A 69,842-nucleotide genomic window follows, 5' to 3' on the forward strand; every position below is an offset into this window, starting at 1 on the left:
AAAAAAATAAAAAAGAAAGCTAACTAAGCATGAACCCAAGAGCAAGCTGGCAAGCAACATTCCTTGGTGGTTTCTCCTGCAAGCCCTTGCTTGAGTTCTCTCCCTGATCTCCTGCAATGAGGGACGGTGACCTAGGAGTTACAAACCGGACAAACCCTTCCTTCCCATAAATTGCATGTGGGCAGTGTTTTGTCACAGCAACAGAGATCACACTTAAACAAGGTCAAATTCTCTGAGATGTGGGCTTTGCCAGGATGAAGTGGCAGGAATTGGGACTGATGGGGACATGAAACTGTCATAACTACAGATCTCCATCTGTCCCAGTTCTGGTAAGAGACCCTTGCCAGGGGGAATGAATTCCCTGGTAGGAACCTGGGACCTGCGCAGAGGGCAGGACTAACAAAGAACACAGGAAAGGAGAGGATGTTCTCTCTAAACAAAGAACTAGAGCTGGGTGGTAGAGGTGCAAGCCTTTAATCCCAGCACTTGGGGCCTGGAGAGATGCATGGCTCAGTAGTTAAGAGCACTGACTGCTCTTCCAGAGGACCCAGGTTCAATTCCCAGCACCCACATGGCAGCTCACAACTGTCTGTAACTCCAGTTCCCAGAATTTGGAAGATAAAGGCAAGCCTGGACTACAGAGCAAGTTCCAGGACAGCCAGGGCTGCATTATGTGAACCTGTCGTAAAATAAACAAGACAGCTCTTTGAGGACATGGGTTCAATTCCTAGCACCCACATGGTAGCTCACAACTGTTGGTAACTCCAGTTCCAGGGAATCAGATGCCCTCTTCTGAACTCTGTAGGTACACACATGTCACACAGACACACAAACCAGCAAAACACCCATACTCATAAAAATTAAATTACATTAAAAAGAAAATGTAAGAAGCCAGGCGTTGGTGGCACACACCTTTAATCCCAGCACTCAGGAAGCAGAGGCAGGCAGATCTCTGAGTTCAAGGACAGCCTGGTTTACAAAGCAAGTTCCAGGACAGCCAGAGCTGTTGCAAGAAAACACTATCCCTTTAATACCAGCACTCGGGAGGCAGACGCAGGTGGATCTCTGTGAGTTCGAGGCCAGCCTGATCTACAGAGCAAGTTCCAGGACACCCTCCAAAACAATACAGAGAAACCCTGTCTCGAAAAACAAAACAAAACAAAAAAGAAAACACTATCTTAAAACAAACAAACAAAATGCACCCTCTACCAGGCTTCAGAATAGATTCTAGGTGAGCTGTGGATAGGCATATCAACTGAGATGGTGGTACATGAGCTTTCTGATGGTGAAAATAGCATCTGTGAAGGCCTTGAAAAGGAGACTTCTGAGGGGGCTTGGTTCTCCTAGAGGTTCTAGGGAGTCCTCCTTGGCCTCACCTGGTTTTCAGGGTCCGCATCTCCTGAAGTGTCTGTCTGACTAGAGCCCTCAGATGTGGCTTGGACCAGCCTCTTGCTCTTTTGCTCGTTTTCTTTCTTCTTCAGCCTCAATTTGCCATACAGTGACTAGGTGAGGCCGGAGTCCATACTCATGAAGGCTTACCAAGACCCCTCCTGCTCACACTAGAAAAGCTTAAGTGTTGAGCCACAGGGTCCCTGCTCACAGGAGTTTTCTATCTAATTGAAGAGACACTCAGTGACTTAAGGGAAGGAAAAGCCAGATTTGAGGGTAGATGGGGGCCTGTGGACCTCTAGAGAGAGCGTAAAGTAGGGGCAGTGGTAGGGGTGGGGCAAAGGGCCTGCCTGGGACGAGTCTGGGAGGCAGGGCCCTAGGTTAGAGTGTAGAGACAATGAGGAGAGGGTATGCTATCCCCTCCTTTCCTGTTTTGGATGACAGCCGCTGAAACATCCGTTGCCCAAGGTTGGGCACCAGAGAGGAGTTGTGGGAGTTGCTGAATCTTGCCTTGCTGAGTTTGAGGGGTTCAGGGAAGGTCCAGGAGGGTGTCAGGAGGTAACCAGAACTTGCCATGCTTCTGTAGATAGATGCACATATTTCCTGAGCCTGAGGCTAGTGACCTGGGAGCGAGGGACAACAGGCAGGTTTTAAGGCAGGACTAACTCCCCACGCCCCCCCAACCCCCACCTCCCCGGGAAATCTGGGCCTCTGGTTTCTGCTGTGCATGAGGTCATCCAGGAAGTACCCAGGAGCAATGCTGGGCGGGGTGGAGGGCCTGGAAAGAAGCCAGCCGACTGAGACAAAAACTTTCAGAATGTAGAATAAAGGAGATCCCTGAACATGGGAGAGATCTTCAGCAAGCCAGGCAGGGCTGACAGGTGATAACACAGGTGGCTTATGGCATTTAGGACCCTGGAGGTACAGTCATCATAGTTCCCAGTTCCCATTGGCAGAGGAGGGAGCTGAAGCTGGGTGAGGGAGCTTCCACAGTAGTATAATGACAAGAGGCCAGCACCAGCAAAAACAGAAGGTGTTTCCAGAAGCTAAAGAGCAAAGTACCAGGTGCTAAGCTCAGTTGTCGGACAGGAGTGGCTAGGGGCTTGGCAAAGAGCTTGGAGAGACAGGATCAAGACCCTCAAATCCTGGCTTCTGGACCCAGGGCTGCTTTTCATGGCCTGGACTCTGGGTTCCAGCTCATTCATCAGTAGGCATCAGTTCTGTAACCTGCCTGTCAATTCTAGGCCACCTCGAGGGAAGGTCTGAAAATTCCCTTTCAGAATTTTGGGCTGTCCTGAACTTCTGTTTTTCCTTCCCAGTCCTTTCCTTTGAAGTGTGTGTGTGTGTGTGTGTGTGTGTGTGTGTGTGTGTGGTGCCAGGACAGGGTTAATGGCACATAAGATGATTGGATGGGCACAGTCTCTGTCCAGTTGACTTCTGTGGGGCTTGGTTGTCCTGATAGCAGAGGCTCCTGCCTGGCTCAGTTCCTCAAGCTTGATGAGGTCATCAGAAATTCAACCCAGTTATCTGTGGCGAGCCTGGCCTTGCACAGACTCCCTCCCTCTTCATGACTTTTAGTTTCTTTTCAACTCCTGGGCACCTTTGAGGAAAGACTATCCGGACAGTGGAATTTGGATTGCTTATAACTTTCCAGCCAAAATCCCCCGAGAAGGGGAAGTCCCTCTAACAGGGAAACTGAAACTCCCAGTCCTTCTCCAATCATACCCTTTCCTCTACATAAACCTCCCTGACACCCTTTCCCTCTCCCAGTCAGCCTCCCCCCTCCCTACCCTCAGGGTGATCTAAGCCATGCTACCTTCCACTTTTGTAACTGGAGGTGAGTTCCCTCCCCTTAGTCATGCTCTGCCATCTCTCTCAGATGAGGACATTAGGAGCCATTCAGGTTGCTATAAACTGTGGCGCTGAGGTGAAGTGGTGGTCCTATCATCATGTAGTTTGGGGATCTCTAGGCCTAAGCATCCATATTTATAAAATGGAAATAACCATAGTACACAGCCCCTAGGGCTATTTATTGTGATCTTAATGAGCTAGGGGCATCAACAAAAGCCCAGAAACACCGTACCTAAAGCCACCACTCCTGGAGACATTCAGAAATGTTTCTTCTCCAGAGAGACCCAGGAGCATCAACTCTACAGCTTAGAGTGTTGGGCTTCCTTCCACCTCAGGGCATTTGAACATGTTCCTTCCCTCTACAGAGAAAACCTCAGACTTTCCACTCTTCTCTTTTTTAATAGTGTGTGAGTCTGTGTGTGTGTCATTGTGTGCCTGTCTGCCTGTGTGTGTGTGTCTGTATGTATGTGTCTCTGTGTGTATATATATGCCTATGTGTGTGTGAGTCTGTGTCTGTGAGTCTGTGTGTACCTGTATACCTATGTGTGCCTGCCTGTGTGTCTGTCTGTCCATCTGTGTATCTGTGTGTGATGCATACATGTGGAGTTCAGGGTATAAGACCCCAGGATGGAACTTGGATCGCCAAGTTTTATGACAAGCTTCTTCATCTGCCATCTCTCTGGTTCTCTACTTTTTTTTTCCTAAATTTTTGAGACAGGGTTTCTCTGTGTAGCCTTAGCTGTTCTTAGCTGTCCTGGAACTTGCTCCTTAGACCAGGCCTGCCTCTGCCTCCAGAGTGCTGGGATTAAAGGCATGCGCCACCAACGCCAGGCTGTCTGGTCCTCTACTTTTAACACTGATGCCTGATCAAAGCATTCCCCAGGAACTTTCTAGATTCACCAGGGGAAAGAATGACTCCATGATTCTGGGCTTAGGGCTTCTGCTCAGCACAGGAAACAGGGCCAAGACTCTGCCCAGCTCAACTTTGCCTTTCCTTTATCTTTCTGTAGCCACTGCTTGGAGGGAGATCTGCTTTCCCCTGGGCTGTGTGATCTCAGGACTATATCTGCCACAAGGCAAGTCCCCAGCTGTGCCCCAGCATCCCAAGGCTACCACTTTCCAATACAGCTTGCTCAATCAACTCTTTCTTTCTGCCTTTCTGTCTTCCTTCCTATCTTTCTTTTTTTCTGTCTTTCTTTCTCTCTTCCTCACTCCCTTCCTTCCTTTCTTTTGCTGCTGTTGTTATTGCTGCTGTTGTTTTGAGACAGGGTTTCTCTGTGTAGCCCAGGCTGTCCTGGAACTAACTTTTTAGACCCAGGCTGACCTTAAACTCACAGAGATCTGCCTACCTTTGCTGGGATTAGAGGTGGGAAACACCACCACCTGGATAACTTTTGCTTGCACAGTGTTGGGGTTGGAACCCATTTATCTGAGTTAGTCCAAGCCTATTCTTAAAGTATATGCACCAGCACTGAGGTACAATCTAGCCCACTGAGATACACCCTGACCCAGCAAGACACACCCCAACCTCCTGAGCTACACCAGTGTCCATTGAATTATACGCCAGCCCACTGAACTACACCCCTGACCAATTTTTTGTTGAATAATTAAGAGAAAGAATCAAAGGCCTAATGAAATGTGAAATCAAACATGCCCAGTTAGACTTCAAGCCTCATGATGCCTGCCAATAATCCCAGCACTCTTCAGGCAGAGGCCGGAGGATCTCTGTAGGTTTGAGGCTAGCTGACCTACATAGTGAGTTCCAGGAAAGCCAGGACTACAGAGACCCTTTCTCAAAACAAAAAACAAAAAGCCAACCTCAAAACAAAATCCAACCAATCAACCAACAACAAAACAAACATGTCCCACTGGGCTTTGTCACCCACAGTGGCTCTTCGTTTCTCTTAGGACACTGTTCCTGGCAATTAAGATCTGCACTCTCTGGTCCCTATCACATGCTCTGGGTTCCAGCCCAGCCATGTTCCCCTCTTTTTTCCTGCCTTTGCACCGGGATCCCCTCTGCCTGACTGTTTTTTCCATGGGGTGTCAGGAGAGGTAACCAACACCGGGCAACACCGGCACTCTCTGAGGCTTGCATTCTCACTGTCTAAGGGCTGGCACTCAGGGCATAGCCGTGGAGCTGAACTTGAAGACACCCAGAGCAGTCCACAGAAACAGCAGGCTGGCAGTTAGTGGGTAGAGGAGCCTGAGCTGGAAATGCCCTTTTCTCAAAGTAACACTGGGGAGGGACAATGCCACATTTGGAGCTACAGGACAAGGACACAGTGAAACCCATTCGAGATAAAGTATGGCCCCAGAAGGCAGAGCAGCGACTCCAAGCACAGCATCTGGAGGAGTGCCGGTGGTGGCCATCGGAGAGGGAGTGACCCTGAGCAGGGGTGTCCTCAAGGCTGAGAACAGAACACTTCTGGAAAGAATGAATGATCTGTTCACTTGCCAAATGCGATGACAGGCCATGGAAAAGGGCAGGAGAGGAAGGCTGAGGGTGGGCCTGAGGCTTGGGTCAGTAGGTAAGGGTTGGAATGTGACACAGGTCAAGCCTAGAGCAGAGCAGGGGACTGTGTGTGGAAGCAGGACAGTTTGGGTCAGGATGACTTGAAGTACCTTTGGGATGTCACTAGGATCTGCGAGCTAGGAGTAAAAATATGTATTGCAGACAGGGAGAAATAATTTGTCCGTCTGTCTGTGTCTCCTCTCCCGTTTTCACACGTCTATGAGAGACTGGTGGTGACAGATCTCTGTCTCCAGCCCAGACCTGTTCTGGACCCAGCTGCCTTTAGAGGTCTGAATGTTCCCACAGGGACCTATAAGACACAGACAAACAGGCCCGGGTAAACAGAGATCGAAAGGGACTCTTAGAGGCAAGAAGTCTAGAGAAGAATCAGTTGGACTGGTCTAAGGAAAGGGAGTGGGGGGTGAGTGACTGACTCTGGGTGAGGGAGGGGCCTAGGCCAGAGGGGGCCAGGTGGAGGAAGCATGCTGGGGTCTGCTGGCCTCACTGTCACTGTCACTACATTTTTTTTTAAATGTAATGATGGGGTCTCACTTTGTAGTCTTGGCCAGCCTGGAACTTGCCTATTTAGACCAGACTGGCCTCAGGCACACATAGATCAGCCTGCCTCGGCCTCCTGAGTGCTGGGATTAAAGACATGTGTCACCATGCCTGGTCCCCCACTGCATATGTTTATCAGGATGGCAGCTCTAAGAATTCTATCTTCTGGCCATGGGCACTTTTGGCCACACCTTACAGGAAGGTAAGGGTAGGACCACTGCTGGCCTCAGTACCACATAGAAGCTGTGCATGAGAACGAGCAGAGTTGTCTTAAGGCCACGGGCTGAACTGACATGCGTGGACCATGACCTTCTCCTACTGTAAACCTGTTCATGGCTCTCAGTTTCCTCCTACACCATGTCCAACCCTGTGTTCTCTACAGCTCTGGCCCTCAGCTGATTTAGCTGGCAGGCAAACCTAGTTAGTTGCATGTCCGGGGGCCCTCACTGAGGTGAGCCCAGTCTGTCCTCCCCCTTTGCCCTCCTACCTGAAATGGAACGCTGCTGCTCTCAGTGCTCACCCCTGAGGGGGGCGCTTCCTAACTCTACTATACCCCAAATAAGCTATGGCACCCCCTGAGGCCCTTCACTCTGCTGGCCTGCGTTCCTGGCAGGAGTTCTGCCTGGGGTGGGGTGGGTCACAGATGAGACAGGTGGAGTGGGAGGGGCATGGGGGTAGACCTCTCCCACACAAAGAGGAGACAGACAGCTCAAGGGAAACACAAGCTGTTTAACTGGGGCCTGAAGTGCAGGAACTCAGTCTGCAGGAGGGAGGGGGGAGGGAGAGAGGGAGGGAGGGAGGGAGGGAGGGAGGGAGGGAGGGAGGGAGGGAGGGAGGGAGGGAATCATCACACAGAGGGGACACCTCCTCATCGACTGTGCAGGGCTCCCAGGCCCCCTTTGTTCAGTTTTGGCTTGGCACAGGCCAGCCTCGGGACCATCATGCAATCAGCCTGAGGTCTGTATCCCCACAGGAAAACCGACACCTGTGACATGCCTCTGAAATCACAAGGCACAGGGAATCTAGCTGAGCATTCCAGGTGACCTGCCCTCCAACAGCCCTGCCTCAGAAGAGCTGTGTCTTTGCATGAGTCATTCAGGGTCTGTGGGTGGGCCTCAGGCCCCTCATCTGAGGACGACTTAGGTGTTGCTGGTTCCCGTCTACAGGCGGAGATGATGCGAGAGCAGAAAGAGGTGAAAACAAAACTAAATTTCTGTCTTGGCTGTTGCCAAAGTCTCAGTGCTGCCGTCCCTTCCCCTCTGCGCCTTGCCAAGTTCCCATCCCTACAGCGAGGTCTTTGGATGCAATGGATGTTTGTATGATCAGTCATCTCTGTCCTTCCAGATTTACCTCCCAGGAGTTTCAGGCAATTGTCGATCTCACCCTTGTCAGGTTTTCCCTGAACTTTCTGTCTAGACAGAGCCTGTTGCTGCGAGGTCAGCCCATCTCCTCCCCTTTGCCCACAAGGCAACATGACAGGAAAGGCTGGAGTTGTCTCAGCAGGGGCTGTGGTTAAACAGGACGAAGGACTTCCTTCAGGGCTGCAGGATGCTATTCTGAAAGCTGCCAAAGTCCTGGGACCCATTCTCTTCTGGGAAGGTCTGCTTCCGGGGGAAAAGTTAAGTGTACTTCCGGGAAGGGCTACCTCCAGGGAAAAATCAGGTCCGTCTGACTAGGCAGTCTTTTGCTGGAGTAAATCATCTGGGCAGTTGTCCTAGGGACCCTCTGGGGCCTTTGAAACCCAATCCATGTCCCCTGAGATCACAGAGAAGGCAGACAGGAGCAGAGCCATAGGATACAGGCTATGCCACAGCTATGTCACCAACTAATGGCTGATGCCCTCAACCTTCAAGCTGACACAACTCCCTGACCAACTGATGCACTCATTTGACTTTACTGAGTCCAATATGTGTCAGACACTGTCTAGACCTGTGAGCAAATGGTCCCTGCCCCTCCTGCATGAAGCAGCACCTGACCCATCCCTGTTCTCAAACACAACACAGGTTGCTTATCTCTCATACCTGTTTATGGCCTGTTTCCCAGAGGAGCACAAGCTCTAGGGGAACAGGGACCTCAACTGTCTCACCAGTGTGATGACCAAGAACTAAGAGAAGAAAAAACAACAACCTGATAGGCTGCCAAAACAGGACTGATACAGAAGTGGACGTAGAGACCAGAGGCAGTTAGATACACAGGCTTCGGGGCTGCGCTGAAATACGAAGCACACACACAGACACACATACACACAGACACACAGACACACAGACACACAGACACACAGACACACAGACACACAGACACACACACAGACACACACACAGACATAGACACACAGACACACACACAGACACAGACACACACAGACACACACAGACACACACAGACACACACAGACACACACACACACAGACACACATACACACAGACACACACACAGACATAGACACACAGACACACACAGACACACACAGACACACACAGACACACACACACAGACACACATACACACAGACACACATACACACAGACACACACACAGACATAGACACACAGACACACACAGACATAGACACACACACACACACACACACACACACACACAGACACACGAGGATCGCCTCCACAGCGTCCTTCTGGCCAACTCTGAGCTACTCATTTCTTTGGCCATTTATTTTGCCTACTGGGCCCTGGGATGAAATCACTCTTATTCTGGGCCTACCTAGATAACAGTTGAGGGTATCTTGGTCCCAAAACCCCTTGTGGTAGGCACGCAGCTGGCATTATGTTTGGGACTCTTTATTTTTGGAGATGGTACTTCTGTATAGCCATGGCAGTCCTGGAACTCACTCTGTAGACCAGGCTGGCCTGGAATTCAGAAATATGCTTACCTCTGTCTCAAGGCATGCTGGAATTAAAAGCTTATGCCACCACGCTGGGCCGGGCTCTTTTATTTTTTAAAGAATGGGTATATGTGGGGCTGGAGAGATGGCTCAGAGGTTAAGAGCACTGACTGCTCTTCCAGGGGTCCTGAGTTCAATTCCCAGCAACCACATGGTGGCTCACAACCATCTACAATTCAATCTGGTGTCCTCTTCTGGCACGTAGGCAGAATACTGTATGTAATAAATAAATAAATCTTTAAAAAAAAAAAGAATGGGTATATGTGTATCTGAGTGTGTGTGACACTAGGGTGAAGATGCTCCCAGGGGTCAGAAGAGAGTGTAGGATCCTTTAGAGCTACAGTTACAAGAGCGTGAGATCAGTAAACATGCTTATTGGGAACTAAATTCGGATCCTCTGGAAGAGCAGCAAGTTCTGTTAAATGCCGAGCCATCTCTCCAGCCCTTTAGCTGTTTTGAGCCCCTTCTTTGGTGAACAGACATTTCAGTGTAGCCGTATTTGCCGATCTTTAAATAAAATGTTCGTGTGCGGGAAAGACGGCTCAGAAGGTAAGGGCATTTGCCGACAAGTTTGACGACTTAAATTCAATCCCCAAAATCCACATGGCGGAAGGAGAGAACTGATTCCCGCAGGTGGTCCTTTGACCTCCACACACAGGATGTGGCTCCCACCTACTTCTCAAAAAAAAATTACCCTCTGCCTCCCTAATGCTGGGGTTAAAGGCGAGTGGTCAGGTAAAGATACTTTTTAAATCTCGGTGCCGTAAAGGCCAAAGCTACAGAGGCTGGAACTTCTTTCCTGCCTAGCCCTCCCCCACCCCTGTCCTAGCCCCGCCCAAGCCCCGCCCCTCACCCTCACTCCGCCCTGGCGGGCGCAGAGAAACCCAATGTCTTCCTCTGGCCTAGGAACTGGTAGTTAACGTTCCTCCACCGTTTTTTCCATCTGGAGGGGCCTGGAGCGGGGCAGACACGGTGGGAACCAGGCTGCCCGCCTAAGACCTCCTCTCTCGGTCCCGCCCCCTAATCTAGCCCCACCCCTTTTCCCCGAGAACGCAAAGCCAACTCAGGCCACGCCCTTCCCCAAGAGCTCGGATCCCCAGAAGGGCCCCGCTCCCTGCCCCGAGGGCCCCAGCTCCCTGCCCAGGCCCGGCGACTTCTTCGAGGGCTCCGCCCCGGTCCGGCCCCGCCTCCTTCCCCGAGAGCCCGGCCCCGCCCAGGCCTTGGCTACTTTCCTGAGAGCCCCTACCCCCCCTCCCTGGTGCCTCCTCGGCTTGGGCACCTTAGCCAGTGGGCCGGTGCACCGATGGCGGGTAGGGCTAGGCGGGTGGCCGGGGCAGAACAGCCTCTTGCGCTCGGGGCAATGCTCAGTCAGTAGTTGCCCAGGCTGAGACCGGCCCCAGAAATATACTTCAGGTCCATGCATTGCGGGATTGGTCACTTTGGGAGAGTACAACCCAGAAGTTCTCTCACTGGTCGAGATCAATATAGTCGACTTAGAGAGATAGGGACTTAGAGGGGGACTGGAAGTCCCGGCTTCCCCAACCCCAACCTGCCTCATCCCAAGGACCTGGGCACCTCATTCCAAACCCCAGACCCATTACCAGGTCAAGGTGTTTTATCCAGCAACATGTCCCTCAACGGGACAAGAAAATTCACCACGGAGTAGTGTCCAGTTCTCTTGACCCGGTGTTGGAATATTTAATACCCGCCTAGGTGTGGAGGGGGACACTGTAAACCCATAGTTCCTCGGGCTCACTGCTTTGGGCATCAGCTGGCAGAGGGTATTGGGTCTGCGTTGATCTTTGGTGGGACCTAATCCTCACCAGTCTCTTCAGATTCTCCCAAGATATGACCACCAAGCCCTTTAGGCCCAGGGCCTAAAGGCAGGGCCGGTGGAGCGCTGGAAAGAGAGAACCCCCTCACTCTACCCAGAGGCCTCCAGTCTCTATTCCCACACCCCAGGTGCGGTGCTCACAGGGACCCACGTCGCAAAGGCCTTTTCTGTCTATATAGTTACAAACACATGAAGTTGAAGAGGTAGACTCCGTGATACTTCCCTTCACCACTACTCAAATCATTAAAAATTCTCCATCTGTTCTAATTCATCCCTTTAGCTGAAGAAGAAACTGAGGTTTGGAGAAGGACAGTAAAAAACAGAGGGGTGACAGAGGACTGTGTGCCTTTGTCCTGGTCCAAGCATGGTGCTCAGGCCTCTGTGACCAGGCTGGGCCTAGTTCCTTGACCTGGAGATCTGGAGAAGGAATGTCCTGGCCTAGCTCCCTACCCCACACTGCCAATTTGGGCTTCTAGTTAGTGCTGTAGTGACTCACACAGACTTCGGGAGAGAGTGGGCAGTTGTATTGCGGCCCCAGAGTCCAGGACAAGCCCTGACTTGGCCCCTCCCCAATCGTGTAGCCATATTTAGAGAGCTCTTTTCTCTTCCCGACAGCCTGCGTCTACCAATCTCACTGTATTACCCTTCCTTTCAGCCTCTACCTCCGGAAGGCACCTTCCCATCAGCAAACAGGCTCTGGTTTGCCTATCTCTGAGAGAACAGAAAGCCTTCCTGTCCCCCTCCCTTCTCCAGCTCCCTACAGGCCAGCATTCTTGAAGCAGTGGACTTGGCAATCTGGTTTCCTCCCGTACCGTTCCATGGGAACAGCTCCTCAAGGCCATCCCTGACCTTCTTGTTGCTAAATCCAACGGATGCATGGAGTCTTTATCTGACTTGACCCCGCAGTGGTGGCTGAGTGGACACTCACACAGAACCTCCCTCCCACTTGAGATGGGGCCCTTGTTTCGGGGACACTGTGCCCTCCTTTTCCTGCTATCTTAGCAGCTTTTGCTGTGTGGCAGGTTTGTGATCTTGTTACCACCTCTGTGACATTCCTGGGTGTGGGAGAGCCGGAGCCTAGGTTCCCATACTTTGTATGCGTGTCAGAGACCCTGCTATCTTTCAAGCTGGCCTCTTCCCCACCCCTACCTGCCTTCTAGAGGCTTCCGGCAGAGTGTGAGATCAGCCATGCTCCCACCTCACAGCAGTCAGGCCTCCATAGAAATACTATAGAAATACTTGCTTGAACCAGAAGCCAAGGCTTGGTTCCTTTCTTCTTCTTCTTCTTCTTCTTCTTCTTCTTCTTCTTCTTCTTCTTCTTCTTCTTCTTCTTCTTCTTCTTCTTCTTCTTCTTCTTCTTCTTCCTCTTCTCCTCCTCCTTCTTCTCCTGTTTCTGTAGCTGAGGGGGGCATTTGATGTTTCTCTGTGTTACAGCTCTGGCTGTCCTGGAACTCACCCTATAGACTAGGCTGGCCTGGAACTCACAGATATCCGCTTGCCTCTGCCTCCCTGGCTGGTTTCTTCGTTTTTAAAAAAATAATTTATTTTATGTGCATTGGTGTTTTGCCTGCATGTGTGTTTGTGGGAGAGTGCCACATCTTAGAATGACAGACAAGTTAGCTGTTATGTGGTATATGGGTGCTGGGAACTGAACCCAGGTTCTCTGGAAGAGTAGTTAGTGCTCTTAACCTCTGAGCCATCTCTCCAGCTCTTTTTTCTTCTTCTTACTCATTTATACACTGTATGTGGTGTTTCCCCTGAATGTATGTCTGTGCTCTACTCGTTTTCCAGGTGCCCAAGGAGGCCAAAAGAAGATGTTGGGTCTCCTGTAACTGAGGCTGCTGTGTTGGTCCTGGGAATTAAAACCTGGGACCTCTGGAAGAGCAGCAAGTGCTCTTAACTGCCAAGTCATCTCTCCAGGCAAGCATCTTAAAAATGTATAAAGCACAGGTGACTGGTTTATGTCTTTCTGCTGTCTATCTATCTGTCTGTCTATCTAAAGACAGGTTCGGGGGTTAACAGTATGTACCTCACACTTACCTTTTAAAAAGTATTATCTGTGTATGTGTGTGCATGAACACACACTCTAGGTAGAAGACAGAGGAGGACATTGTGTGTTCTGTCCTGTGGACTCTTCCTTATTCCCCTCAGACAAGAGCCCCTCTCTGCCAGCAAGTCTCAGTGATCCTGTTACTTATCCCAGGGCTAGGGTTAAAGGCAGGTTAAAAAAAAAATCCCAAGTCGGCCATTGGTGGCTCATGCCTTTTCAATCCCAGCATTGTGTGTGAAGTTAGTGCTGAAGAGACTGGTTAAGATGTAAGCAGGGATCTGAGAGAGCCATTCCAAGCATAAGGTACACGTGCCTGGAAGATTAAACAAACAAAAACTACAAAGTAGGCTGGGCATAGTGGCGCACACGTTTAATTAATCCTAGGACTCAGGAGGCAAAGGCAGGGGCATCTCTGAGTTCAAGGCCATCCTGTTCTACAGAGTGAGTTCCAGGACAGCCAGCCAGGGCTTCACAGAGAAAGCCCGTCTTGTGGGCGTGGGGGAGAAAGAAAGAAAGGAGAAAAGGAAAAGCAAAGGTGGGAAGATTGCTTTGTGAGGGTCTGCCTGGAATCGGATGTGGATGCATAAAGCCACTGGCGAGATTCAAGGGGTGCCTGCTGAAGCCGCAAGCAAGGCGGAGGTTGCAAGTGCTCGGGGCACTGATCGAAGAGTCTGGATGGTTGGTGACAAAGTCTCACTGAGAACGGCACTGGGGGAACTTGAACAGGACATGTTTGCCTGGACTGGGGGTTGAGGGAAGGGGCAGGAACAGAGTACCGCTGAGGCTCAGTCCCCATTGGTGTGGGAAGGGGCAGTGGGCATGGAACACCGTTTCCCTGTGCTGTCCATCTGTCCTGCCTGGTGCAGGGTTGGCCCCCTGTCTTCCTGTGGTCTCCCATTCATCTTTCTTTTTTTTTCTTATAGGAGCTGATGGAGGCTTAGGAAGCTGAAGGCTGCAGACAAAGCTTAGTACAGGACATAGGGGAGGAGGACAAAGAGGAAGCTGGGTCAGAGCCCGGATGTGATGGGCTCCAGGGAAAGGGACATCTGTGGTTTCCTCAGAGCCTGGAAATTCCACTGGCACTGACTGCGTCAAGAGCACACATCCTGGGGTCTGGTTCATGATCATCCTGGGGCCCCCTCTAGGTATCTGCAAGGCCACCACTCTCTGACGGATCCCAAGACAGAAGCTGTCACTGCACACGTCCCGTGGCCTCGTCCCATGCGTGACCTGCACCTCCTGCAGCCCTCGGATGGAGGCTGGCATATCCCCGGTGGTTGCACCTATCAGGCTGGAAGGGGTTAAGGACTCTGCTCAGGAGTTACATAGCCAGGACGAGGCAGAGCAAGGATTTGAACTGAGGTTTGACTGACATCAGAGCCTGTGCTTTTTACCTCCTGTGCTATATTAAGTCTGTCCACCCTTCAGTTGATTGGCTCAGCAAGGGGAGGAGGCTTTGTGGGGGATCTGCTCGTGGTTGGGGTGGCTGCCCCCCTCTCATATCAAGAGATGGGAAATAGTGCTGACGTCAATTGTTGCCATGGTGACACAGCAACCCTTTCCCTGCCGTCTCCATGGAAACCTGGGGGTCCATCTGTACTTCAGTTCGCCCCCTCCTTCTAAAAGGGGGTCCCTTAGGGAGGGGCCAGCTAATAAGGTATCTGAGAGAGAAGTCAGGGAAGGCAGCAATTCAAACATCTTTTTCTGGGTCCCTTGTCATTGCTCAGGCCCAGAGGCTAAGGCTTGGGAGCAGGGGGTCCTGTACCATAGTCTCTGGGCCGCTCTACCCTTGAGGATGAAACGTGCAGCACTGCTTTTCTAACTAGGGATTTTTCTAGAAGCTGTTTTCCCTAGGCTCCAGATCCAACCCTCCACAGACTGGTGACAGTATCCTTGGCTGCCTGACTCTCTGCTGCCCCTTGAAATCAAAGGTCGGAGCAATGCAGCCTCACTTTTTCAAAGGTTAGCTGAGTCCAGCCTCCTGTTTGGTACTATATCGATAGGACCTTACCAAAACCTCGCAGGGTGAACATAACCCCCTTTTCCAGATATGGACATGGAAACTCAGAGAGGCTTAGATATCAGCCCAAGGTCACACAGTGAGTGGCACAGACAGGACTTGAACTCAGGACAGGAGTGGAAGCCGGAGGCTTTTCTGGTTAGGAGGAGGAAGGAACAGAGCAGAATGGAGTCTGGCTTAGCCTGTTGTCTGTAGAACAAAGCTCAGACTCCTGGGCTTGGGCCTCAAGGCTTCCTTGATGCACCTTTTCTCTGTTGGTCTGTCGCTTGAGCCTCTGTAGTGGCTGGACTTTCCGCATGGCCTGGGCTTGAGTGGGTGAAATCTTACATTTCTGAACTTGCTTTCCACCGTCCTGCCTTAGAGCCTTTGCCACAGTGCTTCACCTGGAATGTTACTTTCTCGGGCTCACCGGCGTTCTGGAACTAGTTAGCTCCATGGTCGGTCTTGGTCAGGTCAGTGCTGGGAGTCAGCCTCCCTTATACACCAAGCATACAGGAGGTGGCAGGAAATCCTTGTGTTATAGGTTTTTTTTTTGTTCTTGTTTTTTAGCATTTTTTATTTGTCTAGTATATTTTTATGGTCTTTTTAAAAGAAAATGAAGGTTGAGACAAGGGCGGGGCAGGGAAGGAAATACCAGAGATGAGAGGAAAAAGAGAGAACGGGAAGGATTCAGCCTTTCAGGGCTGGATGAGTCCACAGAGCCTAGCATTTAAGGACCACCTGGGAGAGCTTGAGTGGAAACCAACAAAGGTTCTTTAGTTGGGTGTGGTGGTGCACTGTAATCCCAGCTCTGAAGGTAGTAGGAGGTGGTCGAATGCCAGGCTCGAGACCTGCATAGAAAATCTGCCTTAAAAAAATAAGAAGGGGCTGGAAAGACAACTCGGCAGTTAAGAGCTCTGGCTGCTCTCAGAGGTCCTGGGCTCTATCCTCCACACCCACGCAATGACTCAAACTGCCTGTCCCTCCAGTTCCAGGGGATCTAAGACCCTCTGCTGACCTCTGCTGACAGTGCTTGCAGCAGATACATATGCACGGTAGAAAACATCCATACATATACACTAAAAACAAATCAGTCTTTTAAAAAAAGAAAAAACAGACAACCATTTAACAGCAACTAGGAGGAAGAGGCAGGCAGATTTCTGAGTTTGAGGCCAGCCTGGTCTACAGAGCTAGTTCCAGGATAGCCAGAGAAACCCAGTCTTGAAAAAAAAATTTTTTAAAGGATGGGTTGGTAGAACACTTCCTTAACAGGTGTAAGGCCCCGGCTGTACCCTCAGTGACAAATCAAACTGGTGGTGGCACAAGCTTTGGCACAGGCCTATGTCTAGCTTTGGTTACCTAGTGAGCTTAAAGTCACATCAGGCTACATTAGACCCCGTTTGGGTTTGTTTTTATTCTTATTGTTTATAAACAAACAAACCAAAAATTAAATTGCCTTTTCAGATGACCATGGGGTCTGAAGTAGTCTATCAAGGGAGCGCACCCCACCTCGTGTGGGTCAGGGAAACTTTAGAAATTTACTCAAGGTCTCAAGGGGCTGCTGATCAAACTAGATCTTTGGGTTACATATCTTCATATCTTTTTTTTTAAGATTTATTTATTCTGAGTCAGGTGGTGGTGGTGCATGCCTTTAATCCCAGCACACGGGAAGCAGAGGCAGGTGGATCTCTGTGAGTTCGAGACCAGCCTGGTCTACAAGAGCTGATTCCAGGACAACCTCCAAAGCCACAGAGAAACCCTGCCTCAAAAAACAAACAAAACAAAACAAAACAAAAAGATTGATTTATTCTGTATACAGTGTTCCCTCTGCATGTATTCCTGAAGGCCAGAAGAGGGCACCAGATCTCATTACAGATGGTTGTGAGCTACCATGTGGGTCCTGGGAATTGAACTCAGGACCTCTGGAAGAGCAGCCAGTGCTCTTAGCCACTGAACTATCTCTCTAGTCCCACATATCTTCATATTTAAAGAGGAAAAAAATACAACAGATTATAGGGCCTGATGTAGTGACATATACCTGTAGTTTACTTGGGAAGTTGAGTCAAGGAGATCAAAGTTAAAGGCCAGCCTGGGCTACAAAGTAAGATTTTTTAGAAGATTTATTTATTTATTACATATACACCAGATTGAATTGTAGATGGTTGTGAGCCACCATGTGGTTGCTGGGAATTGAACTCAAGACCTCTGGAAGAGCAGTCAGTGCTCTTAACCTCTGAGCCATCTCTCCAGCCCCCACAAAGTAAGATTTTTGTCAAACAAAACAAAACAAAACACCAACCCCCCCAAAAAGACCCTAAACTAAAAATCCAGAATAACTACCATCATCACCATTATTTCTATAGAATAACAATATCAAAATTGGCATGTGTTCCACTTAAATGTGCTCCTTTCTTGGGAACCTTTTTGTCACAGCTCCTGCTATGGGGTGGGGGTGTTCAAGGCATTTATTGTGAGATGGAATAGTAGTTTGTTCCAGCATTACCCATTATTTGAGAAACCATGGGCAAGTTCTTTAATTCCTCATCTATAAGACAGGTAATTAAGAAATTTGACAGAAAAAAATTTGACAGAGAAACCCTGTCTCAAAAAAACAAAAGAAAAAAAGAAAAAAAAAAGAAAAAGAAACGGGGGGGGGGCAGCTGGAGAGATGGCTCAGTGATTAAGAGCACTGATTGTTCTTCCAGAGGACCTGGGTTCAATTCCCAGCATCCACATGGCAGCTCACAACTGTCTGCAATTCCACTTCCAGGGACCCGACATCTATGGCAAAACATCAATGTACATAATAAAAAAAATTGGGGGGCCAGGAATGGTGGTGTACACCTTTAATCCCAGCACCCAGGGAGCAGGGTACTGTGCATCTCCAGTTCAGAGACAAAGTAAGTTCTAGGCCATGTCATAAAAAAAATCTTGGGCGCCGAGCGGTGGTGGCGCACGCCTTTAATCCCAGCACTCGGGAGGCAGAGGCAGGCGGATCTCTTGTGAGTTCGAGGCTGGGCTGGACCGACAGCCTCGAAAACAATACAGAGAAACCCTGTCTCGAAAAACAAAACAAAAAAAAAATCTTGGGCAGTGGGGGTGGGTGGGTGGGCGGTGGGGTGGGTAGGTGGGCGGTGACTGGAGGTGGGGTGGGTGGGTGGTGACTGGAGAGGTGGGGTGGGTAGGTGGGCGGTGACTGGAGAGGTGGGGTGGGTAGGTGAGGTGGTGACTGGAGAGGTGGGGTGGGTAGGTGAGGTGGTGACTGGAGGTGGGGTGGGTAGGTGGGCGGTGACTGGAGAGGTGGGGTGGGTAGGTGGGCGGTGACTGGAGAGGTGGGGTGGGTAGGTGAGGTGGTGACTGGAGGTGGGGTGGGTAGGTGGGCGGTGACTGGAGAGGTGGGGTGGGTAGGTGGGCGGTGACTGGAGAGGTGGGGTGGGTAGGTGAGGTGGGTAGGTGGGCGGTGATTGGAGGTGGCTTACCTGTGGTGCCCACACATGCATACAGCTAAAACAATCATATCCATAAAGTTAAATTAAAATCTAAAAAAAATCAAGTTTTTCAAATAACTTTCTCCTCAGTCAGTAACCCCCATAGTCGTAATTGAAACCGAAGGTCCAAATAGGTGGGGTCCTCTACAGCAGGTCAGGAGGCCGCAGAGTGCTGAATCTAATTCTAGTTTGGGAGAATTACATAGACTTGCTGTGGTCAGTGTTTATTTTTTTCTACGTTGTCCACTCATCTTTCCCTCCTTTGCTTCATTCCTGAGCTGCTGTGAACAGCCAGTGTCCCACAGAGAAACCCAGGACAGGGAAGGGGAGACTGACAACTGGAGTATTCTGCGGGTGAAGGGTAGCAAGAATTCCTTGGAAGAGGGGGACAACCCGCTAGAGCCATGGTTCTCAACCTTCCTAATGCTGTGACCCTTTAATACATTTCTCCACTTTATGATGACCCGCAATCATACATCATCATCATCATCATTATTAGGTTTTTCGAGACAGGGTTTCTTTGTTATGCTTTGGAGGCTGTCCTAGAACTTGCACTGTAGATCAGGCTGGGCTCAAACTCAGAGATCTGCCTGCTTTTGCCTCCCAAGTGCTGGGATTGAAGGCGCGCTCCCCCATCTCCCTGCTTTTCTATGGTCTTAAGCGACCTCCTGTGAAAGGACCATTCGCCCTCAAATGGTCGAGACCTACAGGTTGAGAGGGAGGCTGGTCTGAGGGAGGAGGCAGCCCAAGGGATAGCCGGGTGACACTGGCTAGCGCAGAGCAGCCCGTGGGCCCAATCCGACGGATACACATACACGGCCAGCCCGGAGTGGAAAGAACAGTTTATGCTGTGCTTTATTAAAATGTGCATCATTCTTTTATTTTAAAATGTGCATCATTGTCTCGTGCTCGGCGCGTGCGACCTCAGCGTGGTGGCCCGCGGCTGGCCTCGTCCTGCCCGGCTCCTGCGGAGCTGCCGTGCGTGCGCAGGCGCACTCAGGTGGCACGGGCCCGAGGGCTCCCGCCCATGGCCAGGTAGACGTCGATGGGCACGTGCAGCAGCGTCAGACAGTGGCAGCCCGGGCAGCGTCGGAGCGGCCTGGCGAAAGCGGCAGGCGACAGGGGGCGCATAGTGTTGGAGTGTGCCCGGGGGTGCACCTGGGGTCCTCTGGGGTAGGGCCCTGGGGATGGCGATGGGGCGGGGCCGAGGGGCAGGGCATTGGCCTCACCTGACAGGGTTATGATCCGTAGCTACAGGCTCCGGGCTGTCCTGGGACTCGGGGGCGGAGGCAAGGCCAGGGGAGTCTCCGGCCTCAATGGGGAATCTTCGACCCTGTGGGGTCTCCTGGGCACTCATGTCCAGGCCCCGGGGCACTCTGCGCGGGGAGTGGCGGTCAGGCGGCTGGGGGCCCTGGGCGCTCCCTGCCCGTGCCGCCTCCTGTGTCGTGGCTTACCTGCCGGAGGCCGAGGCCGGTCCCAGGCTGGAAGCAACTGCCCGAGCCCTGGCCGCGGGAGGACGCTCCGGTCCAGGCGGAGCCTGGCAGGTGTCTGCTGCTCGCTGGGGCCCCAGCGTCGAAGGGGAGGGCTGCATTGTGACCCCGGTCTGTGGGTGCTGACCTCACACAGCCTGTTCTCGCTGGAATTCTAGGCTGTCCCAGGCCATTCGGGCATTTAGTGAGGGCCTGAAGCCAGAGGGCTCTGGCGACCGCATCTTGGTGACTGATTTGCACTATCCCCCAACAGCTCCATGAAGACTTCGGAGATAAGGGTTACCGAGCCCACATGGAGAAGGCCCGCATCCCCGGCCTACACAGTCACCCGGGCCCCTTCTCTGGCACTGTTACCACTAGCTGCCTTACTCATGAATGATTTAAACCAGGCTGGAGTTTGCTGGTGGTGGTGAGGGAAAGTAGGGACACTGCCCATGTTGTCTGAGGGTCACACAGCATTTACATCACAATTGCACAGGAGTTTAAAAATGTCTGGTCCTCTCCCTCCCCACCACCCGTGGCTGTGTCCAGACGGAGAATGTTCTAGCCCTGGAGGCAGCTGTGGATGAAGTCCTTGGGGGGAAAAGAAGCAGGCCAAGGGCGATGGTGGAGTAGAGCTGCCTCGAGGAGGCAGCATGAGCTGAGAGGGTGACAAGGAGGAGGCGCTACACAGCATGGAGGACTTTCTACTCTCCAATGGGTACCAGCTGGGCAAGACCATTGGGGAAGGGACCTACTCAAAAGTCAAAGAAGCATTTTCCAAAAAACATCAAAGAAAAGTGGCAATTAAAATTATAGACAAGATGGGAGGGCCAGAAGGTGAGCTGGGGCCCTTTGGAGGGTGGGCTAGCCAACGGTGGCAGGTGCTTCTCTCAGTTCTTCCCTGCTAGTCAGAATGGCATTAAGCCACACGACTCCCCTGAGGTCTGTAGTGGCCCTGGGAATGCGGGGAATCCAGGATCGTTGCATCTTCCCACATCCACAAAGCACAAGGCAAAGCGGCCTCAGGTTTTGCTATCCCACGTGCTGGCTAGAAGATGACAGGAACCTGTGCCAGGTGGAGACGGGACAGGAAGACAGGGCTCCTGGGAAGAATCCTGGGATTCAATAGCTTTGTCTGGTTTCTAAGCACCCCTTTATCTGTGGTCTCATGGGCTGCAGGGAGGAGGTTCCAAGGATGAGTTAGCCCTGAAATAATAAAAGGGTACTTGCTGCTAGAACATCTGAGACTATTCAGGGAGTCAAGGAGGGACAGATAGACATGGTGGGTGTCCAGAAGCCAGGAAACAGGAGTCCGGAGCGAGGAAATGAGACCCTTATGATTCTGATAGCCCCCTTTGCCTCCCCGCTTGCCCTGCAGAGTTTATCCAGAGATTCCTGCCTCGGGAGCTCCAGATTGTTCGTACCCTGGACCACAAAAACATCATCCGCGTGTATGAGATGCTGGAGTCGGCAGATGGAAAAATCTACCTGGTGATGGAACTGGCTGAGGGAGGGGATGTCTTTGACTGTGTGCTGAACGGAGGGCCACTTCCCGAGAGCCGGGCCAAGGCCCTCTTCCGCCAGATGGTTGAGGCTATTCGCTACTGCCATGGCTGTGGCGTGGCCCACCGGGACCTTAAGTGTGAGAACGCCTTGTTGCAGGGTTTCAACCTGAAGCTAACCGACTTTGGCTTTGCCAAGGTGCTACCCAAGTCACGCAGGGAGTTGAGCCAGACCTTCTGTGGCAGCACAGCCTATGCCGCTCCCGAGGTACTACAGGGCATACCCCATGATAGCAAGAAAGGTGATGTCTGGAGCATGGGTGTGGTCCTGTATGTAATGCTCTGTGCAAGCCTACCTTTTGATGACACAGATATCCCCAAGATGCTGTGGCAGCAGCAGAAGGGGGTATCCTTCCCCACTCATCTGGGCATCTCAACTGAATGCCAGGACCTGCTCAAGCGGCTCCTGGAACCAGACATGATACTCCGGCCTTCAATTGAAGAAGTTAGTTGGCACCCATGGCTAGCAAGCACTTGATAAAAGCAATGGCAAGTCCTCCCCAATAAAATAGGGGGAGAAAGCAAACCCAAAAACCCGCTTCTAAAATGGTGATATCTTACACTATAAGTTCACTTACTCCATAGCTTACTTCCATCTCCCCAACATGGCCCCACAAGCCCCTTACCAAGACATCTTTCCTCTAACAATGCCCCTGGAACCAAGGGCCTTACCCAGATTTTTATTAATGGTCCTCTAACGATGCTTATAAGTGTTAAAGCTCATTAAATTAGACCCTAAAATCATCATGGATGGGGTGAAGAGAGGAGGAACAAGACCCATTGGAACCACTCAGGTGCTGCAACTTGCTTTCCAAATAAAAGCAAAAGCATTTGGGATGCAGAGACGGAGAGGCTGGTCGGCTCATGCCTTTCTCAGACCAGAGGCCTCAGGAGCCAGTCTAAACCCCACCTGTGCTCCCGGCTCCAGGCAGGAAGTCACATGTGCAGTTGCAGAAGCCTTTCCAGTATGGCTGCCAAGGGGGACAGAAACATCCCCAGACACTTCTGGCTTCTGTTCAATCACTTTAATGCTGTTATGGCAAATCTGTAAAAGGTTCAGGACAAACTTTTTTTTTGTTCCTTTTTAATTATAAAACTAACAGCTGTTAGAATTTTTCTTTTTCCTTTTTTTTTCTTTTTTTCTTTTCCCAGCTACAAAATACTCTGGGGAGATGCAGTATAATTTAAAATATATAATATTGCACAAACAACCAAAAGGTTAATTAAACTAAAATAATTACAAAGAGAAAACCCCATCCCATCCAAAAAAAGAGAAAGAATTAGCATTCTCTCTGTCCTACCCCCTTCACTGAAGGTTTGAAGTGAAGTGCCCACCATTCATGGTACCCCTGACAAGATCCCTTTAAATAAGTCACTGGTGTATGCACCAGTGCCTAGAATCACCAGTATGACCTCTGTGGAGTACCAGGTCTCTGTGTGGCCCTCACTGAGCCCCAGGCTGGTCTTCAGGAAGGAGCTCTGCAGGAGACAGCGAGTCTCAGGGTGCTTGCCCCAGCCCATCCCTTCAGGAGCAGAGGACTGAGGAGGAGCTGGCCTGCTGATGGACTGTGAACACTCGCTTCTGCTCACCCCTTCATAGAGCTCACAGCTGGCTTGTGTCCTAAGCTATGGGTCAAGGTAGGTAGCTGCTCAGAGCACAGAAGGGCCTGAACATGGCTCCCTCCCTTCTTGGGGAGGGAGAGAAACACAAGAGCAGACTCTTGTGGCGGCACAGCTGGACTAAGGACATGGGTGCATCTGACATGAAAAAGCCCTGGGAAGATGTAGGGATATCCCAGTGTAGGCTAAAGGAGAGTCAAGGTTTGGTCTTCAGATTCTGAACCCATGGACCTTTCCAGGAGTGGAAAACGCTTGGGAGGGAGATTCCACAGAGAGGCAAATTTCTCAGAGATGATTGCTTCTTACTCACTGGGACAGGAACCAAAACACTCTCAAGGGCAGGTGCCACAGCCTTCTTCCTTGTTAGCTTACTAGCTTATGGGTCCTCAGAGACCAGTGCTTCAGCTCCTGTCTGTACAGAAGAGAGCTACCCCAGGAGGTTTCCCAGAAGGAATCCCTAGAACAGCAGAGAAATGCAGGCTCTCCGGTGATGGGGTACGGGTCATGCCTTTAGGTCATCCTAAGGTTGGCACAAGTCAGACTTCTGGATTTGTATTTAGAAAGGCTCTTCAAAGGTGTGAGCAGAAGGCCAGCAGGGAGCCACCAGAATCTGTACCAAGTTCTGGATGGCAGAGGCCTTTTGGGGGGACATTCTCAGTGTCTTCCAAGGCTGGCTGAGATTAGCGAGCGAGGAAGGTGGGGAAGCTGCTTGCTCTGGCTCCCCTCATTCCCAGTCCTCCCATTCAGCATCTTCCAGCTGCAAAGGTGAGGAGAAAACGAGAGTACAAACACACTTACTCCTCTGAGTCAAGCCCAGAGCCCACCTCCTCCTGCTGAGCAAGGCTAGCACTGGAAAGGGCCCATCCCCACAAGTAACCCCTAGCTTTAGGGATACACTGGGGGACACAGATGCATACTGCCTGAAGGAGGGGCTTGCTGCCTTCATTGCTTCAGATTCTACTTCCCCCAACTACAGCCAGCTCTGCATGGGATGGTCTGCCTGAGGAGCAAAGGCCATGCATCTTAAAAGCCAAGCACTGAGAGACGCTGTGACTATGAACAGGGCAGCAGCGTGCTGGTGCTGCAAGTGCTAATGTAGACAAAACTGCTCTTCCGTCAACTTTAAAGGAGCTGGACAAGCCTTAGGGAGTGTTGACTTGGATCCATTTGTCAGGTTAAATGGACTCTCTCCCCCTCCTGTTAGAGATATGTTCTCTTTGACAAGGTCTTGCAGGGGCTCTGCACTTACAGCTCAAGCCTGTTTTCAGCTGACTCCTGCTGCAGTAGACTGAGTGAGCTCCAGTACCCTGCCTAGTGGGTTTTGTTGTATGTTTGCTTATTCTTTTGAGTTGGAGATCTAGCTCAGAACCTCCCGAGTGCTTTGGAGAGTGTGCAAGCACAGAGCCATATTCCCAGCCAAGCGTATCAGGTTCTAAAGAGAGCTAGAAGATAAACATGGGGTCTTCTGTAATAGTGAGGAATAGGTCATTAGTTGCCCAGCTTTTCAATATGAAAAAGCAGGTCCCTGGTGGTTCAGGCCTAAGGTAAGAGGACTGATGCAAATTCATGACCAACCTGGGATTTAGTGAGTCATTGAAAACCTCCACCCCCTCTATGGAGGGAAAAAGAAAGGGAGATCAGGGAGGAGGGAAGCCGGGAGAGAGAAAAAGAGAGGAGAAAAGGAAACACGACTAAGACCCCATGTCTCTCTAATTCTCTAAACTGCCCACTTTTGTTTTTGTTTTGAGACAGAACCTCTTGTGTAGCGCTAGTTGTTCTAGAACTCGATATGTAACCACGCTGTCTTTGAACTCAAACTCAGAGATCTGTCTGCCTGTCTCCTGCGTATTGGGATTAAAGGTGTGCGCTATCATTTCTGGCCTAAACTGGTCCAACTCTTGATTTGGGGAGGCAGCAAAGAATGAAAACAAAAGGCTCATTTAAACTGAGTAGCAGGAATGGGTTTTTGTCCACTGGATGCCATCATATGACAGGCACCATACTTATAGTGTTTACATGATTTACCTTGGTAGAGCTTCAAAGCCAGCTAGTTTCAATCTTATATTTTAGATGAGGAGAGAGGTTAAATGACTTTGTCTCAAGGATCTTCTGTCTCTAAGGCCAGGAACCTGCTAAGGTCCTGTAAGTCACAGGACCAGGGTCAGGCTTCAGTATCTAAATACTTTTCTCTATTTTTTTTTTTTTTTTTTGGTTTTTCGAGACAGGGTTTCTCTGTGGCTTTGGAGGCTGTACTGGAACTCGCTCTGTAGACCAGGCTGGCCTCGAACTCACAGAGATCCACCTGCCTCTGCCTCCCGAGTGCTGGGATTAAAGGCGTGCGTCACCAACGCCCGGCTACTTTTTTCTATTTTAATCAAGGCCCAGTTCAGCCTGAATTTGCTGTTCACTCCAGGCAGTAATCTGTGTCTTCCTGAGCACTGTCTTACGCTGGGAGTGTGTCAGCATGCCCAGCTCAGCATCAGTTTTCTTCTTCTTAAGTGATACACACCTAAGGTGAAGAATTCCTTCCTGCATCCAGCAGCAGCATCCTTTCCTGCAGGCATTGGCTCAGCTGGATGCAGGGAGCAACATCAGGGCAGCAAGGTTTGTAGGGAAAGGGCTTCGACCCTGACATCATTGGACCAGCTTGCTCTGGCCGATTAGACCACTCACCTCACCCGAGGCATCCACTTTGGAAAGTGCCATCTGCACTTCCTCTTCAGTCATGTCCAAGTCAAAGTCCTTCTCCCAGTCCTCACTGATGTCCGTGCTTGAGCCTGGAATCATAGGACACATGAAATAAGCATTGCGTGACAAGGACGGAGTGTCTAAAGATGGTTATTATGCACACTTTCTCGTGTATGTATGCTAGCAATGTTTTTTTGTTTGTTTGCTTTTCGAGACAGTTTCTGTGTAACAGCTCTTGCTGTCCTGGAATGTGTACTGTAGACCAGGCTGGCCTTGAACTCAGAGATCTGCCTGCCTCTGTCTCCTGAGAGCTGGGATCCCAGATGTTTACTACTGCCATCCGGCATGCTGGCAATCTTTAAGGGAGATGACATGATACAACATCTTTTGAAGCATTTTCAATTGGGCTCAATGATCTTACCTGTAGAACTCTAAGGGAAAACCCTGGATGTAATTCTAAGGGATATAACTCAGGAGTAACACACTTATACAATACAACCAAGTCTAGTTAGAACCCTAGTAACACACACTTAGAGCTGGGGATAGCTCAGTGTTTGCCTATATGCACAAGGCACTAGGTTTTGTCCCTCAGAATGTATCAAACCAGGTGTGGTGACATCTGCTGTGCTCTCTAGCACTTGGGAGACAGAGGCAGGAGGTTCAAGAGTGCAGATCAGCCTTGACTACATAGATTTTTCCAGGCCAACCTGGGGTACATGAATACTTGTCTTTTTTTTCTTGAGATAGGGTTAACTATATAGCTCTGGCTATCCTGGAACTTGCTATATAGATGCTGGCCTTGAACTCACAGAGATCCATTTGCCTCTGCCCCTTGAGTGCTGGGATTAAAAACATGCCACCAAGCACAGTCCCTCCCTAAGGATTTGTAGGAATTTAAGAACTGGGAGGAGGGAAGAGCTCATAAGCCACTGTCTCTACCCAAAGATCTACACAGTTAACAGTTGCTGGGGGAGAGAGGTGGTTTCTGGTTCTGGTAAACTACCCATGATTCCGTAAATAGTTCCTCACCTAGGCTCTGGTAAGTAATCCTAACTCATGAATTCACAAGAAAAACAAAGAGGGTAACGGAAGGTGAATATGAATAAAATACTTTGTACATATGTATAAAAATTCTGTAACAGCAGTGGAGTCTCTTACCTCTTCCAAGTGCTAGGACTAGACACATGAGTCACCATGTCTGCTTATTTTTTTTGAAACAGGTCTTACTATGTAACCCAGGCGGCCAAACTCATAATCCTGCCTCAGTCTCTCAAGTGCGGAGATTATAAGCCTGGAACCACCATCTAGCTGACAAACCTATTTTATCCTTTTTATAATTTTTTGGTATTTTGTTTCTGGGACAGGGTTTCTCTGTATAGTCCTTGCTGTCCTCGAACGCATAGATCTGACTAGCATCAAACTCACAGAGATCTGCCTGCCTGAGTGCTGGGATTAAAGGTGTACACACATCACCACCATAACCAGCAACCCCCTGGTCAGCCCTATTTATAATTTTTTTGAGACAGGTCTCAAGTGTTCCACACTGGCCTCAAAAATCTCTATGTAGCTGAAGATCCTCCTTCCTCTACTTTCTTTTGATGGTTTTTCGAGACATCGGCTTTGGAGGCTGTCCTGGGCTGGTCTTGAATTCACAGAGATCCGCCTGCCTCTGCCTCACGAGTGCTGGGATTAAAGGTGTGCGCCATCACCACCCGGCTTTCCTCTACTTTCTAAGAGATGGGATTAGAGTGTGAGCTACTGTGCTTGGTTCATGCAGTGCTGAGGGTCAAACCCAAGGCTTCCTGCAACTGAGGCAAACACCACCTTATTTTAAATCACAGCCCTTTCTCTTCACTCTGTTCTTTTTTTTTCCCCATTGCATTTATTTTCTAACATATGTTTATTCAATTATAAAGGGTATAAACACAAGCTCCAAGAGGACAGGAATATCTGCATATTTTTTTTTCTTCTACAGTTCCTGTTTAGAACATCAAGTTGATACCTAACATTCACAGACCTTTTATCTAAGTCAGCAGCTGGACAACTATTGCCTACAGGTCAAATCCAATCCACTGTTTCTATGGAACATAGGAGCCTGCAGATTGGTTCAGTGGATGCTTGTTGTCAGTAACAACTTGAGTTCCATCCCTACAACCCACATGATGGCAAAGAGAGAACCAACTCCCAAGTTATTCTCTTACTCCAAGCTTGTTCATGCACAGGTATGCGCGCACACAGACACACAGACACACACACACACACACACACACTCAAGCAATGTAAAAAAAAAAGGGGGGAGTCCAATCTGGAAAGATGGCTCAGTGGTTAAGAATGTAGACTGCTCTTGAAGAGAACTCAAGTTCAGTTTCCAGCACCCAAATTGAGCATCTCACAAGTGCCAGTAACTCCAGCTCCAGGAGATACAACCTACTCTAGCCTACAAATGCTGCACTCATGCTTACATGCACAAACCCAACTCTCTCTCTCTCTGTTCTGTCTCTCTCTGTCTCTCCCTTTCCCTCTCCCTCCCCCCCCCACGCTATTCTTGCAGAGGACCTGATTCTATTCTCAGCACCCACATGACAGCTCACAACCTTCCATAACTCCAATTCCAGGGGATCCAACTCCCTCTTCTGATTTCTGAGGGCACTAGACATATCTGGAACACTGACATACATATATGCAGGCAAACATTCATATAAAATCTTTTAAGTGGTACATTCCCCCTCCCCCCACCTTGGGTGTTTTGAGACAGAGACCCTGTTTCAAAAATAAATTTAAAAATGTAAAAGTCTCTTAAAACTTTTTTGGGTGGTGCAGGCCTTTAAACCCAGAATCTGGGAGGCAGAGGCAGATGGATCTCTGAGTTCAAAACTAGCCAGGGTCAACAGAGAAAGTTTTAGGACAGTTAGAGCTGTTACACAGAGAAATCCTGCCTCAAAAAAAATTTTTTGGAACACCTCCTTGTCCCTTGTTTACATGTTGTCTGTGGGTGCTGTCATGTGGTGGCAGCAGAGCTCAACAGTGTCAGCAGAGGGTCTATGGCCCAAAGCTCAGGGTATGTGTTATGACCTGGCTCTGCTCAAAGCTTACCACCTGCTGCTTTGTGTGATTCTGCCATAGTGCAACAACTGCTTTAAACATACTTGGGCAACATTTCTTCAGTAAGAAACGAACTACAAAAATAGCTGTCCCGATGTACATTCTGTACAAAGGGCCTTTCGTGGACTTTTCTTCCCCACCACCCCATGTAATTAAGGTCTTGGAGCCCGGCAGACCTGGGCTGATCATTATACCTATCGTGTAGTATTGGGCAAATTATTCTGCACTGCAAATTTATTCAAATTATGCTGGAAAAAAGTCTGGGAAGTAGCTCAGTTACTAAAGAACTTAGCATGTATAAAGCCCTAGGTTCAATCCCCAGCACTGAAATCAAACACCAGGTGTGGTGGCAAACCCTGTGATCTCAGCACTTGGAAGATAGAGACAGGAGGGACAGCCATTTCCGGTGGATTCAAAACTAACCTAGGACACATGAGATCTAGTCTTAAACCACCCTGTTTGCAAGGACCACTGCAGAAGCTTACTAATACCCAGGATTCTGTGTTACATATCCTGGTTAATTCTACAAAGAAATGAGCTTGCTGTTTGAGAAACAACAGCATTCGAATTAGAGGTATGAGTGTCAAGTGCCAATTACATGTTGAATGTAGTAGATATTTAACAATGGAGAAGTAGGGTCCTATTGTTTTCAAAGGTCTTATCTCAAAGTAATTTTACATGTGGTCCCACAGCAAGTCAGAGCAGACCCACAGCCAAGACTCAAGTTCTGATCCTGTCCAAAGCCTCCTTGTGCTGTGCCTTCAGGACACCCATCTGTTTATCTGTCAGTGTGGCTTCCTGTGGGTCAAAGGCAGATTCTGGACCAATTCCTTGTGTGGCTGTGGCCATGACAGCCTCCTGAACTTGAAGATCCCTAGCATTGCCCAGAAACGGAAATGCATCAGCTGACACTTGGGGGCATTTCACATACCTTCTAGACAGGCATCAACAGTCCTGACTTATACATGACAGAGTGAATACTTTATTGGCACAAATATGAACCACTTTCTATCCTGTCACACAAGGGGAATGTTACAAGATCTGTTTAAGAACATTAAGACTTCATGATAGAGTCTGTTTTGTTTTTTTCCAGTAATTAGTAGCCTGAAGGCACTAATCACCCACAGTGTAATTTTTTGGTGTAATAGCTTTTCTACTTCCTCAGATAAATGGAGATTAAAAACAGGTTCCACAGGTAATGGTGAAGGGCCTCTAGCTCAGGGCTATGGGCCACACACTCATCCTAGCTTCCCTTTCCTGCTCCTCGGAGACTTGGAAGAGGCACGTGCCACTTGGAGCAGCTCTGCTGCCCACAGATCCAACCTTGTGCCAACCCAGGCTGTGGAATGGGTGTAAGAGGGAAAAGGAATCAGTACCCAAGTGTCCGCTCTTTTTGTTTCCCCCTCCATCTTATGGTCATGCCCAGACCTCTGGTTCTGCAGACAGGCCCACTGTGTAGCACAGCTAGCATAGAATGTCACCTTTTTTTTTTTTTTTTTTTTTTTTGGTTTTTCGAGACAGGGTTTCTCTGTGGCTTTGGAGGCTGTCCTGGAACTCGCTCTGTAGACCAGGCTGGTCTCGAACTCACAGAGATCCGCCTGCCTCTGCCTCCCGAGTGCTTGGATTAAAGGCATGCGCCACCAACGCCCAGCAGAATGTCACCTTTTAAGATTTTCTTCTAGCAGAGGAGAGGGAGGACTCATATATGTGCGCTGACACACACTTGAAAGGTAGAGGCATGAGGGTCAAGCATTCAAGGCTCAGGCTGTAGAGATGGCTTAGGAATTAAGAATGGACACCGCTGCCGGGCGTTGGTGGTGCACGCCTTTAATCCCAGCACTCGGGAGGCAGAGGCAGGCGGATCTCTGTGTGTTCGAGGCCAGGCTGGACCGACAGCCTCCAAAACAGAGAAACCCTGTCTCGTAAAACCAAAAAAAAGAATGGACACCTATTTTGCTGTGGACCTCAGTTAATTTCCCAGTACACAACCAGCTGACCAGCTTTAGGGCATCTGGCCTCTGTAGCTACCTGCACTCATGGACACATACAGAGAAAATCAAAACTAATAAAAAACACAACAGGGGATCAGCAATTAAGAGCACTTGCTGCTCTTGCAGAGGACCTGGGTTCAGATCCCAGCATCCACATGGCATCTCATAGCTATCTATAAATTCAGTTTCTGGGGGTCTGAGACACTATTTTGGCCTCTGCAGGCATAGATGTGCGGCATACACACACGCAGGCAAACACACATAAACTAGCAATATAAAAAAAATTTAAAAAGTCCTAAGACTGGAGTGGTGGCACATGCCTTTAATCTTAGCCCTCAGGAGGCAGAAGCAGAGGCAGGCAGGTATCTATGAGTTCAAGGCCAGCCTGGTCTACACAGTGAGTTCTAGGACATACATAAAATAATCTTTAAAATAAAGTAGCATTTGTGAAGTCCTGGGTTCTATTTCTAGTACCACTGCACACAGAAACTTTCCCCTCCCTGTACTATTTCCTCCACTGTTTTAGCCTAGTGCCAGACCCTGGATTCCCCTAATATGTTTTAGGGATATCATATCCCCAGGCTGAGTGTGTGGACATGTGTACAACAGAATGGTTAAGAGCATTAGTGTTACTTCCCATAAGTCAACTCTGTTTAGCTTCCAGTTATTACTTTTCTGATCAAGTGCTTTGCAGACCAAATCTAAATGGAACCATAATTCTTAGAGAGAGAGAGAAAGTATACATGCACATGTGTGTATATGTGTGTAGGCCAGAGGATAACTTTGCATATCAGGAATCAAAATTTTATTTTTTTCAAAATTATATATATTTTTTCAAGACAGAATATCTATGTGTAGCCTTGGCTGTCCTGGAACTTGTTCTGTAGACCAGGTGGCCAGGTGTGTGCTATTATGCCTGGTCCTACAGATATATTTTTATGTGTATTTGTATGTGTCTGTGGGTGGGTTTGTGCTTGTGAGTACAGTTACTCATAGAGACCAGAAGAGGGCACCAGATACCTGGAGCTGGAGATACAGGCAGCTTAATCCTCCTGAGATGTGGGTGTTAGGAAATGAACCCAGGTCGTCTGCAAGAGCAGTATGTGCTCTCAACTGCTGAGCCACCTCTCCATCCCCACAAACCAGTTTTTTTTTTTTTTTGGTTTTTCGAGACAGGGTTTTTCTGTATTGTTTTGGAGGCTGCCCTAGAACTCACTCTGTAGACTAGGCTGGCCTCGAACTCACAGAGATTCACCTGCCTCTACCTCCCGAGTGCTGGGATTAAAGGCGTGGGCCACCAACGCCCTGCTCAAACCAGTTATTTTTTTAAAGATGTATTTATTCACATACTTTATGTGTATGAATGTTTTGCTTGTATGATGTATGTATGTATGTATATATGTTGTGTGTATGTATATGTATGTGTACCACATACATGTCCTGTGCCCCATGGAGGTCAGAAGAGGGAGTCAGATCTCTGGAGTTGGGTTCTGGATTGCTGTGAGCAATCATGTAGGAATCAGTCCCATCCCTTGTACCTTCCCTTAGCCTGAGAAGATTTCAGAAGACTATTCTGATCTTTTTTTCTTTAATTCCCCAAAGAGTCTCATGTAGCCTAGGATGACACTAAACTCATTCTCTTGCCTTTGCTTCCTTAGTGATTGGAGAGGTGTACTAGCAGGCTCAGCTTTTGTTTCTTTCACATTCCTGGATGTTTTCTTTTTATTTGACCTGACTAAAATTGAAATCTGATTAATCTCAGCGTTCAACTAATTTGTACCCGCAATGAAGCAAGCAAATGTGGCTCCACCAAAGGACAAGGGCTGCCAAGCCTGATGGCATATGGCTGTAACCCGTCCCAGAACTTGGGAGGCAGAGGCAGGTGGATCGCTGTGAGTTTGAGGCTAGCCTGGTCTACAAAGTGAGTTCCAGGACAGCCAGGGCTGTTACACAGAGAAACCCTATCTCAACAAACAAACAAACAAACAAACAAACAAAAAAAGAGAATATAACATATCATTATCACTATGTTGGTTGTTTTTTTTGTTTTGTCTACTTGATACAGCTATGATCAGAGTAATGTAGGAAGAGGGGACCTTAATGGAGAAACTGCCTTGCTTATACTGGCCATTTTGTACACTTTCTTGATTGATGATGTGGGAGGGCTCTCAGCCCACTGTGGATGGCAATACACTGGGAAGATGGTCCTTAAGTATATAAGACAGCAGACTGAGTGAGCCAATGAGCAGCATTCTCCATGACCTCTGCATCAGCTCCTGCCCTGCAGTAAGTATCACTTCCCTCAGCGATGGACTGGTACCTGGACGTATAAGATGAAATAAAACCTCCCCCATCAAGTTACTTTTGGCCATGGTGTTTATCAGTGTAGGAGAAAGCAATCCATCCCCATATCCCCACAGCAGTTGCTCCTCTGAGGGAGGGCTATCTGAAATAATTTCCACTGAGCAAAGATTGAGCAGCCACTTAGAGAAGAGCAAAGTTGCATGGCTTATGAGTGCAGTTGGGGTTTGTCACCACACAGGGAGCCTCTGCTTAAGATGCTAAGTTCTCAATTGCTACTTAAGAGCATGCTCAGGGGGCTGGAGAGATGGCTCAGAGGTTAAGAGCACTGACTGCTCTTCCAGGGGTCCTGAGTTCAATTCCCAGCAACCACATGGTGGCTCACAACCATCTACAATTCCATCTGTTGTCCTCTTCTGGCATGTAGGCAGAACACTGTATATGTAATAAATAAATAAATCTTTAAAAAAAAAAAAAAAGAGCCTGCTCAGGCTGGGCTTGGTGGCACATACCTTTAATTCTAGTACTTGGAAGGGAGAAGCAGATGGATCTCTATAAATTCTACATCAGCCTGGTCTACATAGCAAGTTCCAGGTCAGTCAGGTGTACACAATAATACTCAGTTTCAAAAAAACAAAACAAGAGAATCAGCTTTCTGTGTCTCCCTTACGCAGGAAAAGTTTGGGAAGGAGGCTTTAGTCACAAGCTCAACACGTCCCCTCAAGCTGGACTGGGACTCCTCAGCATCTGCCCTGACTCTCCACCTGTCTCCTTGATGCGTCACTGCTGATACTCAGATCCCCCTTTCTCTGAATGCCTCCAGAGTCAAACCTGTCCCATACTGCTCACGCTTCCTCACAAAGGCGGACTTCTGCCCCTCCTCCGTCAATGTCTCATAAAGAGCAGGCAGGAGCTCAATGGATGACTTCACTAAACAAAGTGTAACAGAAGCAGTGTGTTAGAGACTGGAAGCTTGTATGGTTCCATCAGGGAGCAGGGTGGGTCTGTGATGAGCCTATTGATCAGCTTCTGCAGCTAACTGTCATCATGCTGCAGGCCAGATCTCACCTGAGGGGCAAGTTTTATGGCAGTAAGTCTGTCAAGAGGTGACAATCTGCATCAGGATCTTGGGAGACACAGAAAGCTGACAGCTGTACCTTTGCCTTTAATTCCTGGAGTTGAAAAAGTTGCTCTTTCACATGAATGCAGTCTTCAGTCTAAGACTCCATCACATAGATACTGAGGTCCTGCTGCTGATGGTGGCTAGGACCAAAGTCTGTCTCCATGGCTCATAACAAGATTTGACTTTCCCAGGGTTCCACAAGGGAGAAGACCTCTAACAACACAAAGGCATCCCCAGAAGGGGTAAAACTGAATCATTTAAAAGACTAGAAATGAGCTGGGTGGTAATCGTGCACACCTTTAATCCCAGCACTCGGGAGGCAGAGGCAGGCGGATCTCTGTGAGTTCGAGGCCAGCCTGGTCTACAGAGCGAGTGCCAGGACAGCCTCCAAAACTACACAGAGAAACCTTGTCTCGAAAAAAAAAACAAAAACAAAAACAAAAAAACCAACAAAAACAACAAAAAAAATCAAAAATAAAACAAACAAAAAAAACAACCCTACCATGTTGGTCATGGTGATGATTCATTCCTGTAATTCTACCACTTGGGAAGCTAAGGATCCAAGAGTTAAAGGCCAGCCTGAGCTACATAGTGAGGTCCTATCTCAAAAAGCCAAAGCCAGGGACTAGGGACAGGGCTCAGAAATTAAGATAAGAGTACTGGCTACTTAGAGGACCTGGGTTTGATTCTCAGCCCCCACATGGAGGCTCACAACTGCCTGTAACTTTAGCCCTAGGGGAAATGCAATGCCTTCTCCTGGACTCTGTGGACACTGTGGTGGTTTGGATGTAACTGGCCCCTATAATCTCATAGGGAGGAGCAGTGTTAGAATGTGTGGCTTTGCTGGAGTGAGTATGACCTTGTTGGAGGAAGTGTGTCACTGTGGGGGTGGGCTTTGAGGTCTCCTATGCTCAGTATACGCCCAGTGTCTCAGTCTACTGTGGACTGTATATCAACATGTAGCCAGCACTGTCTACCTGCACACTGCCATGCTCCCCACCCATGAAGATAATGTACTAAACCCTGAAACTGTAAGCCGCCACCCACCCCAATGAAATGTTTTCTTTATAAGAGTTGTTGTGGCTAGGTGATGGCAATGCACATCTTTAATCCCAGCACTTGGGAGGCAGAGGCAGGTGGATCTCTGTGAGTTTGAGGCCAGCCTGGTCTACAGAGTGAGTTCCAGGACAGCCAGGACTGTTTCACAAAAAAACCCTTGTCTCAAAAAGTAAACAAACGAACAAAGAGTTTCCCTGGTCATGTCGTCGCTTCCCAGCAATAAAAACTCTAACTAAGATACGCTGTTACGTACATGGTGCACACATAAATACAAACAGATAAAACAACAGAAGGTCAAAACGAAGCCAAACAAGAAGAACCCAACAATTTCCAAATGCATCTTTCAAAGATCATCTAAATGCTAGCTAATAAAGTATGACAATATATATACAACTATCCCCCCATTACCACAGAGAAGTGTATCTGCTCCTAGGATCATGGCAAAGGACACAGACACACTACACAGACACACATGGAGGCAGCTCACACAGCCTCTTGTTCTCAGGCCTCCAGACCTACCTTTCTTGCCATTGTTGGAGGGTGTAGACTTCCCACTGTCTGAGTTTAGCTCGAATACTCGTAAGTCTGTGGGCATCTCCTCTCTCAGGGTCTCTACTCTGGCTGGAGGCCTGGGCTCTGGGCCACTGGCTCGGCCGGCAGGCATCAGAGGCTTGGAGGGGACTAGGGGTGGAGGTCCGGTCTCACCCTCACCCTCAGCCAGACTCTGCTCTTCCAAAGATGCCTCAAGTAGCCTTTGGGACAGGTCTTTGGGCAGCACTGGTGCCTCGGGTACAGCAGCAGGGTTGGCAATCTGTGTCACGAGGGAGATGCTCTCACTACTCTCTGATGGAGTCACCTCTGTAGGGGGTTCTACTGGAGTCTCTTCACAAGGGCTCTGGGGGCCAGGTCCATCTTCAGGGGATGTGGAGATTTTGGTCTCTTTTGGAATCTTTGCCTCTTTTGGAGATGGTGCAATGCCTTCAAGTTCCTCTATAGAGAGAAAAGTAGGGGAAAGGGGGAGTGCAACCTAGTCAGCCCTAAGACAACTTTGGAATATGCACATCCTGTCTTGTCTACTACAATGAAGACTAGCCTACATCCCTCAGTGCTACCCCAGCACAGGTTCTTTTGCAGATATTCCAAGCTAGTCAGTCTCACCTATACAGAGGCCAAGCTGGATTCCAGCAACACAGCCTGAGATGGTCTAAGACATTTAAGTCAAGGCCTGGAAATGGGTCTGCTCTAGGTTTAGGTCGGACTCTATTCCATCCTATGCAAGCCAGTACTTACTTTCAACTTGCTACCTCACTGTAGAGAAGGGACACTGGCTTCTGCTAATGGCTATCCACACAATAAGTTCTTAGTGGAGGCTGGATATACAGTGTGAGTATTTAACACATCCTGACCTCCTCTGCCTCTGGAGTATTAGGCACTTCATATGTCACAACCCTGCAGTCTTATGTAGAAGCCAGTTGGGGACAGGGAGTTTAGATGTTCAGTGTGCTCCTCAATAACTATGCAACAGCAGGTTCATATGTGACGTGGCAATCTGTTCCAACTGGCATATGTGATTTCTGTACCCAAACTCTAGGTCCCACCAGCCCTGTGTGATCACTCCTTGTCAGCTCTGACGGCTTAGCATGTATACTGTATCCTTTCCTACTTTTCCAGGGACGCCAAGTCTTCTCAGGTCTTCTAAAGTATACAGACAAGCCTGTCACCTGACCACCTCATTTCAAGCCTCTTACCTTCTTCCTCTTCCCACCCAGGCTCCTCAGAGATGCTCTGGTCAGCCCGCTGCTTCAGGGCATCCCTCCGGGCCTGCTCCTGAGGGGTGGGAGAATAATGACCAGGGGGTTAGGGCAAAAATCTAGCCTGCATCTTCCAGGGCTTAGTCACTGGGTCTTCCCATTAATCCAGCATACCTGTTCAAGTTGGTGAACTTTATAGAAATACCGATGCCAGAATTCTGAATGGGAAACAGCTGCTGGAACCTGGAGAGGAAATGGAGGTAAAATTTGGGAATATGTGTAGAGTCCTTTAGTCTGCTCCCAGCCACTCTAGAGTATAAACACAGGAAGTAGTTTTTTTTTTTTTTTTTTTTTTTTTTTGGTTTTACGAGACAGGGTTTCTCTGTTTTGGAGGCTGTCGGTCCAGCCTGGCCTCGAACTCACAGAGATCCGCCTGCCTCTGCCTCCCGAGTGCTGGGATTAAAGGCGTGCGCCACCAACGCCCGGCTCACAGGAAGTAGTTTTACTGTACTCGTCAAAGCCCCTCTACCCACTTTAGTTTCGACCAGACCCACCTTCCGGGCCCAGCTTGGCCAAGGAAGGAGAATAGAACCGCCACAGACCTGCTCATCTTTCTGATTCTCACCATTCTCTAACTGCCAGAAGCCTGGCAGGCAGGTCAGCCTCTTCCGGCAGCTTCTCAGCTCAGCACATGGCCCATCTGGCTCTACAGTGTCCCCACTATACATGTCCCTCCCACTTCCCAACACCTCAGGCTGGGAGCCAGCTGAGGTCCTGCCGGCTGAGCACTCACCATCTTGGTGTAGAGGGCCCGGATGGAGGGGCTGCCTACAAGGAGCTCTGAGATCTCCCCCTTTTTCTCCTCCAAGCAGAACTGGGAAAGCCAGGCGTCAAATAATTCCGGGGGCCCTGCAGAGGGATAGAAGCTGATGGTCAGTTCCCTGTGTCTAGGGAAAGAACACTGGGACTAAAGAAAACACTTAAGGCTGGACTTGAACAGTAAAGAAAGCTTAAGGGTTGTTTTTTTGTTTTTTGAGATAGGGTTTCTCTGTACTGTTTTATTTATTTATTTATTTATTTTTGGTTTTTCGAGACAGGGTTTCTCTGTGGCTTTGGAGGCTGTCCTGGAACTCACTTTGTAGACCAGGCTGGCCTCGAACTCACAGAGATCCGCCTGCCTCTGCCTCCGGAGTGCTGGGATTAAAGGCGTGTGCCACCAACGCCCGGCTTAAGGGTTGTTTTTAAAGCCACTTTATCCAAGGGATAAAGAGTCAGGCAAGAGACGGATGTTGGTGGCGAAGGGCTAGGTGGTCTTTCCAAGATCAGGATCTCTAGAAGGGACCAGTCTCCAAGGTCTCCTATCTCTGCTACCACTTCAGTCCTCTGCGCTGGCTACTGAAACAGCTTTTCTTAATGAGGACCTACACTGTCAGAGCCAATGGCTATGTCTCTGTCCAACCTCTGCCCTCCTCTCCCTCTTTTGTTCCTTTCCTCCTCCTCTGAATGTCTAGGTCTGCCTTTGCCTCACTTTGTGTCTCCTCATGAGTCTCCCCTAAGTCATTTTGGCCTCCTCTGACAATTCCTATTTCTTTGCAACCCAGAATGCACCCTAGGTTTTGCTAAATTGCCCAAGTTAGCTCTGAACTCATCCTATAGCTCAGCCTAGAACCAATCTTTCAATTCTCCTGCTTCAGACTCCGAGTAGCTGATATTTTAGGAGTATGCTATTGTACCTGCCTGTCAACAGATTTTTAACGGCCCTGCGACTAAAGAAAAGTCTAGAATCATTACCATGAGTCTTTCATGACTAAGCACAAACTGCTTATTCTGACACACAAACCCCTCCCCAACTGGCTCCCTGGCTGCCTTCACTTCCTCACGAACTTTAATTTAGTGTCACCAAAGGGGTTCCCCGTTCTTGTCTGAATAACCGTCCACTCCTAACACTACTCCTGGGCTCCACATGCTCAGGCAGCCAGGTGCATTCCTCTGGGCTCCGACTGTCCACTCTGCAGAAGGAGTCAATCAACTCTCAACTCCCTGCGCTTCATTCCTCGGCTCCCACCTGTCTTTGCAGCCTGGTTCTCAAGGAACGGGCAGCTTGAAGGCTTACCTGACTTCTGGTCTCTAGTTTCTAGCATGGGGCGTAGTGGACAGGAACCCAAAGCAGGGAGGGGAATTAGGGATGGCAGACAGCTGACCAGAGAGGACAAGGGGTCATTAGAGCAAAGCCTCAAGAGGCAGAGTTAGGGTTTAAATACTTGAGGTTCAGGGAGGAAAGGGACAATAACCTACTGCATAGAAGTATAAGGTACTACAGGTCCTACACTGTCCCCAGTATGTAGGACTACTTGGCCTGTGCCATCTAGAATAGAGACCCTCCAGTCCATATCTTCTCTATCTTCCTGCCCACAAGCTCACCCCCACTGCTACTCCTCACCATCGGGTTCGTTGCAGTATGTTGCCGGGTCTGACTGCAGACTGTAGAGGCGAGCCTGTAAGCAACAGAAGAGAAATCTGGGGAGGTGGATGCAGAGAAAATCCTCTCTGTACACAGCACCAAACCAGCCACAACCCAGCATCCCCCTTGTTAGTCACCAAACCCACAGGACACATTAATGATCATAGTGGCACTCAGCTAGCCCCCTAAAACTAAGTCCCTCAGAAAAAAGTCTCTTACCCAATATTCCAACCCCGAGAACTAAGAAAATACAGTAAGAAGGTTAAATAAAATTATATGCATAAGTTTTGGAATATGTGAAATTTAAAAAATGTCAAATGCAATTATGTTACTAAAGCCCAAATTTAAGGGCAAATTGTGAGATAATGTAATTAAATATACCCAAAATAAAATTCAACAAGGCTGAGCAGGTAATAAACACCTTTATTAATTCCAGCACTCAAGAAGCAGAGGCAGGCAGATTTTTTTTTTTTTGGTTTTTCGAGACAGGGTTTCCCTGTGGCTTTGGAGGCTGTCCTGGAACTCGCTTGGTAGACCAGGCTGAGGCAGGCAGATTTCTGTAAGTCTGATAAGCTTGATCTACATACTGAATTTCAGGTCAACCAGGACTGACATATATAGTGAGATTATGTCTCAAAACAAACAAATAATTAATTTGAAAAATCTATCAACAATGCTGGGCAGTGGCAGCACATACCCTTAGTCCCAACACTTGGGAGGCCAAAGCATGCAGATCTCTGAGTTTGAGGCCAGCCTGGTATATAAAATGAGTTCCAGGACAGGCAGGGTCACACAGAGAAACCTTGTTTTGAAAAATCAAAAACAACAACAAATCCACTAACAATAACCAGGCATAGTGGTACATGCTTTTAATCCCAGCAAAGACAGAGGCAGGTGGATTTCCTGAGTTTAAGGTTAGCCTGGTTTATAGACTGAGTTCCAGAACAGCCAGGGGATTACAGAGAAACCCTGTCTTGATAAACTAAATAATGATGATGATAACAATTCCATCAATAATACCTTGTACTAGGATATGATTCTGTAGTGGAACACTTGTTTAGCATGTATAAAGCCAACAAGCAGAGAACAAAGTTAGGTCCAGCACAAGAGAAAAGAAAAAGTAAATTTTGGAGCCACTCTACCAAATAAATGCACTGTAAAGCTATGCTCCACTAGGGCCACAGGAAGACCAACTTCAGCTAATAAACAGCAAAGTCCTTTTTCCTCATACCACACGAAGCATGGCTGTCTGCGTGGGAACTGCAGCAACTGAGTTTAGTGATGAGTCCCTGGGATAACTTAGATTCTTATCATTTAAAATGTCAACGTTCTGGCATGTTAGTAAACAGTGCCAGTAATGCAAATTTGGAATGGCAATCCAATGTGATAAGATGCAACAAAGGCCTGACTGCCATGATACATTATGACCCTGTGAATTCAAGAGAGACTGCCCAGGAAACAGGAGACAGTGGCACAAACACTGCTCTAGTTGCTAGCAGTTCATGGGTTCTGACTGGTGCATTTATTTTCAGTGGAAATTAGTCTTAAAGAACCCAACTATGAAACAAACTATGCCTCAAAGATGTTCTTCTCAGTGTTCTTACTATGGTTGAAAGCCGAAAGGAATTCAAATGTGCAACACCAGAAAGTGATTGAACAAATAATGCTATCTATACTCATTTGCAAGAATTTAAAGGCACTGAAAATTGGTTAGGAAAACCCACAAAGACAAAACAAAAATCCAACCAAACAAAAAACCCAAGTAATTATCTTCTTTATTATTTTCATAATAATAAAAGAAGTTTATTTATTTACTTACTGACTTATGGCTTTTCAAGACAGTTTCTCTGTGTTGCAGCTCTGGCTGTCCTGGAACTCCATTTGTAAACCAGGCTGGCTCAAACTCATGGAAATTTGCCTGTCTCTGCTTCTGAGTGCTGGGATTAAATGCTTGCTCCACTATCACATGGCTTTTATTTGGTTTCTTGAGACAGGATTTCTCTGTGTAGTCCTGACTGCCCTAGAACTCGCTCTGTAGACCAGGCTGGCCTCAAACTCACAGAGATCCACTTGCCTCTGCCTTCCAAGTGCTGGGATTAAAGGTGGGCACCACCACTGGCCTTCTTTTTTATTGATGTTCTCCAATTACACATATTTATTTATAATTTTAGCCTGAACGCATATTACTTTTGAGATAAGAAGTTGGTGGGTGAAACTTTGAGTCTCTAGCAAAGGCTGTCAGCAAATACCTTGGTGCCATCATATGGCTCAGCTGTGCCAGAGGGTGTGCCCATCAGGGTGATGACATCGCAGTCGATGGTTTTGTCTGGTGAGGGGGCAAAGGTGTCTGAGATCACCCCTAAGAAGTCAGATAGCCCCTTCTTCATTTTTTCTGTTGCCCCTGAGGAGCCTTCAGTCTGCAGAGAAAACCAAAGAAAGGAAGACAGTGTCTTAGGAACAAGTTGAAATCTGGGGGATAGCAGGTAAAGAAAGCATCAGGGGAGAGGAGTACTATGTATGAGGACATGAGACATGCTTAAAATCCTCCCCATCTCAGACTGGAGGAGGAGATAGGTAGAGCCCTCAGTTCCAGTTGGGGGTTTTGAACAGGGTCAAGGTAGGACTGAAGAGCTCTTCAACTGGTTGTTCCATCAAAACATCAAGGCAAACTAGACTGATCAAAACTTGACAGGAGAGCTAGGGATGACTCAGTTAGAAGTGCTTACCGTGCAAGCATGAGGACCTGAGTTAAAATCCTACACACTCATGTAATGAGCCAGGTATAGCCAGGCAGTGGTGGTGCACACCTTTAGTCCCAACACTCGGGAGGTAGAGGCAGGTGCATCTCTGTGAGTTCAAGACCAGCGTGGTCTACAAGAGCTAGTTCCAGAACAGCCTCCAAAGCCACAGAGAAACCCTGTCTCAAAAAACCAAAACCAAATAAACAAAACAAAAAGCCCCAGCCCCCCCCCAAAAAACCCAAACCAAACCAAAACAAAACAAAAAAAAAAACCAAGGTGGTGGTTACACAACACCCAACATTGTCCTTTGGCTTCTAGATGCAGGTGAACCGCACATATTTTCAAGCCTACATGAACATGTGTGCACGTACACATATACATTTCCACACACACACACACACACACACACACACACACACACACACACACACACACACACACACACACGTGCACTCACCCAAAGAAGATGCATGTCATTTTAGCAGGAAAGAGCCTGGGATGAGTAATGGTTTTTGTATCCCATGTCTAATACTGACAGGCTATGAGACCAGAATCTTCAAAGTCTGTCTGACATGGGTGTTGGGAATTTTAGAACTTAGGTTCTCTGGAAGAGCCATCTCTCCAGCCTCTAGTAGTATTTATTTATATATTCATTCATTTATTTGCTTATTTGTTTTGGCTTTCTCACAGAGACAGGGTTCCTCTGTGTAGCCTTGGCTGTCCCAGAACTCACTCTGTAGACCAGGCTGGCACTGAACTCAGAGATCTGCCTCGGCCTCCTGTACAGGGAAAACAGTTACATACTACCAGATCTAACTCAAAATTTGTTATAACATGACCTCTACTAATCTCAGAGTGGCTGACTTAGCTAGACATCAAATGAGGAAACATTATCAGAAAACAAGACACACTAGAAGATTATCTTTGATAAAACAATATTTTTGCTTTTTATACTGTGCTGGCTATAGTCACTGAGAGGAGAGAGCCTCAATTGAGAGAATGCCTCCATAAGATTAGGCTGTAGGGAGACTGTAGGGCTTTTCTTTTTTTCCAGGAGAGCTTCGAACTCACAGAGATCTGTCTCCTGAGTGCTAGCATTAAAGGTGCTTTCTTTTCTTTCCTTTTTTTCTTTTCTTTTTTTTTTTCTTTTCTTTTTTTTTTTGAGACAAGGTCTCTCTGTGTCACCTGACTGGCCTAGAACTCACTCTGTAGACCAAGCTGGTCTCAAATTCAGATCCACCTGCCTCTGTCTCCTGAGTGCTAGGAGTAAAGAAGTGAGCCACTATTGCCTGGCTAGTGTTTGTTTTTTAAAGAAAGTATACACAGGGGTCTATTAACAATTAAAAATAGTTAAGTTAACTAGAGTTACCTCATGGAAGGGATTTCAGGTATCTCTAGGCTGCACTTTTCACCACATATTTGTTTACCTGCATTTTCTACAATGCAGTATTTTTTGCTAAGGGAAAACATTCGCTAAAACAATACAGACATAGAAAAACTATTGATCTTAGCTTATATGCTTGACAAACAATTCCTTCAAAGTGGGAGGAAAAATACCCCTATCTCCCCCCCTAATGAGGGAAAAGCTGGGGGCCTCCACCAGGACCCCAGGGCAGGCCAGACTGTAAGGGGCGGCCCCTCAAGGTGGGCAGTACTCACAGCCAGCTTCTCCTTGACCACACTGGCTGTGGCTGCTATGGTGCAGGCCGTGTCATGCTGAACCACCTGCGTAAATTCTGTCAGGTCCCGCTTCATGAACTCCAAAGCTTCAGTGGACTATGGAAGACAGAAGAAGGACAAAGTTGGAAGGTTCCATCATTCCATGTGTCTGGGCCTCTTCAGCGCCAGACAGGTATGTGGAAATGTTAGGTGACATAAGAGCCAGAGCTTGGGAATAATGCTTACTTGTCCCAGTTCATGACCAGGGACTACCTGGCAGCAGAGAGGGAAATGCCTGCTATTTAGCACAAGGACCGAGTTTCAGCCCAGGAGTGAGTCATTGTTTCTCTCCTATCAAATGACCTCAAAGGCAGAGTGGCAAAGTGGAAGACACATATTTTCTAAACATCCAAAACAGATGTTTTAAGTCCTATCTGCTTTGAAATTTCCAGTAATATAATAAAAGGTATGTGATTTATTATTTCTTAATTAAAATATCTTTGAGACAGTATCTTACTTTATTTCTGGCTATCCTGGAACTCACTATACAGACAAGGCTGGCTTGATAGAGATCTACCTGCTCTGTCTCCCAAGTGCTAGGATTATGAATACCACCACACCCAGGCAATATGCGATTTTTTTTTCAAGGAAGGATGGATCCCCAACCCCCACTGCCAGTCTTCTGATCCCCAACCCCCACTGCCAGTCTTCTGGGTTCTATCTATCCATTAAGTTTCTGTGAACTGAATGATACCTTTTCCTGCCTAACCAACCTGTTCAGAGCTAGCTAGCTATCTTGCTCATATCATGCTCACCAACTTTTGGAACCATGTGTGTTCACCCCACCCTGCAAATCTCTCATTTTACATGGATCAATCACATGAAATTTTGTTTTGTTCTGAGGTTTCCCTGTGTTGGCTGATCTTTCTACCCCTGCCTCCCTCCCAAGTGCTGCATATCATGCTCAGATTACATGTTTGTAGCATCATGCCCAGTTAAAGCATGGGTTTTTGTTTGTTTGCTTTTTTTCCAAGACAGAGTTTCTCTGTGTATATTTGGTTGTCCTGGAATTCATTCTGTAGACCAGGCTGGCCTTGAACTCACAGAGAGCCACTTGCTGCTACCTTTGGAATGCAGGGATTAAAGGCGTGTGCCACCACGACCAAGAGCATGGTTTTAAGTATTCTGTATTTTCCCCCCTGGGATGGGCCTGCCTACTCTTTATTGGCCTGGCATGACTGTGAGTGGGACAATGAGGACCCACTAAAGGGCTGAAGCAATGGGATACAACGAGATTTTCATTTTTGCTTGTTTATTTAATTCTTTATTTATTTATTTTTTTTGGTTTTTCGAGACAGGGTTTCTCTGCATTGTTTTGGAGGCTGTCCTGGAACTCACTTTGTAGACCAGGCTGGCCTCGAACTCACAGAGATCCGCCTGCTTCTGCCTCCCGAGTGCTGGGATTAAAGGCGTGCGCCACCAACGCCCGGCTTTAATTCTTTATTTTGAGACAGGGTTTCTCTGTGTAGCCCTGGCTGTCCTGGAACTCATTCATTGAGATCCACCTGCCTCTGACTCTGGAGTTCTGGGATTAAAGCTGTGCATTTTTAATATGTCACTCTAGTGACTGGCACAGTTTTAGGCACTCAGAGTCAAGGTGACCACAGGATATCTGGGTAGTTGTCCAGTAAGAGACAGGAATAATCCCCAAGGGGAGGTGATCCATGGTAAGAGTCTGCAGAGTAGACGCAGTTGTGAGCTAAGAACAAAGATCCTCAGAGCCCCAGGCTTAAAGGGCAGCAGAGAAACATGAGCTAAACCGAGTAAAGTTTCAAAAGGGGGTGGGTGGGGGGGCACAAGTTAGTGTCAACTGCTGTAGAAAGTTCCAGAAAGATAAGAGCTAAAAACTACCCAGTGGAGCTGGCAAGTGAGCAATGAGTGTGACTATAGATAAGTGTATGTTGGTGGCTTGGGGGGGGGGAGTGAACTGAGATCAAGCTTATTGACGTTATGTTTTTAAAGTCCCTGAGGCTGTTTAACAAAGACTTGAGGGAAGAGAAAAGTAAGAGAATGAAAAGGTTTGTTGGGGAGTTCTCAGACGGGGCAAGATGCAACCGTGCCTTCTCTACCATGTCTGTGCATGTACTTGGATGTATACTACAGAGAGGAGACTCACGACGGAGCAGAGAAGGAGCAGAGGAAGACAGATTACACGGCCCTCTCAAAGGGCTAGGCTCTGGGGCAGTGCTAAGGGAGCAGGGAAGTGACTGATCCAAAGGGAGCCAGGCTGGGAAGCAATGGCAAGGAAAGCAAAGCAAAGGAGCAAAAAAAGTAGAAGAAAAAATGGTGATGTGACTAAGTTTTACCTATGGTACTTAATAAAAAGAGTGAATGCTTATACAGCACTTAAAGTGCTACACATGGTTCTTAGTGCTCTATATATCATTTAATATTCTTGACATCTAATTAGATAGGTATTATTTCACTTTACAGGTGAGGAAATGAAACCTTGGAAGGTTAAAAGACTTGCCAAAGTCAAATGTGGTAGTCCATGCCTTTAATCCCAGCACTCCAGAGGCAGGTAGAGCTCTCTAAGTTTGAGGCCATCCTGGTCTATTATGAGTTCCAGAGCAGCCAAGGGGCTACATACACAAGGAGACCATGTCTCAAAACAAAACAAACCACCACCAACAACAACAAAATAACATGCCGAAGTTCCCATACACGTAAGGAACTAAAGGGAGAAATCAAGTCTTCCTTTTCTGAGATGACCCTTGAAACACACAGGAAGTCCTTGAGTAACACCTGCTGAATGAATGCCACACTTTCTTTGCAGAAGCATGCTACTTCGAGATCTCATAGTAAACCTTAGTGTAAAGACCTCCTTCTTCATCTTCAACAAAACAAACAGCTCAGGAAATGCTCAACTGTACTGGGCTGTAGTCAGAGAGACTATCCAGGTCAGGGAAAGAAAAAAAAAATTGCTCCTGATGTACTGGGCTGACTCAGGGTCAGAAGCCTCTTGGAGTCTGCCCTAAAGCAGGACTCACTTCATTTGCTTGAGGTAAATAGTAATTAGCTTTCCCACAGCTTAGCTGGGCTGGTTTAAAAAAGAAAAATAACACGGGACAATACAGAACTACCCACCGGCACTGCCTATTACAGGGACAAGCGTTACTTACTCCACAGGGATTACTTAGCAGCCATTTCCCCAGGTCTCCACTCTCTGGCCATCAATCGGTCCCTCTGCAAATCACTCACTCGGGCAGGGCTCCCCAGGCACCAGTGTGCACGGCAATCCTCATCTCTACCTGGGTTCCTGCTTTACACCTTCTCTACTACCCCTTCCTCGGCAAGGTCACGACTCCCTAGCCTAGACAAGATGTTAGGTATTCATAACGGCAACTAAGCGGCTATTTTGTTCGCCTCCCCACCATACTGAGCTTTCTGAAGATACTACGTCTATTTGGCTAAGGTCTGTCCCAACCTGTCTTGAGAATAGCGATTATCATATACGCTAATTTTAAATTGTTATAAGAGTAAGGTTTTGTTTGTGGTGGTGTTTCATCCCAAATGGCCTCATAGAAGCTCGAAAAGCCCAGGCAGGGCTAGCTGGATCCGGTTGCAAGGAGACAGCGCGGAGCCCTGCAGAGAGAAGCAGCTTGGCGCTGGCCCTGCTTACCTTTTCTTTGACTGCCTGGTAACTCTGCTGCAGCCAGCTCCGCCACCACCCCACGTCCTCCCTGTGGGAGACAGACACAGCTGGAGGCCCTGCAGTGTGACTCCTGCCCACCCTCTGCTGGGGCCGGCGGGGGAGGCTTCGCGGGCCGCTTCCCCACCCCCTCGCACCACGCCTCCAGTCTGCCCTTCCAGCTCGGTCCGCACCCGCAACGGTAGCCTGTCCCCTACAGGGACCCTGACCCACCACCCCAACCCCCGGAGAACCCAAGCCCCAACGCCAGAGAGGAACGACAGGCTCACCCTTCCGCCATCTTGCCTACATGACATCACCACTATTTACCGACCTTTGACTTCCGACACGGCACCGCCCCCTCAGACTCCGCCCCAAAGCTCACTCTCCAATCCTGAAACCCGCACAGCCCTCCGCCAAAACCCCGCCCCCTCCTACAGTATGCCCCTCCTCTGTCTAAGCCGAGTCCCAAATTCGATTTCTAGCTCCGCCTCTGAACTCTCGATCCAATCCTATTCAAGATTGCCTTCGGGTTCCACCCAACAACCGCTGGATTTCCCGGTAGCCCCTGGCTACAGTGGCCTCCCTGGGCCAAGTTCCGCAGGCTCTCTAGATCGCGAATTGCAAGTAGGAAAGAAAAAGGGGAGGGCCGGCTCGAACGCCGAACGCAGGACTAGGACCGCCCCTCTTTGTGGAACCCGTTGCGTAGCAGCTGCTCAGTGTTCTGTTCCAGGCTAGGTCTGCCAGCACGGGCTGCGAGGCTCTGAGCCAGTTTGGAGGGTTGTGAGGAAAATTCAGAGACTATCCTCTGGATGACCCCCAGTATCATCTGGAGAGTCAGATACGCATTCAATTATCACAACTTTCAGTGGCCTCACTTAAGACAACGTGAGCTGAATGTGTTCTGGAAAAATCCTGGAGATTGATAGAGGGGAGTTGAAGTCTATTGAGTTGAGGAAAGGAGATTCCATAGATCCTGTGGCCCTACCTACTACCTCAATCCATGCAATCCATCCCACCCTCACCCTAATGGGAATTTGCCACCCCTCCTGGAAGGATGCCCCTTAGCTAAGGTCACCCCTGCCACTTGTCTGCCTTAGTAAGGATCAAGTTATACTAATTCTCCCAGTGCTACCCCATCTAACGAGAGAGACAAAGAGACACAGAGACAGAGACAGACAGACAGACAGACAGAGACAGAGAGAGGGAGAGACAGACACAGAGAGACAGACACACACAGAGACAGAGACAATATTGCTGTTATTATTTCTTCGATCTAAAAGACAAGCTTACAAAACACAGAGAGAGAGAGAGAGAGAGAGAGGTGCTTGCAGGTGCCAGGACTGTCTCAGAACTCATGTAGTCAAGCTGACTTCCAGGTTATTCTGCCTCAGCTTCCTCGATGCTAGGATTAAAGGTGTGAACCATTGTGTCTGGTTTAACAACTGATCACCACACTATTTCCCTGCTTCTCCATAGTGGAAAAACTTCTGACGTAATTCTTCATTGTCTCCCATTTCTTTCTTATGTTTTGAATTTCTCTCAGGATTTTGTCTGTTTGCCTGCTCACAATTCATTGAAGGAAGTTTTGTTAAAGACTCCAAGAAGAATTGTCAATTTTCTATTCTTTAATATCTTACATGGTTCAGTTACATAGTTCCTCCTTTCCCAAAGACTTTCTTCTAGCAAGTTTCAGGACATTGAGTCCCTGGACAACTCTTCCATGCAGATTTTTGCTTTCTTGTTTCTAGAAAGTCCAACAGCCTAGCCCTTGGGTCTCTTTTTCCAAATATATGATTATTCTTTAGATGACCTCAAGTCTCAAGACTTTATTTTTTTATTTTTTATTTTTTTGGGTTTTCGAGACAGGGTTTCTCTGTGTTGTTTTGGAGGCTGTCCTGGAACTCGCTCTGTAGACCAGGCTGGCCTCGAACTCACAGAGATCCGCCTGCCTCTGCCTCCCGAGTGCTGGGATTAAAGGCGTGCGCCACCAACGCCCGGCTAAGTCTCAAGACTTTAAAAGTCAGCTGTATCAGAATCAGCAACTCTCAGATTCTCTCTGCATTCCAATGATCTTCTCAAAACACCAGGTCTTTATATGTATTAGGTGTGTAATAAGCATATTAGATGTCACATGTCCCAACACAAACTTCTGATGTGTCCACCTAAGCCTCAGCTATAAATGGCAACCTCAGTCTTCCAGTTGCTTAAGCCAATTACCCTTGGTTCCTCCCTTTCAGTTCAGTTGGCTCTTTTTTAAAAAACCAAGGTAGAATCCAGCCACTTCCACTGCTACTATGCAGACACAAAGGTACCTTCATCTGTCAGTGTTACTCACAAGAGCCTCTTAGTTGATGTAGCCTTCTTCTTAATCTAGTGTTTCTGTTCTGTAAATAAAAAAAAAACAAGTTTTTGAGAATGCAGACTAACAGCTGCTTCTGTGGTAAAGTAAGCATTCTCTCAAAATACCACTATATAATCTAGCAATTCTACTTGTGGACATACACCCCAGAGAACTGAAAGCAGAAACTTGAACAGATAGTTAAACACTCATGAACATAGAAACATCATTTACAAGAACCAAAACTTGAAAGAAACCTGAGGGTTTGCTGGTGGGTGAATGGATAAACGAAATATAAATGTGCTTGTAAAGGAATATTATCCACCCTTAAAAGGAAAGAAATTCTGACATATGCTACGTGGGTGCGCCTTGACAATGGTGTGCTAAGCAGAATAAGGCAGGCACAGGAGAATAACTATTGTATTACTTCATTTAAATGAAGCACTTAGGCTAGCCAAATTTAGAGACAGAAAGAAGAAGGCTGAGTAGAAGGGCTTGAGGGAGAAGAGAATATAGATTTTTGTTTAGTGGGTACAGAGCTTCAGTTTGGGAAGACGAAAATGCTAGCCAGGAGGAGATGGATGCACAGCAACGTGAATGCATCACGCTGCGGAGCTAATTCAACTTAAACGTCATTACACTGAAAACGGTTAAGACGGTGCGTGTGTGAGAGAGAGACAGAGAGACAGAGAGAGACAGAGAGAGAGAGAGACAGAGAGAGAGGATTTGTTTGTTGTTGTGGTTTTGTTTGTTGTTGTTGTTTTTTTTTTTTTTTTTTTTACGAGACAGGGTTTCTCTGTATTGTTTTGGAGGCTATTGGTCCAGCCCGGCCTCGAACTCACAGAGATCCGCCTGCCTCTGCCTCCTGAGTGCTGGGATTAAAGGCATGCGCCACCACCGCCCGGCTTGTTTGTCTGTTTTTTTTATTAGAGGATTTAACCCCGGGTTTTGTGGATGCTAGGCAAACACTCAATTAGAGAGTTCTATCCCCAGCCCAGAAATAGTAACTTATGTTATCTTACATATAAAAATGTCAATCAGGCAGCCTCCAAAGCCACAGAGAAGCCTTGTCTCGAAAAACAAAAATGTCAATCAGGAGCCAGTCGTTGGTGGCGCATGCCTTTAATCCCAGCACTCGGGAGGCAGAGGCAGGCAGATCTGTGGGTTCGAGATCAGCCTGGTCTACAAGAGCTAGTTCCAGGACACGCTCCAAAGCTACACAGGCAAATCCTGTCTCAAAAAAAACAAAATAAAATAAAAAAGACAGAGGCAGACAGGTCTCTGAGTACAAGTCAGTGTGCCCTACACAACAAGTTCCAGGCTAACCCCAGCTGCATAGTGAGACCCTGTCTGAAAAAAAACAAAAAAAACTAGCCAGGCAGTGATGGTACACACCTTTAATTGATTATGTATACAGTAGTCTATCTGCATGTTTGCCTCCCGGCCAGAAGAGGGCACCAGATCTCATTATAGATGGTTGTGAGCCACCATGTGGTTGATGGCAATTGAACTCAGGACCTCTTGAAGAAGTCAGTGCTCTTAATCTCTGAGCCATCTCTCCAGCCCTCAGGAGGCAGAGGCTGGTGGATCTATGCGATTTACAAAGCTACACAGAGAAACCCTGTTTTGAAAAAAAAAAAGATTTTTTTGTTTTGTTTTGTTTTTGTTTTTGCCATGTAATGATGATGTGACCAAATCAGGGTCATTTATTAAACAAGAAATCTCTTATTAATTAAGAAGTTGATATTCAGAGACATAGAACCTCTCTTCCCAAGAACACAAATTGGGAAGGCTAGGTTTCCGGTGTGAACCTGAAGTTGTCTATTAAAATCAAGTTTCTGGGACTGGAGAGATAGTTCAATGCAGTGGTTATGAGCACGTGTTGCTCTTGCAAAGGACCTGCATTCAATTCCCAGCACCCATATAATGGCTCACAACCATCTATAAGCCAATACTATTGGGTATTCACCAGAGAAGACTATTTAGACATGGATTTAAGCCAATAGAAAGTCTTTATTAGCCAGTCAGTCACTATGCTGGGTGTTTGGGATCCCAGTGTAGCACTATGATGACCCTTTCTCAGGGTGAACTTTTAAGCACAAAAGCCATGTCCTAGCTTGACACACTTCAGTTAACAAGAACAGTTATCCAGAAGCAGAATTACCAAAGCCAAAATTCAAGGTTAATATGTTTAGAGACTTTCCCATAACTATGGGCTTTGATGGATTAGGTCTTTGTTTTAGTTTTGGCAGGTGGTGCTGTCTGCTTGCTGAGTTTTACAGCCTGGATGGTACTTCCACCATGGAGTCAGTTGTGTTAAAGTCTTGGGAGCCTGCTAAGGTCTGAAACCCTGTTATACCCAGTTCCAGGAGATCCAACAAGTACACTAGTGGTGCACACATATGAATGCCTGCAGTGTATTCAGTCACATGGTAAAAAAGTCTAAAAGGCAATTTTAAAAATTAGGTTTCTAGCTGGGCAATGGTGGCACATGCCTTTAATCCCAGCACTGGGGAGGCAGAGGCAAGCGGATCTCTGTAAGTTCGAGACCAGCCTGGTCTACAACAGCTAGTTCAGGACAGCCTCCAAAGCCACAGAGAAACCATGTCTCAAACAACAACAACAACAACAAAAAACAACAACAACTAAATTTCTGCCCCTCTCACATTATGCCTTTACTTTGTCCTGTCCATTCTCCCAGATAATAAGCTTATGAATAGCCAAGGACTACTTCCTACCCGTCAGTATAGTCCCGTTTAGTTCATGACTTCACCCTCAAGCCTAACACAGCGCCTGCTCATAAAGTCCTCAAGGTGATTAGACAGAGACACTCAGAGTGCTCTGATCTTCCTCATTTGTCTGTTCCTGAAACTTGACCCTGGACTCCTCCCCTTGGCATCACTTCCAGCATCAAGTGAATTTGGACTCAAATCCCAGTTCAGCCACTTTCCAACATTGCATCTTTCCAGACTTCCATGTCTTCATCTTTAAGATGGAATTCAAACCACAGCTGATGTGAGCATTACCTTCGCTACCTCTCCTTGTCTTGCCCTCTTTTTTTTTTTTTAATGAGCGTTTTTGCCATGGGTGTTGGGTCCCTTGAAACTGGAGTTACAGACAGTTATGAGCTGCCACGTGGGTGCTGCGAATGAACCTAGGTCCTCTGGGAGAGCAGTCACAGTCAGTGTTCTTAGCTGCTGAGCCATCTCTCCAGCCCCTGTCTAACCCTTTTACCCTGTCTTCAAAGCCTTTCTTGTCCTAGGATTCAGGCTGTTCCTAAGACGCCCATGCAGGCATTTACCACTAGATGGTGGTGTGGGTTCATTCATATGATGTCTCTCCAAGGATCCTAACAGGGAGTGGTCCCGGGAAGACTTCCAGATCTTGGAGAGACCTGGTTTTCTCAATGAAAGGCAGTCAGGCCTTGGATCATCCTGGGAGGTGACTCAAGCCTTCTAGATCATATGAAGTTTCAGTGGCACAAGCCCTCTCTGGTTCCACTGTGGAGACACCAGCATAGAGTTGGCAGGAAGGATTAAATAAATTATGTAATCTAGCACAAGGTGAATATACCAAGCTGGTACATACAGGTAGCAGAGAAAGCCAACTGAGTGGTTCTTGTTCAGCCTTCAAGAACTGACTGTTAGCCGGGCATTGGTGGCACACGCCTTTAATCCCAGCACTCGGGAGGCAGAGGAAGGCGGATCTCTGTGAGTTCGAGGCCAGCCTGGTCTACAGAGCGAGTTCCAGGACAGCCTCCAAAGCCACAGAGAAACCCTGTCTGGAAAAACCAAAAAAAAAAAAAAAAAAAAAAAAAAAAAGAACTGACTGTTAGAAGTTCAGAATTTGAAGCTAGGTGGTGGTGGCGCACACCTTTAATCCCAGCACTCGGGAGGCAGAGGCAGGTGAATCTCTGTGAGTTCATGGCCTGCCTTATCTACAGAGCAAATTCCAGGACAGCCAAGGCTACACAGAGAAATCATATCTAGAAAAACCAGTAAATAAGTAAGTAATAATTACATTTTATCTAGTAGACAGACAGCACTACACGGAGAAACTCTGTCTCAAAAACACCCAAAGCGCGGGGGGGGGAGGGTTTTATTTTATGCTGTGTGTGTGTGTGTGTGTGTGTGTGTGTGTATGTGTGTGTGTGTGTATGTGTATGTGTAAGCCAGAGGTCAATGTTGAGTGTTACCCTTATTTTGTCTCCACCTTGCTTTTTTTAGATAGATTCTCTCACTGAATCTGTGACTCACCTATTCAGCTAGACTGGCTACCCAACAAGACCAGGGATCCTCCTGTCTCTAACTGAAATAACAGATACATACTGCTATACCTAGGTTGTCTGTTTTTTTTTTGGGGGGGGGGTGAGGTTCGAGACAGGGTTTTTCTGTGACTTTGGAGGCTCTTCTAGACCAGGCTGATCTCTAACTCACAGAGATCCTCCTGCCTCTGCCTCCCCAGTGCTGGGATTAAAGGAGTGTGCCACAACCGCCCAACTTGTTTTGTTTTTCTGAGACAGGGTTTCTCTGTTGCTTTGGAGGCTGTCCTGGAACTCACTCTTTAGGCCAAGAAGGCCTCAAACTCACAGAGATCTGCCTGGGACTAAAGGCAAATGTCACCACCACCTTGCCTATACCCAGGTGTTTAAGTGACAGTCCATGTATACTGCAGGTACTAGTCCAAAGGGCTACCCCTTGACCCCTTGTAACTCGAATAATGTCACATGCTCTTGACACTGAGAGTGGAGCTCCAGGCTATGTTTTTCCTGATGACTTTGGCCCTGATTCGGTTCCCTCTTTCCTTACTATGTCCCTTTTGGAAGAAGCATGTTTGGCCTGTGCTTTTATATTTTAGGAACAGTTAAGTTGTTTTTTGATTTTTCAAGAGAAAATAATTAAGAGTTTGTGTTGTGTAGTAATTTCCCCTGAAATTAAAGTCTTCCACCTTTGGGGGCTGGAGAGATGGCTCAGTGGTTCAGAGTACTTCCTGCCCCTGCAGAGGGCCCAGGTTCAGCTCCCAGCACCCCATGACAGTCTACAATCATCTGTAACTCCAGTTTTGACATCTGGTGCACTCTTCTGACCTCTGTGGGCACCAAATATTCATGCTATATATACATAAACACACATGAAGGCAAAACACTCATAAACATAAAATAAGTAAACCAAAAGAAAAACTTTTTAAAAATCTTTCATCTTGAAGACTCTCCTTAAGACACAGGATGTTAAGTGTGCAATGAAACAAGAGGATATTCCCAAAGGAGGTAAAGTGCTCCATCCTGCAGGGAAATTTGGTAAGTACAGGAAGTAAACAACTCAAAGACTTTAGGAAGTCCCTGAAACTGACCAGATTCATTAGACCCCCTCCCTCCCCAATCATGTATAAGCAGTAAGGACTGCTGAGAGTCTCTCACAGCAGCTAAGCTACCTGCAAAAGACACTCTCCAGTATGTTGAGAGACTGTGCAGTGTGCTCTAGGTTTCCAGTTTTTATGAATGGTCACCCATGCTGGGGTGGGCTTTTGGTGATACAACTGTCTTTGAGTCATTCCTGTCAGTAACCCCTCACCATAATCCTGTAAGCAACCCTAATAAAATTTGTTGGTTGACCAAGGTGGACTTTGGTGGTACTTTGTTACTTTGTTCTGTCATTGGCTCTGATCTGTGATGGGTAGATTTCTCTTCATATCTCCTCAGGAAGAGTGTCATACAAGGTTTACAAAGAAACTTTGAACTTTTTCTTTTTGAGACAGGGTCTCACTGTGTAGCTCTGACTGTCCTGGAACTCACTCTATAGACCAGGCTGGCCTCAGAGCACTACCACACCAGACCTTACCAAACATTCCAGATATCAGAAACTTCACCATGCCTTTGCCATGAACCAAAATGAATCCTTCCTCCCTTGGGTTGCTTCTGTCAGGGATTTCATGACAGTGACAAAAACTAATAGGATTCCCAAGGAAGACTTCCAAAGCCTTGCCGTTCCTCCACCAAGTCTTCACTACTTCCTGTCAGGAGCCTGCCACCTATTCTCTACGTGGTGACATCATCCCCAGAACATCAGCCTAGAGGCAGTAGCGGTGGAATGGGAAAAGGAAGAGAAGAAAAATTTTTGTAAGTCCTTACCTGCTGCCCGTCGTAAGGCTGAGCTTGGGCTTGGGCTTTCCCACATCACTGTCACTCTGTGGCAAGTCCATCTGCCTTGAGCCAGCAGCAGATGGAAAAGGTTTTTTCCCAGGAGAAAGATCCAATTTTTCATTGCTAAGAGATCTGTGTCCCAGAGGAAAAAAAATTTAAATAGAATATGTGACTGCACTTTGTTTAACCTTATTTTTTCTTAGTGATATTAAAAAATAAAGTAAGTTTTTATTATGACATTTGCACTTGATTATGTCTCCCCAACCTCTCGTGTGTTGTCTTTCCTCCATCTCTTCTTGGTCCCTCTTCATCTTCTGCAGGTAGTCTTACCTCCTGGTGGCAGCTTGAGTAACAGACGCCCACCACAACCCACAACTGCCCATTTCCGGATTGTGCAAGTAACAAGCCACACTTTAAACAATTCAGCATTTCCCCCTCACTTTCACTGAGCTAAAGTCATCCCCAGTGGTGTGGCAGAAATGGGCACACTGGAAATGTGAACAATTCGCTTATTGTTCCCTCAGGACTGTTTGGCCCACACTCTACCCAGACGAGAGTTGCTGAGCAGTGGTGCTAAACACACTTGGCTTGGGATGGATCGCTCAGATAGGAAAAGTCTGGGAGCTATTTTGCAAAAGAAATGTTCCTTAGGGATGAGAAATGGCTTTTGTAGGCCGGGGGCACTTACAAAACCCACCAAATGGACAGATGTACAGATAGAAAGAAAAGGTTATCGGGGCTCACACTGCTACCGCCGTGGGGGTGGAGAGAGCACAGATATGAGAGAAGAACAAAACGGCAGAAAAGCAAGATTTGATATGACAGTCAATAGGGTGGGAACCTTTGTGCTGACACAGGCTGTTTGATTTGACCAGGAAATGGGCTAGCTTCTGGTAGGAGTTGTGCTAGCTTCTGGTAGGAGTTGTGCTAGCTTCTGGTAGGAGTTGTGCTAGCCTGTGGTAGGAGTTGTGCTAGCCTGTGGTAGGAGATGTGCTAGCCTGTGGTAGGAGATGGGCTAGCCTGTGGTAGGATATGGGCTAGCCTGTGGTAGTTGACTTTGAAGGTGGACTAAGCCAGGTTCCTGGTAAACAGACACCTGCCTTATGAGATCTGAATGGTTTACCCAATAACAATCCTCGCATGTACCTGACCAAGTCCTTCTGTTTCAGACAGCATCACCAGGGTTGCCATTTTGGTGTGATGCTTTTGTTTGTTTTGTTTTGTTTTTCAAGACAGGGTTCCTCGCCGGGCGGTGGTGGCACAAGCCTTTAATCCCAGCACTCAGGAGGCAGAGGCAGGCGGATCTCTGTTGAGTTCGAGGCCGGGCTGGACCGACACCCTCCAAAACAACACAGAGAAACCCTGTCTTGTAAAAACCAAAACCAAAACCAAAAACAAAAAAAAAAAAACAAAAACAAACAAACAAACAAAAAAACAGGGTTCCTCTGTGTAGCTTTGGAGCCTATCCTGGCACTCACTCTGTAGACCAAGCTGGCCTCTAACTCAAAGTGATCTGCCTGCCTCTGCCTCCTGAGTGCTGGGATTAAAGGAGTGCGCCACCAAGGCCCGGTCTAACATTCCAGTTAACTTTCTAGCCTCTTGTTGTTGGTAAAGGGCGAGGATGGTCTTCTGGCTACTTCCTGCAGATTGGGGACTGAGAAAAGGAGAGGGGAGTTTAGGATGTGGGTTCAAAAAAGGGACTTAAGCTAGCAGGTGATGGCAGGAGACCCTAGGAAATTCCATCTGAAGCATCTGGTTTACTGACTATTGGGTTATTTCACCAGTTCTCTCCTGAAGGGACCAGAAGAGACAAGGGCAATCATTATTATGAGAAGGACAGAAACCAGTAGGCAGCTGGACTGTGGAGGCACACACCTGGTCTGCAGAGCAAGTTCCAGGACAGCCAAGTTGGTTACACAGAGAAACCTGGTCTCAAAAAGTGAAAAAAAAAAAAAAGAAAGAAAGAAAAGGAAAAAAGAAACACCAGTGAGTCCAGTACAAGAGTCAGCCCTTGGTAGTGTGTGAGCCAGCTTGTGTCAGCCTTTTTTTTTTAAAGATTTACTTATTGATCATGTATACAGTGTTCTGCCTGCATGTATCCATGCAGGCCAGAAGAGGGCACCAGATCACATTACAGATGGTTGTGAGCCACCATGTGGTTGCTGGGAAGTGAACTCAGGACCTCTGGAAGAGCAGGCCTCTGAGCCTTCTCTCTAACCCTTGTATAATCTTTAATTCTTTCATTCACCTGACTCAATTGGTTCACATTGACTTTCAGCATAAGGGTGTTGTGGAAGCTAAGAAAAGTTCTGAAGAAAGAGCTGCGCGTGGTTCCTGGTCTCACAGTCTTTCAGGCAGGCTGACACTCTGCGGTATAAAGAGGCACAGCTCCCAGCTGCTGCCCGTGGACTGGAGCCAGCCGCCAGCACCGCATGCCATCATCATGCACTAAGCTGAGCTGCACAGCAACTGACACCCCAGTTTAAGATTTGTCTCCCAAAACTCTGCAGATGCTTACTACAGCCAGGTCCAGACACAGAAAACCTCTAAAAAGGAAGGGTATGTTAAAAAATGTGCTTAGATGCTGAAGAAAGAAAAGAGAATGGGTAAAAATGGTCATAGAAAAAAAAAACAAATAGTTTAAAAATAATAAAGTCTTTAAAAAGAGAGTAAAGTAGTATAAAAAAATAGGCCACGCAAGGAGTTTAGACCTTATATGCTGTTTGTTAATTTTGAATTTTTAAATGCTAATGAACAGCTGCTGAGAGACACTGGATTGTGGAAGGGACTGCTGAATTTAAGCAGCCTATATATACACTTTAGGGATGTTTTAACTTCAAAATGTGAGGGTGATCTGGCTGCAGCATCTGTCACCCCATTGATCATCAGGGTTGATTCGGCTGATCTGGCTGGCTGGGCGGGTGTCCCCTTCCTTCCTCATAGCTCCATGTGCATCCCTCCCAAAGCTGCACACTAGGTCAGTCGCAGAGGACGGCCTTCCCCGAATAGAAGAGGACCGGTCTTTGGTCAAGGGTTTATGAGTAGCTGTGCTCCCCTGCTGGAGCCTCCAAACAAGGTCTCAAAATGGAAGTTGGAAAATGTATTGCTTTGGGGAAGAGGCTGTGCTTTTGTTTCCACAGGCGGAAAAGGGGCTGTGGATTCATTCAAGGTTGACAGAGATCAGGTTTGATTGAGGAAGATCCCCTGAAAATCCTGGCTACAGACATAAGAAATAAGCTTAGAAAACTACAAGACAGGTAATGTATATTTTACCTGCTCAGATATAAAACAAAAAATCATCTTTGGCTGACTTGTGTGAAACACACAGTCCATACTTGTGTTAATGCAGATATATATATATATATATATATATATATATATATATATGTTACCTTTGAAGGTTTGTGTTTTCAGAGCAAGGGGACCACACACCAATGAAAACAGGTGGCCCAAGTGATCCAGCCTTTCACAGTGCCTCTATTGCAGTTTCCTCAGAGTTCTGCATCCAGAACAGCTTCAAGCCTGCTGGCTGAGATGGTCCAGCCTCACAGACTATTCTAGGCAGGACCACAGATAAGCCTTGTGCTTTCCCATTGCACAAACAAGACAACAAATGTTATGGCTGCTTTTCCCAGGACTTGGTCATTATCTCAGTTTCCTCAGGCTCCCTAGAGAAGCCTTCATCTCCAGACAACAGGACACAGCCTAGAGAACACAATGTTCACCCACTTTCCCAAGAGGCAGGGTGAGTGGTTTTTGGTCCTTCAGTGGGTTATGGATGCTTGTCATCATTTAGGGGGCTTGGTTACAAACTGTTTCTGGTCATGGTCAGTGAGAGAGCTAAACAAAGGAGGTTAGATTCATGGGGTCTCTTTCTGAAGGGAAAACAGGGGATATAGTATACAAATGATGAGATAAAAGGGTGGATTGTTGAGTCTACATTTTTTTTTCAAGACAGGGTTCCTCTGACTTTGGAGAGTATTCTGGAACTAGCTCTTGTAGACCAGGCTAGTCTTGAACTCACAGAGATCTGCCTGCCTCTGTCTCCCAAGTGCTGGGATTAAAGGCATGTGCCACCACCGTCTGGGAAAATAATTCTTTGTCTATATATTTAGATTTTTCAAGACAGGGTTTCTTTGCGAATTGCTGGCTGTCCTGGAACTTGCTCTGTAGACCAGATTGGCCTTGAACTGAGTCTACTTTTAAACAACAACAAATCTCAAATACTTTAAATTGGTATATTTAGTAGCTGGGCAGTGATGGCTCACACTTTTAATCCTGGAACTTGGGAGGTAGAGTCAGGCAGATCTCTGTGAGTTTGAAATCAGCCTGGTCTACTGAGCAAGTTCCAGGACAGTCTCCAAAGCTACAGAGAAACCTGTCTTGAAAAAAATGAAAAAAAAAGTTATTCATGATAATAAAAATAGGTTAGTCATTAGTCATCCATGACAATCAAACTTAGGTTTGCTTCCAAGATCAAACAGAGATATATTTTAAATAAGTTGATGGTCTTCAAACACTTCAAAAACCTACAGAATATGGCAATGTTTTAATAGCATAATGCTTTTCATGGCAGTGAGACATGCCTATTCCTGGCAGCACCAATTTACTTCAAAAGAGGATGATGGGCATTGAAGAACCTCCATATGGAGTTTACTTTCATTTGTAGCAAAAATTAGCTACTGGGTAAAGAAAGTGTCCTTGCTTCAACCACTGACAGTATGCTGTCCAAATTGGACAAGCAGGACACAAAAGAAGACAACTGTCAAATTTTGCCAAAACAAGTTAGGACAGTCCTTCAAAATTCCCCCTTCACAAAAAGTCTGTCAGATATTTTAGGCCCATAGGCCAAAGATGGATGCACCAGTGTTGCTGAGAAACCTTGGGTGACTATCTAGGCAGCCAGATGTTTCTGTCATTTCTCAAGGTTTTATAAGTTGCTTGCTCACACTTCCTATTTATTTAGCTAATATTATATCTTTCTTGGGTCTTAGATGGGGTTGAAGACTAGACAGTTATAGTTACAATTTTCCTTAGTCATAGAACTACATTAGGTACAAAACTTTGGACTCATCAAGAAAGGATAGGTAATGAAGTACTTTCTTTGCATTTGCCAAATGCAAATAGACTGGGCATTGTGAATGTAACTTTTACTTGAGAATTGTCCTTATTGTATACAGTTTCCTTTGCTAAACTTAATACCTTTCCAAAGTCTGTGTTGGTGGTTCATGCCTTTAGTCCCAGCACTCGGGAGACAGAGGCAGGCAGGCAGATCTCTGTGAGTTCGAGACCAGCCTGATCTACAACAGCTAGTTCCAGGACAGCCTCCAAAGCCACAGAGAAACCCTGTCTTGAAAAACCATTAAAAAAAGTTAATACCTTTCCTTTCTATTTAGACAATACCTGATGATTGTTTTTATTGTATATAATTTTACTGGGTTAGAGTTAAAAACCTTTCTTTTTTTTTAGACAAAAAGAGGGAAATATTGTGGGATAATCTTTTTGTACACTGTAAAGATGTATCTTTGCTAAGGCACCTTCTGATTGGTTTATTAAAAAGCTAAATGGCCAATAGCTAGGCAGGAAGAGGTTAGGTGGGATTTCCAGGCAGAGAGAGAGAAGAGGTGGGGAATCTAGACATGGAAGAGAAACCAGAGGACACAGATTAAACAGGAGGTACAAGATTGAAGAGAGGTAAAACGCCATGAGGTGAAACATGGATTAATATAAATAGGTTATTTAAGTTATATGAGCTAGAGGGATAAGTCTAAGCTATGGGCCAAGCTTTCATAATTAATAATAAATCTCTGTGTCATTTTTTTGTAAGCTGGCAGCCCAAAGAGAAATCTACTAATGTAAGGGCTTGCTGGTTTTGCACCACCACCAAGGCCAGGGAAGCAAGCTGGTTTTGGAGTAGATGCAGGACTGCCATTAGTTCCTGGATGGTATCTGTCAGCTGAGTGTGAATTTGCTGTGATAGACATAGACTAGGGGCAGAAAATAGCATTAAGGAGACTATATCTTGAGATTATGTATGAAATTTCTGCTCTGAAATCCTCTTTGTAGAGACAGCAGATAATAAATGTCTGTAAATAGCATGAGCAGAATCATGTCTTTGACCCATAGCTAAATGAAGCCTGAAAAGTTATCCACATGGGCTGGAGAGATGGCTCAGAGGTTAAGAGCACTGCATGTTCTTCCAGAGGTCCTGAGTTCAACTCCCAGCAACCACATGGTGGCTCACAACCATCTATAATGAGGTCTGATGCCTTCTCCTGGGGTACATGCATGTACACAGATAAAAAACTGGACGCATAATAAATAAATAATTCTTTAAAAAGTTATCCACATGATAGAAAGGTGAGCAGTCATCTGTGATAAGACAAAAATTTCCTGGCAGGAAAGAGGACAAAGGGGAAGAAGAACGTAAGGACCCGAAGAATGGTTCTGGGACAGAGTCGTCATCATGCTTCAGCCAGGACATATGACTGTTACCAAAAGCTGTAGTAGCCAGACGTCAAGACTGCTGAATTGTCCAATAACCCATAGGGCCTGTCATTGGAATTCGGAGTGGGTAGGAGCTAAGCTTGGAGAAGCCAGGAGGAGAATAGAGGAAAGTGGGTAAGGGTGTTGACTGGCCTCTTTAGCAGTCCTATTAGGGAAAGCATTTCCCAAAGCAGCAATTACCAGAGGCCTGGCAGGAAGGGCAAACTCTATAACCTGGTCAGGGGAGACTATGGCATAGGTCAGTGGAGATGAAAAATGAGCTTCCAGCCGGGCGTTGGCGGCACACGCCTTTAATCCCAGCACTCGGGAGACAGAGGCAGGCAGATCTCTGTGAGTTCGAGGCCAGCCTGGTCTACAGAGCGAGTTCCAGGACAGCCTCCAAAACAATACAGAGAAACCCTGTCTCGAAAAACCAAAAAAAAAAAAAAAAAAAAAAAACCCAAAAGAAAAATGAGCTTCCATCTATCAACCAAGTGTAGTCAGGACTCGGCAGAGGGGAAATACGAAGTTGTGATTTTTGTAGGTAAAGGAGTGGGTTAGGGTGGTGGCCTTGGGAAAGTGTGTAGTAGGGTTGAGAGCAGGGCAGGAATCAAGTGAGATTCTGGGATTTTCTAGGAGGGCGATATGAAAAAGATGAAACTTAGGAGACAAAGTAGAGAAGCTCTTGTGTGACAGAAGTCCTTGAACTGGGGTTGTCGAGGATGAAGAGAGGGTGATCAAAGGTGAGCTTGGAGGGCTCCCGGGGCAATAGGAAGGCAGCTGCTGTCGCCTGTAGGTAAAGTTGGCACCCCCGAGCTGTTGCATCTAGCTGTTTGGAAAAATAGGCAACAGGAGCAAAGACAGGTCTTTTCATCTGTTCCAAACCCCTCAGAACCATTGCCCATTTTCCAGTAGTATATAGGGGAAAGGGTTGGTCACTGCCTGGGGGAGCCAGCACAGGGGACTATGTGAGTGACTCTCAGAGGTGAGAGGAAAAGCAGGCCTGGCAGGCTTGGTGCTAGAGGCTACACTGGGGAGGAGGTCCATGACTTTAATCCTAGCACTCTGGAGGCAGAGGCAGGAGGATCTCTGTGAGTTTGAGCTTGGTTTACAGATAGTGTTCCACGATAGCCAGGGCCACACAGAGAAACTCTGTCCTGAAAAACAAAACAAAAGATAGAGAGGCTCAGTTGGGGAGCCCTTAGCTGCTTCTTAGAGGGTGCAAGCAAAGTAGGGAATCCTGGTTTCGATGCACCCTGCCAGGCCAAGGAACGAGAGAATCTCATCCTTGCTGGATGGAGGTGCGAGGGACGGTAGACTGGCAGATACCTGTGACTGAGAGTGAGTTCATGGCTGGTAGGGGACAAGAGAAAGCATAGATACCTGATCTGAAGGACAGGAAGCTGAGGTTTGGAACAGGAGACTCTGTATGGCTTGTTTCCTAGAAAGTTAAGAAGCTGAGAATAAGCGTCCGGAAGACAGGTCGAGAGAAAGGAGGTAAATGACCAGCCTGCCTGAAGAAATGGGGCCGTATATCTTGGAACCCTTGGGAAAGGACAGTCCAAGTAAGCTAAGGTACTATTATTCCAGTGGTAGGGTCCTCTAGGTGAAGGCAAAGGGGTTATGTGACTCTGGGCGTAAAGGACTAGTAAAGAAGGCATCCTTGAACTGGAGAGATGGCTCAGGGGTTAAGAGTACTGCCTGCTCTTCCACAGGTACAGGGTTCAATTCCCAACCTCACAACTGTCTGTATCTCTAGTTCCAGGGTACCTGACACACACGTACAGAGATATACATGCAGGCAAAATACCAATGCACATAAATAAAAAATTTAAAATAGAATACTATTTAAAAAGAACGAAAGTGGGCACTCAGGAGGCAGAGGCAGGCTGGGAAGGGAGTTCGAAGCCAGCCTGGTCTACAGAGTCAGTGCTGGGAAGGGACAGTCAGGACTGTTTCATTGAGAAACCCTGTCTGGAGAAAAAAAATAACAACAAAAGAGTTGTGTGGAGAAACCCTGTCTAGTAAAACCAAAAAAAAATTCTTTAGCCGGGCGTTGGTGGCCCATGCCTTTAATCCCAGCACTCGGGAGGCAGAGGCAGGCAGATCTCTGTGAGTTCGAGGCCAGCCTGGTCTACAGAGTGAGTTCCAGGTCAGCCTCCAAAGCCACAGAGAAACCTTGTCTCGAAAAACAAAACAAAACAAAAAAGAGTTGTGTGTGTATGTGTTCCCCTGTGTGTGTGTATGTGGTGACCAACAGTCAATAGCAGGTGTCTTCCTCTACCACTCTGCTCCTTATTTTTCTGAGAGTCTCCTACTGATATTGGAACTTACTATTTTGGTTAGACTAGCTGTCCAATGAGCTCCTGGGATCCACCTCTCTCTTACTCTCAATGCCAGGGTAACATAGTGCACATCCATACCTGGACTTTTTGTAGGTGTAGAGGAAAAGGGCTAGCCAAAGAAACACCCTGAGCAGAGTCAAAAGAAACACACTTTGGCCCTGCAACCAGAACCAAAGAAATGCACCCTTGACCCTGAAACTAGTACCAAAGAAACACAGTTTGTATCTGGAATCAGAGACAGTGAAATATACCCTGGCCCTGAAATTAGAGCCAAAATGGTTAAAAAGGACTAGTGAAAGAAAAACACTTTGGCCCTGAAATTAGAGCCAAATCTGAACCTAAACCTGTACAGAAAACCAACCAATCCCAGAGCAGGAGATCTAGCCATTCTGAGCTCAGGGATTGAAAAATGACCAATCCTCACCCTGGAAATTTCCCTGGAAAAACTCTGCCTCTAGAAAGCCCTATATAAACCTTGTGCCTGTGCAACTGGTGGCTATCCAACTGCCCAGCTGTTCTCTGCCACCCTGGCAGGGGACAGCCACTCTCCTGGATTCTTCCCTCCCAATAAATCTCTTGAATGAGGTTTGGGTGAGACCTAGCTTCACCAAAATGGAGTGCATGAGAGAAGTAACTTTTTGCCAGAGCTGAGCGAGCAGAGCAGGGCTGTAACACTTCGAAGTTGTCACACTCAAGGGGACCTGAGCTGAACTGTCACAACTGCTGGAGCAGAGCTGTTACACTGGGGACTCCTTTTCCTGGAGCAGGGCTATGAACTGCTATGCTTACTGTAACCTGTGGTATTCTTTGGCTCCCGAGTGCCAGAGTGCCTTTCCATCTCATCCGAGTCTCCGCAATGCTGACACTGGAAATCTAAACTTAGGTGTTAATGTTTGTGAATAAAGCACTTTATTCATTGGGCAATCATTTTAAACCCCACTTAGTTTATCTTTTTAATTTAACATTTAGAACAAATTCTGTGTACATGTGTGTCTGTGTGTTGGTATGTACATGTGCGTGCAGGTGTCCCTGAGACCAGAAGGGGCATCAGATTACTTGCAGCTGAAGTTACAGGTGGCCCTGAACCTGAACTCTGGCCCTATGCAAGAGCAGTACACGCTCTAACCACAGCTTTTATAAGGCTTTTTTTTATTTTTTTTTTATTTTTTATTTTTGGCAAGCGCTGATTCCTATCCTTTTGGGCATCTTGGTACTTGTAGTTTTGTCCACCAGCTGGTTCCTTAAAAGAGAGCGCTGAGACCACAACTCCCATCACCCCGTCAACGCAGGAACCTTCAGAGCGCATCCTCCAGAGGTGGGTGCGGGGACCATTGACAAACCTGCTGGCTGAAGGACCCGCCTTCTTCAGCCCGAGGTCTCCCAGCATTGGCCATCTTCCCCGCCTCTCTCCGGAGGGTGCAGGTGAATGAAAGGGGGGGCGTGTCGGTACGCACAGCTGGCTGGCGGCGGCTGGAACCCGGTTGTCAGGTGAGAACTCGGCATCCGGTCGCTGCCGCGGCTTTCGTTGGTTTTGGAGGAAAGTTGATTGCGGGCGTCTCGGGAGGCTGGCTCAGGGGACCGGGTGTGGGTAGCAAGCATGGTTGCCTTTCTCAGCCAGTTTTGGACCGCCCGGCCCAGCAACTCCCTGGACCCCGGCTGCGCGGAGGGACAGACTCTTCTTGCGTGGGGCTGGCCGACACGAGGCACATACTTCGCCTCTCTGGCTGTGCGTGGCACACCCCGCGTCGTCCAGCTTCTGCTCATTCTAATCTTGAACGATACCCGAGCGCCAGGGCTTGGCAGGCTGGGCCAGCGTCCGCCTCGGCGGTGGTCACTTGGTCAGTTGGTCCATGGGGAAGACACGGGAGAGGCAAGGCCTCGGTTTCCACATCCGGACACCGGGGACTGTGCCCTCCGGTGGCCTCCTCAGGTCGTCTGATTCAGGATGGGTTGTTTCCTCCTTCTTGAGAGCAGTTTAGCACGAGAACCGAAGATGCAATTGGTCAGAAATTCTACCCCTGCAAATGGAAACTCTTCCGTTGTCTCCTTCCTTCCCATGGGTCAGAGGAGGGGTGGCTTTCCAGTCTTTCGCTGGACTTGTTAAGGGTTTGGGGAGACCGATAAACAGTGGTTAAGGATCTCCTATCTGGAATCAGTTGTGTATGGATTCTGAATCCTGGACGTTTAATCTGTATCTTTGAACCTCGGTTTCCCCCTCTGAAAAATGAAAATACTGAACGTGCTTGTCAAGTAGTTTGCTTAGCGCTCCCCCCTCCCCCAGGATGGTTTCTCAGTGTAACAGCCCTGGTTGACCTGGAACTCACTCTGTAGACCAGGCTGGCTTCGAACTCACAGAGATCCTCCTGCCTCTGCCTCTGGAGCGCTGCGATTAAATAGCACTTCTTAATGAATGATGCACAGGAAATTCAAGTATTCAGGAGTAATTTTTGTTCTCAGGTTGGTGGGACTGGACGAGGGTCGTGGGAAAGAGGGGGCTGGCCAGCCAGGTGGTGGTGGTGGTGGTGGTGCACCAGGGAGGCAGAGGAAGATGGAAGCAAGCTCACAGCTGGCGTGACTACATGCCAGACTCTATCTCAAAAAAAAAAAAAAAAAAAAATGGGGGTAAGAGGGAGAAGAGAAAGTCAGACTGTCTTTTTTTTTTTAAGATTTATTTATTTAGTGCCGGGCGTTGGTGGCGCACGCCTTTAATCCCAGCACTCGGGAGGCAGAGGCAGGCGGATCTCTGAGTTCGAGACCAGCCTGGTCTACAGAGTGAGTTCCAGGACAGCCTCCAAAACAATACAGAGAAACCCTGTCTCGAAAAACCAAAAAAAAAAAAAAAAAGATTTATTTATTTATTATGTATACAGTATTCTGCCTACATGTATTCTTGCATGCCATAAGAGGACGCTAGATCTCAGATGGTTGTGAGCCACCATGTGGTTGCTGGGAATTGAACTCTGGAAGAGCAGCCAGTGCTCTTAACCTCTGAGCCATCTCTCCAGTCCTTAGAGGGCAGAGATGTGGGTACCCCTGGAGCAGCAGCTACTGGCATCTATGAGCCACCTGATTCGAGCAGTGGAAATTGAACTCATGTCCTTTGGGAAATAGTATTTTCTATTTAACTGTTGGGCCAGCTTTCCAGCCCCTGCTTTTGGCTCTTTGTGAGAAGCAGTCCTGTAAAGTAGTTAGGATTCCCTTAAGGGTCCAGGAGTTTGTGCTATGTGGTGTCATCTACAGTCCCTCTGGGAATGTGCGCTAGACTTGATTAGCTTTGCTATTCCTGATAGCTTCCTTTTGTCAGGCAATTGATAAGTTTTAAGTCCCCCCGTTATTGGAAACCTGCTGCTGGTGATGTAATAAACCTATCAAACTGAATTAATAAGTACAGGGTTCATCTAAGCAAAGAATTCCTGGGTGTCCCCAAAGGAAGAGGGGAAAACCACGAGGTGGGGGGCTTTTAATGCCCTCAGCTGGTGGATTCGCTGATAGCAGGCTTCCTCAGGGGAAGAATCTAGACTGAGGCAATTCTGGGGGAAGGGACCCACCGCTTGGTACCCTGAAGGTGGGGTTTAACAGTGATGTACATAGTTAGTAACTTGTTTTTTGGAGACAGTTTCTTATGTAGACCAGACTATAGTGAAACAGGATTTATAGGTAAGGATGACCCTGAATCTTGATTCTTCAGTCTCTACCTCTAGAGTGCTTGTATTATAAGCTTGCACCATGACGCTCAGGTTATGCAGTGCTGAGGATGAAACCTAGGACCTTGGGCTGGAAAGACAAGTACCTGGCCAACTGGGCTACATCTCCAGCCCCCGTGCTTAGTAATGACTTTAATTTGGGGGAAGGGTACAGGGTTTCTCTGAGTGTAGTCTAGGCTGTCCTGGAACTTGCTCTCGTAGACCAGGCTGACCTCAAACTCACGGAGGTCTGCCTGCCTCTGCCTCCTGAGTGTTGGGATTAAAGGTGTGTGCCACCATTGCCCAGCCACAGATTTTTTTTCCAGCCTTGTTTTATTTATTTGTATATTTTGGTGACATTTTCAGTTGACTCTAGATAATTCTACATAATTGTGTCCTTTTAATTTTTTTTAAAAGATTTATTTATTTATTACATATACAGTGTTCTGCCTACATGCCAGAAGAGGGCACCAGACTGAATTGTAGATGATTGTGAGCCACCATGTGGTTGCTGGGAATTGAACTCAGGACCTCTGGAAGAGCAGTCAGTGTTCTTAACCTCTGAGCCATCTCTCCAGCCCCGTCCTTTTAGTTTTTTAAATTCCTTTTGCATGGATATTTTGCCTGGGTGCATGTTTGTGTGCCATATGTGCTCCTAGTGCCTACAGAATCCAGAAGGGGGCATTGGCTCCCCTGATAATGGAGTTACAGACAATCTGTGAGCCACCATGTGGGTGCTGGGAAACCCTGAGCCATCTCTCCAGCTCAACAGAGATTCTTTAAAGATGAGATAGTTTGCCAGGCGGTGGTGGCGCACATCTTTAGTCCCAGCACTCGGGAGGTAGAAACAGGCGGATCTCTGTGAGTTCAAGACCAGCCTGGTCTACCGAGCAAGTTCTAGGACAGACTCCAAAACAATACAGAGAAACCCTGTCTCTAAAAAAACAAACAAACAAACAAAAAAGATGAGACAGTTTATTTGGGAGTTGACTAGCAGAGCAGTGAGTGTATGAATATTGTAATGCACAGTTAACTCTGTATGT

The 69,842-nt window shown here is 47.5% G+C and overlaps 4 protein-coding genes across 4 annotated transcripts in view; 2 read left to right on the forward strand and 2 right to left on the reverse strand.

Moving 5' to 3' along the window:
• Positions 1–19,414: 19,414 nt before the first annotated feature.
• Fam229a (family with sequence similarity 229 member A) lies at positions 19,415–20,357 on the reverse strand. The gene is made up of 3 exons (XM_005079491.4): positions 20,039–20,357; positions 19,814–19,960; positions 19,415–19,683 (listed from the first exon to the last, which is right to left on the reverse strand). The coding sequence occupies exons 1-3, from the start codon at positions 20,173–20,175 to the stop codon at positions 19,581–19,583; spliced, it is 387 nt and encodes a 128-aa protein (XP_005079548.1). The 5' UTR covers positions 20,176–20,357; the 3' UTR covers positions 19,415–19,580.
• A 228-nt stretch (positions 20,358–20,585) lies between these two features.
• Tssk3 (testis specific serine kinase 3) lies at positions 20,586–22,152 on the forward strand. The gene is made up of 2 exons (XM_005079490.4): positions 20,586–20,893; positions 21,435–22,152. Exons 1-2 carry the CDS (start codon positions 20,749–20,751, stop codon positions 22,094–22,096), a joined length of 807 nt encoding a protein of 268 aa, XP_005079547.1. The 5' UTR covers positions 20,586–20,748; the 3' UTR covers positions 22,097–22,152.
• A 476-nt stretch (positions 22,153–22,628) lies between these two features.
• On the reverse strand, positions 22,629–48,159 carry Bsdc1 (BSD domain containing 1). Its single transcript, XM_005079487.4, has 11 exons — positions 48,096–48,159; positions 47,797–47,857; positions 44,115–44,231; positions 41,964–42,131; positions 39,694–39,748; positions 38,047–38,162; positions 37,428–37,496; positions 37,251–37,329; positions 36,022–36,492; positions 25,912–26,015; positions 22,629–23,995 (listed from the first exon to the last, which is right to left on the reverse strand). The coding sequence occupies exons 1-11, from the start codon at positions 48,104–48,106 to the stop codon at positions 23,963–23,965; spliced, it is 1,284 nt and encodes a 427-aa protein (XP_005079544.1). The 5' UTR covers positions 48,107–48,159; the 3' UTR covers positions 22,629–23,962.
• Positions 48,160–66,490: 18,331 nt separating this feature from the next.
• Positions 66,491–69,842, forward strand: part of Zbtb8b (zinc finger and BTB domain containing 8B) — a 17,049-nt gene continuing 13,697 nt past the window's right edge. The window contains exon 1 of the mRNA XM_005079486.4: positions 66,491–66,604. Coding sequence (XP_005079543.2) covers positions 66,543–66,604 — 62 coding nt within the window. The 5' untranslated portion in view covers positions 66,491–66,542. The remainder of the gene's footprint in view (positions 66,605–69,842) is intronic.

Source organism: Mesocricetus auratus, unplaced genomic scaffold (assembly GCF_017639785.1).
Source record: "Mesocricetus auratus isolate SY011 unplaced genomic scaffold, BCM_Maur_2.0 Super-Scaffold_100014, whole genome shotgun sequence".
In the NCBI taxonomy this organism is placed as follows: domain Eukaryota; kingdom Metazoa; phylum Chordata; class Mammalia; order Rodentia; family Cricetidae; genus Mesocricetus; species Mesocricetus auratus.

What these genes read in the sequence shown, in the direction of transcription:
- Fam229a (XM_005079491.4), bottom strand. Translation starts at nt 20,175, where the DNA reads ATGCAGCCCTCCCCTTCGACGCTGGGGCCCCAGCGAGCAGCAGACACC. An exon ending in CCGGCCTCGGCCTCCGGCAG is followed by an intron (nt 19,961 to 20,038) that starts GTAAGCCACGAC and finishes CTCCCCGCGCAG; the next exon opens with AGTGCCCCGGGGCCTGGACA. An exon ending in ACGGATCATAACCCTGTCAG is followed by an intron (nt 19,684 to 19,813) that starts GTGAGGCCAATG and finishes CGCTTTCGCCAG; the next exon opens with GCCGCTCCGACGCTGCCCGG.
- Tssk3 (XM_005079490.4), top strand. Translation starts at nt 20,749, where the DNA reads ATGGAGGACTTTCTACTCTCCAATGGGTACCAGCTGGGCAAGACCATT. An exon ending in CAAGATGGGAGGGCCAGAAG is followed by an intron (nt 20,894 to 21,434) that starts GTGAGCTGGGGC and finishes CTTGCCCTGCAG; the next exon opens with AGTTTATCCAGAGATTCCTG.
- Bsdc1 (XM_005079487.4), bottom strand. An exon ending in ACCAGGCAGTCAAAGAAAAG is followed by an intron (nt 44,232 to 47,796) that starts GTAAGCAGGGCC and finishes TGTCTTCCATAG; the next exon opens with TCCACTGAAGCTTTGGAGTT. An exon ending in AGCCATATGATGGCACCAAG is followed by an intron (nt 39,749 to 41,963) that starts GTATTTGCTGAC and finishes TGTTGCTTACAG; the next exon opens with GCTCGCCTCTACAGTCTGCA.